This window comes from Corapipo altera, unplaced genomic scaffold (genome assembly GCF_003945725.1).
Source record: "Corapipo altera isolate COAL_440 unplaced genomic scaffold, ASM394572v1 79, whole genome shotgun sequence".
Lineage (NCBI taxonomy): Eukaryota > Metazoa > Chordata > Aves > Passeriformes > Pipridae > Corapipo > Corapipo altera.
This window is the reverse complement of record NW_020884927.1, coordinates 4,330,259-4,401,508: the sequence shown is the minus strand read 5'-3', so window position 1 is coordinate 4,401,508 and position 71,250 is coordinate 4,330,259. Positions and strand designations below refer to the sequence as shown.

Genomic DNA, 71,250 nt, shown 5'->3' with positions numbered 1-71,250 from the left:
AACCACTGTGTCAGGTTAGCCCACTCTGATCCGCTTGGGATCTTCTGGTTTCATCCTAGTGCTGCTTTTACAACTGTCTCTGATAACATTCTGTAGTCATATCTGAGAGACTCTTTAGTTCTTGATTCCTTTTCCTATGTAACAGTGTTAATTCAAATTATGCCATTCTGGTAGCGGGGCGGTGTGTGTTGAATTTTTCTGCTTCTGTTTCATTATTTCACTGCCTTTGATGGCTTTTCTTCCTACGTTCTTAATTTTGCAATTGTGTGTACTCCAGCCCTCGCTTGTGTACCTGCAGTTTGCTTAACCTGAGTTTCACTTGCTGTAATCTCTCTGCACGTGTAGTTGACTCCCTTGATTACCATTTAAGTCAACTAGATTGTAATTTTATTATATTAAAGAGTGCTTTATTATTCCTTTATCATCTGCATACAAACATAATCTGAACTAAGAACACCCTGAAGTATAGAAAATGAATATATAATGTGGCTTATATTATTAACATAGTAGGTTTTCCTTTGTTATGACTAGCTTTGACTGTAAAACAGGTTGGTCAGGTTTTCTCACTTTTTTTTCCTTCTCCTTGTTGGAAGTGGTTTCACATTCACAGCCCTCAACTAATTTTCATTTTTTTAATACAAAATTCACATCCTCTCTACTAGTCCTATGGTTTAAGTAGCATTTTCAATTGCAGAATAGTGTCATAGACTAAAGATACCTTACTTTTTCCTAACCTACAGCTCACTGAGAAAACACTAATATAAAGTCTTTCTTTTATTACGGTCTTATAACTTTTGATTACTCTGCTTTTAATTAAATCTCAGATTATATTTAATAATTCTTGTAGTCTCTTTCTTAAAATACTGTGGTTTAGTTTGGGTATTAGTAAACAACATTAAAAACATGGCTGTAATGTGAAGAGGGTTGTTTATATTTTCTAAAAATGGAATATTTAACACTGAAGAGTAAGTGTCAAACTAGTATCTTACATGTTAGCTTGAAAAGGATAGGTATATTGTAAATTAAGAAAAAAATGAAAAATCTTGAAGTATCATATGGCTTATTATAGTATTCAACAAACTATATTTTGAACAATTTTCACATCTTGGAACACTTCTAAATTTTATTAGTTTATCCCTGAAATATGTGAAATTCTTTTGTCCAACAAAACCTTTTAATAAAAGTTCTAGGTTCCATAATGTGCTTTATTGCTCTAAATTAATTTTTTTTGGCCTGCTGTGCCTGGTAGGAATTCTGATTATTTGAAGGAGTTTCTTGGGGGGAGAGTTGACTTTTTTAAGATAGAATAATGCAATTTGGGCAGCTTGCTTTGAATAGTACTTTATGTGTTTTTCTACATTTCTTCTGTGCCCTTCATTAATTGTTTTAGGGAGATGTCGAGGCAGTAGAATTACAGTTTCTAAGTAGAACTGTGCAATACCAGTTTTATCAATGAATTGTACATTGCAGCCATCCAGAATTCATTTTACTAGTCTCCTACAGCAAAAGCTTTTCTGCAGCTACTCAGGCAACAAATCTAGTCTGTTTTAGAGTGAACTTGTAATATGATGCAGCACAGAAAGTGTGTGTTTGTAACAAAAAATGTTGCCCAGATTAAAGTAAGTTTTTATCACCGATGATGAACAAGTTCTCAATCCTTTTTTCTAGGTAATTAATAATGCTTGTGCAACTCAAGCCATAATAAGTGTGCTGTTAAATTGTGCTCATCAAGACATCCATCTAGGAGAGACTTTGTCAGAATTTAAGGAATTTTCACAAAGTTTTGATGCTGCAGTAAGTGCCCACCGTTTTCTGTATTTTTTAAGTGTTACAGTGTTCTAGCTGTGCTGGCTCACAGTCACTGTGTTACTTCCTTTCAGATGAAAGGTTTGGCACTAAGCAACTCAGAAGTGATTCGGCAAGTTCACAACAGTTTTGCCAGGTAACACATGTTTTAAATCTAGGCAAAACTGGAAGGAAATTCTTTTTAATCTCAGGGTTTTTTTAAATTCTCTTTGCAGGCAACAGATGTTTGAATTTGATGCAAAGTCTTCAGCAAAGGAAGAGGATGCATTTCATTTTGTGAGCTACGTTCCTGTTAATGGTCGTCTGTATGAGCTGGATGGCTTAAGGGAAGGACCAATTGATTTAGGTAACATTTGGTTTTTTTCTGAACATCTTTCATTGTAACAATAGCTTTTTGAACAATTGGTCAGATATTATAGGCTCAAACCAAGTTATTTATTAAAATAAAAAATATCTTAAGTTTTCTGAATATGCAGTTCAGGTTTGTATTTCTTTGTAGTCATTTATATTGTTTTAGTTTTGTTGGACTGAAAATACAGCTTTCTTCCTGCTTCCTCCATGTTTCTTATGATCTCTTCTTTCATTCAGTAATCAAATTAACAGGCCATGCAATCCATTCTAATACCTTGATAGTTTTGTTGCAAGAGAGAAGTTTACGTACTGGCAGCATGTACACAGCTGATTCCAAACACTTTTTTTACATTATGTGCTTGTGTTTGCACTCTGCCCTCTTTCTTCTTAGATAACAATTATTTTCCTAATGGTTCTAAAAAAAAAATAGTTACTTCCAGCATAGTTTTATTCTCTGTAAGACTTGCTCCTGGTTTGTGATCTTTCTTAGCTTGGTGATATTGTGCTGTGTTGTGTCTTGAAAAGCTCTACAGTGCCTATCATGTGTCTGTATTTTCATGTTGGATCTAATGTCAGTGTGTTCCACACTCCATTTCCAAAGTGTTTTCCCACTTTTGTTGACAGTTATATTTTATTTTTAGGCTGAGTAATGGTTTGCTGTTAAATGGCTTGTCTTGAGTCAGTCTAGAGGTAGTGTACAGTCAGCAGACCTACCAGTAACATCATTTTTGTGGTCACAAGATCGTGACTCTCTTCATTTACTTGAAGGTCTTGAAGTTGTTAAAGAGGCATTGTCAACTTAGGAAATCACCTTTAGTTATTCTCTCGTTTATCTCAAAGTTATCTATCATATAGCCTTTTATGGTTTTTCTCTGTGTCTGACTTTTTAACATTGTATTTCATCTACAGAGACTAAAATCAAGAGTTAATACTAAACAGACAGCTGTAGCTATCCATAATGTTTTCTTTTGCTGTCTCTTGTAATGTTGTCATACCAACTAACTTCTTTCCTCTCGTATAAATCTTCCATAACATACTTTCCCCCTGCCCTATTGTTTTGTGTTATCAACAAAATAAATTGTTAGATGCTTATGCCCTTAAAATTTAGTTTCGCTCCATTGCTTTGGTCACTGCATTATCTAAATATTGTAATTAATAAAATGTCTTCTACCTCCTGAAAAATCACCTGTGTAATTTGAGACTGCAGTTGCTAGGGAAGAACTTGTTACATACTTGGAAGTTGCTGCATACACCTGAATTATCCAAGTCTTGACTTTGCAGTAAATTTTGCCAAGATGGTTAATTTTTTTCTTTGTTTTTCCCCAGGGGCATGCAACCAAGATGACTGGATAAGTGCTGTACGGCCTGTCATAGAGAAGCGCATACAAAAGTAAATGGTCATGATGCTTTTAAAATATAGCACCTTCTGTGGGTTTTAAAATTCCTTACTCCTAATTTCCTTCAGTTAAAGAATTTCAACTGAATTTCTAAGGAATTATGCTTATGCATCATTTTTATATGCATATCATTGTGTGACTTGAGAACCTATTGCCCAACATGAGATAAATGTGAGACACTGTACTGCTGTGTAATTAATCAAAGTAGGTATCTGTGTAGTAAAGAGAGACCCTACTAGTGCTCTGGAGAAAGAAGAGCAAGATTATTATCTCTGTTAAACAGCTGTGGGTTTTTGCAAGTGAAAACTAAGAGTGTCATGACCATGAATAAAGTTTGAGTGCGTGCTTATACTTAGAAGTACTAGATAGTAACCATATCCATACAGCTGGGATTTAGAGATAACAGAATTTTCTTTGGTATGTGGCTTGTTTTAGAAATTTAAACTGGAAAAACATACTACATAAGTTTTCCTACTTGTTGACTCTGACTCCAAACAGCAACCCTAAATGTGCTAGAAATTAAGTTGATTTTATGCCGGTTTTAGAAAATTACTTTAAAAGGTTTTGCTTGAAGACTTTTTTTTAATAAGCAAAGCATTACTACCAAATTGCATTTGGAGAATTTAAACTCTGAAAGACCTACTAGTCTAATTGTTGAATATACTTTTCACACTGTATGAAGAAGTCTCCCATGTTTTCTAACAAGTAATAGTAATGAGAAAGTAAAAACTATTGTATGCAACAGTCTTCTGCATGTTTTATTGTCAGCTGTATCGTGTTTTGTTTTAAGTGTTTATGTTTTGTGACCACAGACAGGAATAGTAATATCTGGGGAGAGGAGGTTATTAGGAGTTACAAATTGGGTAGAATTCATTTGAAGCAAAATTAGAACTTGATTTAATAAATCCATTTAAAATGTTGTTTCTGTGAAATGCATTCCCTTCTAATGAAATAGAGGAGGAGGTTTTTGAATTGTCATGTTAGTGACTAATTTTGAAAGTGAGTTGTTTTTGTTGTTTTGTTTTTCTGTTCCTCCTTTAGATACAGTGAAGGTGAGATAAGGTTTAACCTGATGGCTATTGTGTCTGACAGGAAGATGATATATGAGCAGAGGATTGCAGAGTTACAGCAACAGCTGGCAGAGGTAGGCCATGGTATTTACATTACTAGAGTAGTTCTCTAGTAGTTCTGTGTGTTTGCTTTACTATTCACCTCCTTTCCTTGCTCCAAATGGAATATCAGTAAAAAAAGCAGGGAAGGATTGCTATTACTGCTTCCCTGTGCACAGTCACTGCTGCAGCTCTGGTTGCTTCCCAGTGAACTGAGCTGAGCACTGGGTCCGGTGTGACCATGTCATTGTGGCTTTCAGTCTTGACTCATCTGCTGTGGCACTGGAATTGTTCTTTACCTAGTGCCCGAGCTACTCTGCTTATACCTAACTGAGGAAGTTCCTGGAATGTTGCTATAACTGTGATACCCTAATCTGTGATAGAAATATTCTGAAGACAAGACTTAGTTTAGGTTTTTTTCTGTTTTGTGGAAGGAGGAGCCTATGGATACAGATCAAAGTAGTAATATGCTAAGTTCTATACAATCAGAAGTTGCAAAATACCAGATGTTAATTGAAGAAGAGAACCAAAAATTAAAAAGATATAAGGTATGTAGCCTTTGCTTTTCTGATGAAATTATTGCAACAGTTGTAAGAAAAAGCTGGTTTTTGTTTCTATGGGAGCTGCTGCAATTAATGTGAAAGAACAGGATGGGGACTAGAAGATAATTGAGCGATATAATAATACTTTAATGCTTTTAATTTATTTTTAGATCGAAAATATTAGAAGAAAACATAATTACCTGCCTTTCATCATGGAATTATTAAAGACTCTAGCAGAGCACCAGCAGTTAATACCATTAGTAGAAAAAGTGAGTATTTTTTAGCTGACTTTTAAGAAACGGTATATTACTATAATTCTTCATACCTTCCATGTAAAATTAAATAAACAAACCCATGACATTTATGATTCCAAGATATTTGACCACGTTTTTTACGTTCATGTGTACTGCTACTTTACCCTCTTCTCAAGAGGCACAATTTCAGTGCAGATTGGAGATTGTGGAACAAACCAACTTTGCAGTATTAGGCAAAGGCAAACTGTGTCTCCCCTTTAATAAACTAAACAAATTTTTCTGATGGTGATTTAAGAAGAGGCAGTTCAATATCATCTAAATCACATTACAGGGCATAAGATGCTGCAATACAAGAAACGTAATATTTGGGCTTTTCTGCGTGGATAATTAAAAATCCTGTTAAAATTATGATACGTAGCTTCGGTTAGTATGTGATGGAGTTCCCCATATCATTCCTGATATCCATTTTTGAGCCGCAGAGTGTTCGGATGTGCACCGAAGCACCGTCGGCGGTCGGTCCCTTTGGCCACTGCGGACTCTCCACGCCCAGTTCGGTGCAGTACCGGGCTGTGACCGCCAGGTGGCAGCCGTGGCACAGGGACTGGAGCTGGGAATTCTTTCCCTCCTTTTCCCTGTTCTGCTCATTTATGGGCTTTACTTTCCCCCTTTTCAAGGTGTTTAGCTATTAACATTGATTTACGGTTAAGGTTTGTATTAAAGCTTAATTATTAAAGAGTGTCTGTCACTCTGGTAAGGTTATTAAACTGGCTGGTCGAGTACTTGAGCTGTACTGAGCTCAGTGCTGGTTTGCATATCTGCTCATGTGCCAGAGGCAGTGTCCCTGGTCTTGAACTCACTGAGAAAGGATCTCTGTATTATTATAATGAAAAAAAGAGCTATATATTATTTTAATGAGTCCATTCTTTAGCTGAATTTACTTAGGAAGGTACGTTTGCCAGCCTGTAGCTTACAAGACAGTAACTTCTAGTTTTTAATCTTTTCCTTCTTTGGGTAATGTGTGGAATTTTAATCCAGTTTCGTGTTGGCAGGAGTCATTTATAAGACCATCAAGCTGCTTTTACTAGCAAATTTCCAGTGGACCTGAGCAGCTGGTGATAGATCTTAATTCTAAATCACACAACTAGATACTTTTCTGTTCAATAACAAGTGATACAAGCAGCAGCCTGATTCAGAATGAACAAATATTTTGACAGAAAGTTGGCTGATATTGCTTCTGAATTACCCCTTCTTCTTGGCCAGCCTGTCTTTTAACTAAATCCATAAGGAAAAAATGCTAGTTCCATGTCAATTTGAGCCATTTGTAATTGATACAAGTTATATCAGAATTTGTCTGCAAATATCCTGATAGGAACTCTTCTGGGTTTTTTTCCCACTCATCTGAAAGATCTAAAACACTAAGATCTTGGTCATTGCAGAGTTCAGTTTTGCTGAAGTCAGTGTGTCTGAATGCAGTGTTTCCTTATGACATGGAATGTTTTCATTAGGAAGAGTTATTTTTATGTTAGATGAAATTAATATGATGGTATGAAAAATGAAGGCTTAAATTATGTTTTAAAAATAGTGCTTTTTCCTCCTCTTGTTTTCCCCATAGAAACCACCTAATCTTAATTTCCTTTATATTATTTATTTAAACCTGCATCTGTTCTTAAAAACCTTTATATATGAACCCAGTAAAATAGTAGTAGGATGCTTCTGAAGGGTTTAAATTTACATTTACAATGTTTCTTTTTACAGTATATTCTGACATTCAGGAATGTAATGAGTAGTCATTCAAAGCTTCAGAAAGATCTGTCTTCTCAGAGCTTGACATCATCTCCCTTTGTTTTCTAGGCAAAAGAAAAACAGAATGCCAAAAAAGCTCAGGAGGCCAAGTGAAGATGACTTTGCATAATACATACAGTTATTTGCTTCTGAAACTATTTTCATGACTACAAATAAAACTTTTCATAAACTTCAAATTTTGTCCAGTGCACGTTTGACAGTTGTAACACTTTGTCTTGTACTGTATGCACGGGTCTGATTCCTTCCTTCCCCTGCATCTTGTGCATGTAGTACTGCTAAGCAATGTTTAGGTTCTCTTCAAATTCAGTATTTAACAGTCTGTCTGATTGCTGAAAACTTGGGAAGTGGACCCAAAAATGTGCAAGGAGAACGTACCCATTTTGTCCCATTTGAACATATAATGATACAAACGCCAGAGTTTTAAGCATAAGCATGAGCTTCCTTTGCTCATCCCTACTAACAGTTACAATACCTTCCAGCTGTTCAGTGGCATAGCCTGTGTCTTTGTTTTTATGAAGTATGTGTCTAATTTTTTTACGAAATTGAAAAGTATGAATTTAGCTGTAGAAACATTTGCAAAGACCAATGTATAATCTTAAAAGAACTGCATTGCTTTAGTAGAAAAGATAATAAATATTCCCATTTTTATTTTGGCAAACTTTCTTCTGTGGTATTTTATTACTGGGTAAGATAATTAGGGTAATGGAGTTCATCAGCCTTGTGACTGTGAGTATATGCATTCTAGATTTGGGTTAGAAGGGGAGTTATACTGTTGTTTTGGGGAGTTAATATCTTTGAATATAAGCTATTACTCTTCTGGAGTATGTTAAATTCAAGTCTTTAAAGCAATGTTTTTTATTTGACCTTGAGAGGTAATTTAATATAAGAAAAAAGGTGGGTAGAGGATTATTTTTGATAAAATCACTGTGATGGAAGACACTTGCACTGTCTTCCATGAACCGAGGGGAACATCTGGGGAATGGAGCTCACTTGGTGTCCTGCCACCTTAAAAACTGCTTGCACTATGAATAGACAAATTGCTTTAGTATGAATAATAACAGGTCATTGCAACAATACGTACTATTTGAATTACTTAAACACTGTCACTGTATGTGAATTTGTTTAGAACACTTCCTGTTTCCTCCTGAAAGGTTTGGGTAAAAAAAAACAGAAAGAAAAGCAAGAGAACTTTGATTGTTTGGAAGACATTTTAAACTGTTAAAATGCTTGTTTCCCTTACTTTGCCTATGGGCATACTTCATTGAACTGTGAGCTCCTGTGGTCTTGTAGGCTTGTATGATGAGAATATAGTGTATTTAGAGAGTTTTTTGAAACCCCAATATGAAATAAATTCTGTAATCTGTTGGTGCTTCATAAATATTGCGTGTATATTAACAGGATAAAGTTTTGGCTGAAGAGAAACATTTAGTGTGCTCTTCTACTGCTGGAAGGATCTCCTTGAGTCATTGCTGTGTCTGGAAGGGTAAGATGTGTTTCAGGAAAGAACATCAGGTCTATATTTGTGTTCTGTACAAAGTTGATCAGGTTAATGAGAACACAAATGTGTGTGAGAGAGTCTCCCACTTTAGTAAATCATTGTAGCATTATTGTCCAGCGGAAGAGAAAGACACTTCCTCTGTAAGAGACATTTCTGATCTTAAAATTACATTTGAAACTCCATTTCAACTTGTTGAAAACATTTGTCTCTCTTTTTATGTTGTAACCTGACGATTCCTGCTGCACCCTGTCATCCTCGGAGAATTTTGATGTCTGCCATAAAATTTTACTGTTAATAGATGTCAAACTCTACTGAAGACACTCCATTCTCCTTTTATTTGCATGCTTGAGCATGTACAAAAGGAAAAGGAATTTTGCTGAAGCAGCAAATTATTTTTGCAATTATCAACAAATTTTAATAGCAATTTTTTTTAGAAATTAGAAAACTTGTATTGCAAGCAAACTGTCTGGGTTTGTGGAAGGCAAGGAAGGATGGATGTAAAGATCAAATTTTCACAAAATTTGTTAGACCAGTGTGTAAATGAAAAATATTTTTTTTTTAAAAGGCTGTTTATTGCAGAAGCAGAGCAAGTCAAAACTAGTGTTCTGCATTATATAATAGAATCTTTATTTCCTGATCAAAACCCTTTTGATAATTTTTTACTATTTTCACCAAATTCGTGGAACCATTTTTTCACGTGTGTCTTGACTTCAAAGGCAATTATTTGTTTATTGCCTACTTTTCGGACAGCGTCACAGGAATGCGAAGCTGGGTATGAAGCTGATGAATGTCCAGGTTTGGCTGGGCTACAGTTAATTCCAAGTAGCTGGTACAGTACTGTGTTTTGGATTAAGTATGAGAATAATGTTGATAACACAGTGGTGTTTTTAGTTGTTGCTAAGTAGTGCTTATACTCAGTCAAAAACTTTTCAGCTTCTCATGTCCTGCCAGTGAGGAGGCAGGGCAAGAGGAGTTGGGAGGGGACACAGCGATTCCAGTGGCCAAAGGGATATTTCATATGCTGTGACATCGTACTCTGTGTTTAAACTGAGGGGAAAGCTGGCCAGGGGCTCTGTTCCAGAGCAGGCTGGGCATCAGTCAGCCAACAGTGAGCAGTTACACTGTGCAGCACATGCACATTCTAATTCTATAACTATTACCATCATCCTTTTCTGACCCTTTGAGCTGTCTTTCTCTCAACCCACAAGTTTTCTCACTTTTACTCTTCTGATTCTCTTCCCCCATTCCGCTGGTGGAAAGTGATGAGCAACTCTGTGGGGCTGAGTTGGCAGCTGGGGTTAAACCAGAACAATGAATTAGCAAATTAAAGGTGCCAAAAAAATCAAAATAGAGATTTGGGCCTTAATCTATCTTGCAGTTTTCAGAAACTCTGTTTTGCTGTATGTAGAATGGGGAAAGGTTTGTGTTCTGATTTATTTCAAGGACCACTGTGTTCTGTTGGTATAAACAAAGAGTGTGGCATAGCTGTCAGAACTGAAATTTGGGTATAATGAGAATAAGCAGTAAGTTCCATTTCCGTGAAGAATTTTACCACACAGCTGCTTTTTCCTTTTACTTGAAAGAGGTCAGTATGTCTCCCATTTGCTATAAGTTTGCAAACATAAAATCCCAAACTTCAGTGTGATCTCTGGCTGCTAGTCTTAGCACAGTACATAAAAATTTTAGAATCGTACTGTAGCCTGATTTCTTCCTTCGCAGGGTAACATTTTATATTTTGTACGTGACTTATTTGTAAGGAGTTTTGTGCAGCTGAAAATGCAATGATAAATTCAAGTCATTGTTTTATCTGTGGCCAGTAATGGAATCTTTAAGCATAGTTTGTCATCATTAAGGAAAGTTTTAAAAGTGTGTTACCTTGTATTTGTTGGAGGCTAAGGGAAATACATCTGAAAAGTTATGTTAGCTCTTGTTAGTCATAATAGTTGAACTATGAACCTGAACTTAGGAGCGTTTGCCAGGATTTGGGTAGTGCATCCAGAGAAACTGCAGGGCTGTATTTCTAGATGACTGGCTGAGAAGAAGCAGTTCTCAGCAGCACTGGTTGTGAACTTTGAGGAATTTTTTTCTTGCTCCCTGACCAAGTAAATAGAATTAACATCAAAATTAGAAAATACTGGATCACCTACTGCTTTCAGGTTATAGTAAAAAACAAAAATAAAACAAAAATCCTGTGTTCTTAGCCAGTGATACAGTACTTACTGGTGTGGTGAATAGCAATATTTATTTGTCAAAGACACAGCATGTGTTACTGTGCATGTCATGTGTGGCAGACTTTGGGTGTGATCTTACAGCATGGGCTGAGCTATTTATGTTCTTTATCCCAATAGTGTATCAGTAAATCAAAGTTTCATGTTAGCATTTAAGTGGTTTCTGTGCTTAGACCTGATGAGTGTAAAGAAATGAAATAATTCTTACACATTCTTCAAACTGCTTCTGTGATGACTGAAATCTTTTCAGTTGGTTATCCTGCAGCTTCCTTAAAAGTTGGCTTACTACTGGGATTGAAGGGAAACCTATTTCCTAGGTGTTTTCAAAGCCTTGTGTGGTACCTAACCCCCCAGGTAGGTACTAAACCTTTCATGTTTCACCTTAAACTCAGTCATGTTCACTATTTCTGTTAGTAGGTGGCTGATCAATGCCTGTTTTAATATGGCAGTGATAGCATCCAACTTTACTGGATTTATGAGGCAGCTGCATGGAACAGTCTGGCTTCTGATGAACATCAACCACAATGTTTTAGTGGTCTTCAGGGTTGGAAGCACTTCTTCAATCTTGTCTTGAGAAAGCTGAAACTCCTCATTCTGTTAATTAGTGAAACAGTGTTTGCTTAATCAGCCTGGTTTGGTTGAAGACAGGGAGCTTTCTGGAAGAATTAGAGTTGATGCTGAAATATGCACTGTCAGACTTGTCTGTGAAGTCCCTGGGTTTAAGTAGGATGACTAAGCTGCATCAAACTGACAGTGCAATTACTCCTACAATAAAATTGATGTGTCCAGCAAAGAATACTTGATCTGTTTTGTTTTCAACCTCAAAAGCATAATAGGAAAGTGGAGAAGTGTCAAGTTTATGGCCTGTGTTCTCTTAATACCTTTGTGAAAGAGAACTGGTGTTCCTGCAAAAGCATTTTATCATGATTTGCTACTCTAAGGAGCTTTACCCAATGTAAATCCTTACAGAGTGCTCAGAATACTGTGAATCATTTTATCATCAAAATTTTTATTATGGAATTATGTTACAGATAAGTTTTGCAGAGGAGAAAAAAACATTTTTTGTTAAAAAAAAAAAAAAAACAGTGAAAATTGGATCACTAGGGATGTATGGGCTTGATCACTTTGTGCCTTGCTAGTGAAATTTCTTTCCTGAAAGTTTATGCATTTCTGAAATGGGAATTATGTGAGATTATAAAATACAGATTTTCTCTGAGGTCCCTGAACATTCTCATCAAATAAAATACAAAGAGAAAGTCATCCTATGCATTCCCTCCAGCTGTGGGAAAATGTTACAGGTCTTTCTTTTTGGTTTGGTTTTTTTTTTGGTGAACACCTGATAGGGATATTTAAATCAATCATCTGTATGCAGTAGGTTCATAAGTTCTGCTGGCAATCTCACTCTTTTTGTTCAAGCAATCTCTTTTTAGTGGAAGTGGTGATCATGCAGAGTTGTTCCCACAGAGTTATAATTAGGAACTTAAGTGAAACTGAGGTAGATTTCCCTGTTACATATAGTAGCTGCAAATGTTGGTTTAACCATGGAGCCTTTTTGTCTGCTCTGGATAATCTCACTTTCCTCCATTAATAACATCTATTAGAGTTTGTTATATTGAAGGCACTTTGAAAATCTAGTTAAATATTTTTCCATGATAAGCAAGTATTTTCCATATTTTGTGTGGTTTGTTTATGCTTTAGTTACAGCAATTGAAGATTGTTAATATTTGACTTCTTTTTTTCAATATACACATTGCTAATTGCTGGGATTACGTCTCTGACAATAACTAATCAAATCATCTGCAATGTTATCAGTGTCTGATATTTACAGTTCAGTGAATGAAAAATAAAGTGTGCTTTATGTAAATATTTTTACTAATTTCTGCTAATGTTATCGATGGCAGACTGGGACCAAGATAATCATTATATCCCAATTTAAACAAGAAAACATTGAATAACTGTAGAGTGTTTTTTATAGAAATAATTTCTGGCTTGAACACCAGTAGCACCTCTTACTTGAAACACTTTGTGCAAATGTGCACAAAAGTATGTATGTGAATTAACATTTCTTTACATCAAATGCAGAAAAATGTTATTGCTAAGTTGTTGTACTCTGAGAGTTGATGGAAGAGTAAAGATTGTCTTGAAGGAAGCAAGGCATGTGCGTAGAATTCTGCTGGTAGTATTAAAGTAACCCTTTGAACAGTCTGGATATATTTGACTTGACTCATTGTGGTTACTTTGTGGTGTACTTCAAAAATTAAAACAGCTTCGTGGCTTACAAGTATTGTTTCTCAATAGAAAAAGTGTTTTCTAAGAGAGGAAAAGAGTATCACGAGCTTTTTCTTGTACCATGTCCTTCTAATTCCACTTCTTGTTTTTTCCACTAATGCATTGGTGACTTTTCAATCACTTAAAAATCTGTAGAGCATTTCAGGAAGTTTGGCACTCAGTGTTTACTTTGAAGTCTTAATGTGGTAGCACTAAGAAGTGAACTAAACATTACTACAGATTGCTCTTGAGGGGAAAAAGAAGAGTTTTAAAAGTGAAGTTTCTTCAGCTGCTTTCATTTGTTTTTTCCCTGTTCCATCTTTTAAATGTCACCCTGTCCTCCATCTCTGTATCCCTGTTCACATGAGAGCGGGGATTTGCTGTCTAAAGTGATGAAGCATCATCAGATAGGTATTTTTAGGAACTGTGTATGTCTGTGAATGATGTTTTTTCATCCAGTTTTATCAGAAAGGTGGAACTAGCCAAACAGACCATGACTTTAATCCTGAAAGTGCTCTAGTGGCAAAGGAGAGAAATGTAGCTTGTTATCATAGCCCTGGGAATGACAATAAGCATTTTTGTTCATTTATCTCATCTTTTAATGTAAAACTGTGGTGTGGGAAGAAGTGGTATCTTTGCAGTGACTCCTGCCTTCATCCAGACCATTGTTTCCTCAGTACAGAGAATATTTATACTGTCAAAACTTACCAACGTAAGATGATGTATTAGTTTTCTCTTTGTGTTTGGTTTTCTCCCCTGCTGTAAACTCATTCCCAACTCTGGTAAAGAGTGAGAGTGAGGGATGTACCGAGATTTCTATATCTATCTCTCATGTGAAGGAAAAAATCGTTAGAATTACATGCTGACACGTGGAAGTGAGACAGACATAACTGTCCTCCCTACACAGGAACTGGTAGAGACTATTACTTAATGTTGTCTGTGTACTGGTGAAAAAAACTACTTCTTGCCTGCCTGACAGATGATAAAAGAGAACTTCTCTTATGGGGCAGTTTTCATGTTATGCTGAGAAGTGGAGAGGTAAGGACAGTAGGATTATGCTGTCCCAGATACCTGATGCTCCTTATCCAGGACTCACCTGTGTCTCTGTGCAGTCTTACATGTGCCATGGAAAAAACACCGGGGGAAAGGAGGTCTGTGCACATTCTTCTCTACACATCCTCCACTTCAGTAAGCCTATAAAAGCAAACAAAGCTAACTCCTGACTGTACTGACTGCCCTTGTCCAGGTTCTTCCCTGTGTATGCACAGGCCAGAAGACAGACAGGTTTTGCTGATGTGGCCTTACTGACCAGGCATCAGTCCTGTATGAACTCCTTTTACAATCTGTTCAGTAGTTGCTTCACTGGAGGTCTTTCAGTTCTTCGGGAAAGTACCCAGAAAAATTTAGTTATAAATTCCTGGTCAGAATAACTGTTTAATACTTTAGCTACCAGAAATTCAATTAAAGCAAGGAAAAGTACTGAAGGAAATAATTGAGAGAAGTGTAATAGGAAGCTGTAATGAGTGCAACTGAATTTCAATTTGCTTGTGGTGTGACGCATTCTTTCTTTTCCATCTCAAAATATTTATGGTCATAGGAAGCATTCTGGGTAAGGAATCTGTTATGCACATGCAAACTTTGGTTATAAAGTTACTTGGAAGTTGAATCTTAAAATTGAGGGGGGGAAAAAAGTCAAAGAAACAAAAGTTTGAATGTAGAATTTTAGCCTTTATTTTGTGCTTTGTCTCAGGGATACATTTTCACTTTGAGATCATTTCACTACATATGTTTAAATTATTGTGTTTGACTTGCTGTTGTTGCACAACAAATGTGGAAAATAACACGACAAATGAAGAGGGAAACTACTGTGTCTGTGTCCCATGCCCAAAGGAAACATTCCCCCCTTCTTCCCACCCTGCTCCTCTCATTCTGTTTTAATGGTAGACTTGAAGTTTTGAAGATTCCTGAACCTCTTGCACTTACAGTATTTATGGGGCTTATATGCATAATTATATTAGCATTATTTTCTGGTAGCACTGCCCTCTGTTTCTTGTCTTAGTATTTTGATTCCTATTTCTATTAGCTGTTTTTCATAGCAATCACAGTCATTCTGATGCTCTCAAGCTTAATGTTCTTCTACACTTCAGTTTTCCTCTTCCTTCCTTAGGTGCCACACTTCTGATGCTTCAGCTCAGTGAGATCCAGTGACTCTGGAGAGACCCTTCAGTGCTCACACTGTACTGCAGGTGCTGTTTCTAGCTAGAAATCCCAGTATTTAACTAGATTTTCAAAATGCCTTCAGTATGTCTAGTAATATATTCTTAAAATGAAAACAATCCTCAGTAACTTTTATAAAGGAGCTGTCCCCATGGGAAAACATTCAAGTCAAATTTCTAATAATTTGATGATAGTAGTATGTTACATAGATGTCCCTTCTTTGTGTATCTCCTTTACATACTCAAACACCTTCAATAGGTGGGAAAGTCTAATTCCATGTTTTTCTTTCTTTGTCAGTTACCGAATGGAATATGAACTGCTAATGATGTTTTACATTGTGTTTATAAAATATGCTATTAATATGTAATTTTACAGTAAAATATAAATGAAGTCAAAGCCAGAAGAGAATGTTTGGCTGACCTTTTAAGAAATGTTTTTGATTGATGCAATATAGGACACTGTAATCTATGGCTGGCTTGGGGGGCCTGGCCCCTGACAGTGCTTGTGTGAGGGAAAGGAGGGGGGAATTGTTTTCCCTGGAAGTGATGCAGCAGCATCCAAATTCAGTGCAGCTGGAATTTTGGTTCAGTGCTTTGAAGTGGGATGAGACACTTCCAGTAGATTGTCATCCTCTCTGTATTTCATGAATCACCCAAAGCTGCATGCTGTGCCATCTGCTAACAGTTTGAAGCCACCAAATCCCCATTAGCAGTATTGTCTGGGTTGCTTCACAGAAGGCTGACTAAGTGTGCCTAGAGCTTGACACAGACTCAGGATACCAAAAATGGTAAAAGTTGTGACCACTCGAGAGGAAGAAAGGTGTCATTGAAAGGGCCTAATGCTTTGTAGAGATTGGATGCTCTCCTGTCTTGAGAAGTTAGAAATGCTTGTAACACAAGATGATGCTGGAATCGAAACTGCTTGAAGAGTTTATGAAAAACTGAAAACAAAGAGCTAAAAAATGAAACTCAGTATGAACAAAGAGTACTCAGACTGGGAAAACAAGAAAAGTGGCTTTTTCTCTCACACCTTTTGCAGAAGTGGAAGAGACTTAAAAACAAATGAGAAGGACAAGAATTTATGCAGTGCTAGAACTACTTGTTTTTCATGTTAGATGGAGCTCTACTGAAGTAATATTCCTGCAGTATTTGCATCAGGATAATTGCATCATACAATCTACCATCATTCTTTCCAAAACAAATGAGTACAACCAGATATACAAGATACACAAGAGATAAGAAAGTTAGATAGTCTTGTCCAAGAAAATATCCTGAGACTTTTGGTCTCAAAAATCTGAGGCAGGAATTGGGACATTTGTAAAGAAGGTGGAAGAAATACTTGAAAATATGCATTGATTGGGTGGGAGAGCAGGAGAAGTGAAGATCCTGGTTTCTTTGTGTGCCTCTTTCTCCACAGAGCTAAATTCAGTGAATTCTGTCTACCACATGGTTTATTACATATACAAACACAATGTGCAGGAAATAAAGTTTATAGTTCTCAACTGCAGTAATGTTTTAATGACTGCATCACAGCAGACACAGTGGGTACATTGTATGCTCCAGGTTCTGTTCTAGATAGACTGAATTTACAGTCCTCATATCTTGGTAAATATAATCCCTTGCTAAATGACAAAAGGTTAACTCTAAAGACAGTCACCTTCACTGTGATGAAGCCAAAGTCCAGGTCTTTATTCTGATGTAAAGGCTGGCTTTGTCCATATAAAGTAATTTTGAAGTCATACATCCATATACTATACCCCCCTGCCCAAAAAAAAAAGAAATATTTAGTAGAAAAATTAAACAGTATGTCAGATGCATCAACCATTCCACTGGAGAGAAAAACTAATGTGGACTAACATTTTTAAAAAGATGATCCATGTTAATCTGTTATGTTTCATGTATTTCAGTTAGTTTTTGGACTTAGGTTTCACATGTGGGGAAGTTTTTAATTGTGACGATGTCATGATAAATAGTGGAGCTTGAGAGCTTCATGAGTGTTTTAGATGTTGTCACAAGCTATTTGAAACTTTTTTTTAGTGTATAAAGAAATTTTTTTTCCAGCATTTGACCGATTCCTAGTTCTGAAAGTGTTTATGTGCCTGTGAAGAGTCCTACCAAAGTCAGGTTTCTTATATAAATAATTTCTGTAGACATGTAGGAAAGCTCATGCCTGTGTATATAATTTATGTACTTGATTAGTTCCTGTCTTTGAGGAACTACTTGCTGTATTTCTAAGTAGCTTTCAAATATGAGATCCTAGTGTTTAACTGCAGCAGATAAGAAATATCTCCAATGTTTTCTTTCACACTTAAGTAAAACTAAGTTCAGAACAGCCCTGGGAGAGTGATGAATTAAAAGTGAGATGTTTAATTTAGACTGGGCTTCAATTCATATTGTTCTTAGTCCATTATTTATAAGAGGTTTTATGCTTTACTGTAAATGCTTAGTGTTTGAGGTCACAGTTTCTTTCTGCTAAACCATGTTGAACTTTAATGGAACAATTAAAGTAAAAAATCTTCTATGTACTGTTCCCATTCTTCATGTTTATATAAACTTATCTTTATTCTTTGTTACTTTTTAAATTACTTTCCTGACCTTTTTGCTTTTGCAATGGTCAAGCAAAATATATAAATTTTGTAAGTTCACATAGAGGTTGAAGAAAAACAGTTGAATAATATTTACAGGTGCAAAGACTACTTTGAAATTATGAAATATTAAAGTAGTTGGCTTTGCATAAGGTACTAATTAATTAATCTAGTCCTTATCTGTGGTTTTGTATTTTTATTTCTTACAGGATAAAGCATTAAGGCATAGTTTTACTTTTTAGTGTGTGATGCACCACGTACGTGAGTAGCACATACAGAGTTAATAAAACATAAACTCTAATGTGCTTTGCTTTGCTGTTAAAACTACCTCAGGATTTACCAAATAATCCAACTCTTTTTGTGTCTCAAGGATACGATGTGTAAGCCCAAGTCAAGATGGGACATGCTTTTCTTTGGATGCTACAATTACTGTTGATGGATGCCAGCTACATTTATTGACTGATTCTTTTTACCTTTTAGATCACATGACAGGCTTAATGATGTCTGTCATGTCCAGAAAGGCTTGTGACATTGATGGTAGAGGAACTGGTCAGCTGGGATATTTTATTTTGCAAAGATAATGCACGTCAGGCACTTGGGAGGATGAGCTTGTTGCAGAGATGAGACACTTTCCGACTAAGCCAGGCAGGGGGAGCACCAAGTCTGGATATCCTCCTGCAGTGGAGCCACTTCTGCTTTACAAGTGCCTTCAGAATACCCTGACTTCAGTGAATATTTTGTCCTAAACTCTGGAGAAAACACAGCTGATAGCATGGGATCAGCTGTTTGCTGTTTATGTTTCCAGGCTGTATCTGCATAGTGTAATTTGACTGCAGTATAACTGTAATTTATTATGGTTAATTGGAGTGAAAATGCAGAAACTGGAGCCAGCAGAACTTGATGTAGAAAGCTCTTTGCTACTCAGAGAGGGAACAGTGTTTCTGCATTTTTTATTGTGTTCTTATTTTCTGCCTTTATCCAGATTAAGGTACATCTGCCCCTACTGTTATGTTGCACCCAGTGTTCTTGCTGTGGAAAACGGAGAGGATTTTTGCTTTCCTCCTTGGGGAATGCCTTAACCATGACAAGGTTATGGAGCAGGTAAGCACTATCACTGCTCTTTTCCTCTGCACATCTTTAAAAGAAAAGTTAATCTCCTTCTTTGGAAAGGAAATTGTGGGAATGTGCTTATCAGGTGCGCACTGGACTCTGCACACGACGTCACCCTATGTCCTCCAGAGCTCAGTGTCCTGTGCTGGCAGAGGGCACAGGGGGAGGATTTGCAGTGGCATTAATTACACTGGGTGTTTGCTACAGACCAGTCGTAGGAGTTCCCATCTTCCTGGCTGTTTTGGACACTAAGTTCCCCCTCAGTGTTGTAGTAGTGAACACAATTCCCTGGAGTTCAGAGACCATCTGACTAAAAGATACAGACTTAAATTCTCCGATTCTTTAATGGAGTTGGATGCCAAGTGTTTCTGTGAAAATCTGCTTTGGCAACGTGTATTTTACATGATATGCTACTTTTGGAACAGTATCTTTGTATTAACAGCAGTGAGGAGAATCACAGCATGTCCACATATGACTGGATGGGGGTAAAGTAGGGACCGCCCTCAATTGCTGTTCAGTTTTTACTGCCTTCTTGGCTTGATATTTTCATACCCAGTCACCATAAAGCACTGCTGTAGCATGTTAGATTTGCCTATTCTAGGCTAGATGAGGCTGAACAGTGTTTATAATTGCCTTGTAATTTCCACAGTCTAGCATGATTTGGCTTTAAGCAAACAATGTGAAAAATAACTTTTTAATACAAGTCAAGCAAATCACAATAAGCAATTGCTGGCAATAGTCCTTCTGGTGTAAAGAAGTCTTACATTCACTGATCAGCAGTGTACATTAATTTAATCACAAGCTCCTAGAGGTTAATATTAACTCAATTAACTGAAATCACTTTAATGAATTTCCAAAATATTATATAATTAATGAAGTTTATGCTTATGTTCAGTTGCATCAATTGTCTTATGATCCATTTTGTTTGCATCTCTATCTCTCTTCAAGTCTTTGGCACCTACTGATTTTTAAAGAAAGCAGTCATGCGTATAGTTAAAAAAGTCTGAATTCTTAATAGGACTGAAAAAAACCCTGTAGCAGCACCCCTTTTTACCTCGAGACATTCTGGTTTTCTTTGGGCTTTTTAATGAAGTTTTCTCTGGATTTTTTTATTTATTTTTGTTTGGTGGATTATATATCAACTTCATGAGCAGACATGTTGCATTTTATGTTCTTAAGTAATTATGGTAGTGTCTTTACATAGATAGAAAGAAGCTGGCCTGAAGTTACCTTGGTGGGCATTTTGATGAAATAATTTTTTTGCTCGTTAAACTGCAATTTGCATTTAAAATACTACATGAATAATGATATGATTTTGATATGTTATCACTTACAGAAGGTTTTTCTCTCACAAAAAGAAAGAGAAGGAAAATAATAATAATAGAAAAAGACTTGTGTGTAGTTTCCTGGCTGAATAAGATATCAACTGTCACAGTAAACCAGTAAAACATTCTTGCTTGTCAGTCACTGCTTTTGAACCCCTGTATGTCCACCAAACATGATCTTTTATTATTTCATAGCTCTTTGGAACAGAATAATGTCAATCTTTACTGCATCTGCCAAAAATCTGTCATGATAACTTCCGATTTTTATTTCATTTCAGCAGGAATAAAATTATCTGAGTCACAGACCTATGCAATGTTTTGATTTGGAAATATCAGTTAGCCCCTTTCTGAAAAGACAGGAAAAGAGTATTTTTTAAAGTTTAATTTGAATAGGTACACTCAAAAGTAACCCTTAGGCTGTAGCTGAGAGTGCAGTGGAGCCTCTGAAAGGCTCTAGTTAAGGCCTAGTGGTTACAGTAAAAAAGGTATGGTCTAAAGCAGAAAAAGTTAACAATAGAGTGCAAGAACCTCAGATGGCACTAGAGAGTTTGTCTCCTCTGAACTAAGTGACACAAAATCAGTCTGCAGCAGCACTAGTTCCCATGTGTTTATATAATTGTGGGAATAAAATCTAATGAAGCCCCTTAAAGCAAAATTTTAGCATTTGTTATTGGTTTTAGTTTCCTCCCATTGCCATTTTGGGTCAACACCTTCAGACAGAAGAAGAGCAGAAGCAGTTCTGGTATGACTATTAGTATTGCATATTCCTATTTAATATGTGAAATGTGGGAGTGGGAATATTCCTGTTGTATATGTAGGTGTGAGTGATGCTTTTTTTTTAATTCTTTTTTTTAAAACCAGTTTTGACTGTTACATGTGCTTGCATGTCAGCATTAGTTTGTGTAAATTAAACTTCAGGTGCATAAAGACAATGACAGCTGCAGAGAGATGCTCCCTTCTCTTTTTCTAATCTTAGCTTTGATCTTTAAAAAAAAAATAATCCTGGAAGTTAAAATTCAAATCTTTTCATTAGGGTGTCAGAAAGAAGAAACAAACAGAAGAATAAGAGAACTCTTGCCTCTTTCTTTCATCCCAAACCTTGCCTAAAAACCTGAAGGTGCTACTCACAGTATTGCCAAGTCATCCTACTACAAAGGGCTGCTCAGGATTTTTAATATTAGTTCCCTAAAAACATAGGCTGTATTTGATTTTTTATTTATTTATATTTTTTGGTGCTGGCTTCACTCACTTACTGAGGATCTTTTCTATTTATACAGTACATGTTAGATAAAGAAACTATATACTTATGTTAGATATGCCTCCCATTCTGTTACAACTAGATTACTTTTTTTAAGTACTGCTAGAGCAGAACATCAGGAGCAGTCAGTGTTTCGTTCTTGTTCTTCAAATGAGTTGTTGTTAGAAACTGCATCTAATCTAAATATCCATCCTCAGCCCACCCTTCCAGAGCTGTCTATAACAGGGCACAGATTTCCAGTTCCTCATTTTAAAAGGGAATGTCTCCTGTAAAATCCTTTGCATGCAACTCACCACACTATGATCTGATGCCAATGTTTGTTTCCTGTTTCATAATAGGGGCTGGCAGGTGGGAGAAAGTAAACCTGAGCAAAGAGAGAAGACTTGTGTGTCTTGAAAAAGTAACTGTAACCTATTTTTATCTTTTTTCCTACTGTCAGAAGGATGTAAGCCTGCATGAAAAGGGCCTGCACAGATTCTGACATAGGTGCATTGCATACAATGGGTATATTGGAACTTCTACCCCTTAGTCCAGAACTTACTCTACTGAATTTCACAGAACTGAGTAAATTGGCTAAATTCAACAACTCCTGAAAGAAAATGTGTAGAGCATATTTTTATGCATGAGAGCAGAAAACCTTTTTATGGATTACTACCTTTGCCTTGCAGGTGGCTGCAGTATTGCACCCGGGGCATCTCCAGGAAATGTGGATCTTGCTGTTGATAGAGGTGGTGTTGTGGTTGCTCAGCAACAAACCACGGGAGAACAAGTCCTGGCATAAATAATAACAGCAGCTCTGATTCTGCAGGGGGTGAAGCTAATGAGTGGTGCTTTGTCCTTGGTATCAGATTTGGGCTTTCTCTTGTTGCACCAGACATAGACTCTTTCGACCAGAGACCCCCAGGGTGTGTTTTGCAACATGGGCCTTCTGTGGCCCTGCTGCTGGCATGGAGGAGAGCAGTTTCCCAGTTTTCTTGGACACTCTGATCAGCTTTTCAGTGTGCTTTCTGACACAGCTCCAGTGTACTGCCTTGTGGTGGTGTCTGCTTCTATCCAGAGACTTCTCTCGGGAAATAGCTGAGCTAATTTTAGAAGCAAAAACAGTCAAAAGAGGCCCATTTCAAATGCAACCAGAGTACCTCCTGTCTAATCAGTTATGAAATCTGATTGATGCTAAAGCCTTTTCTTAGCAGAATGTTTATTAATCTTGAAGGGGGTGGGGAGAAAAACAACACAAGAGATCTTTTACGAGGCAGACATAAATGAACAGAAACTCTTTAAATATGAACTGGTGGGAACTGAAAGATTGATGCAATACATCACAGGGACAGAAAGGCCAGACGACAGCTTTCTGAGTACATGTTGGCATAAAATCAGATAGAGAGAAAAGAAACTATGGTACTTTTTGCCTGACATGACCTGAGGAAAATTACTGGCCGTTGTGAGGCTCTTGCATTGTTGTCTCGGGCATATCATGTTCTGCAGTGATTAAAATACAACTTCTGGTGACAGCAGGAACCCAAATGCCCTTCTCAATTGTGTAAAAAGTGCGACAGTTGTTCCTTTAGCCCAGGTCATGTTTCAGTATGTGCTTCAGCAACTGCTTTTTATTCCATTTGATTCCTGTATCAATGTTCTGAATGAAAACAGGGGAAACATAAAATCTTAGGGCAATATTCTGTTTATAAGAAGAAAGGTCACCTGTTGTCAGGGTCTGTGAATGTTGCATGGATTTACACTGTTCCAGGAAGCCAGGGAAGACAAAATTGAAATCAAGCATATTTTTAAATCTTTCATCTAAGCTCTCTTTTACTGCTCTTTCTCAAGTTGTGCTGCAGAATGAACAGCTTCAGGAGAATACATTTTGCACCATGAGCAGAACTAGTGTTATTTCCATAGCAGGACTACTGCTGAAGGCTCTTTTCTTATACTGACTACAAGAGCCTGGGAGATGAAGAAAGTCCTGAAGAGAGGGCATCTGTCATCCATTTTCTGGTGTTTGCTCCTGAATAGACCTTTACCATGTTCCATTTCACACAGGTAGGGGTTTTCTGCACTGACTATTTTGTCTTATTTGAGTCTCACATAGCTGTTACTAGACTTTAAAATGTTACTTAGATGCAGGCATGAGAAAGAGACTTTAACCTAAATAAAGTAGGCTTGAAACTAATGTATCTGAATCCAGCTTTAAACACTCACATCTTGGGCTGTGCAAGTTAAAAGGTGCCACATTATTTGGAACTGTACATACATTTCTCCTCTGACTGATACATGCAAAACAACTAATTCCCTCTTATTTTTTTGCTGAGATGATGCTTCCCAGTCTTCCTTGTAATCAGCTTCAGAAAAAGAGCAGTTTTTCTCTGTGCAAAACATCTGCCGTAAAGCTAGTGCCATTCTAGGACATCTTGTTACATCTGATTGTGCCTCAAATGTCATCTTATTTTTATCTCTTTAGTCTGGGCCAGAATGAACACTGATGAGCTATTTCTTGCGTGATTTAAGTTCTTGGAGCACAGCTGATAAGAGCTGTAACAGTCATGCAATGTACAACTTGTTACAGCTCTCTGCTGGAGTGGGTTTTACCATGCTCTGGCTACAAACTAGAGTGGGAGCAGATAAGCCTGCACTGAAAGATTTTGACAAATCCTACTGAGAGCGGTTTTTGAGAGCTGTAGGACCTTTTTGAAGTTGTATGCAAAGATCCAACGTGAGGCACGGAGTGAGAGCCCTAAGGCAAAGAAACTGCTCTACTGTTCATGTGCTTAAAATTACTTCGGTGCTTAAGTCACTTCTGAGCCAAAAACAACCAGATATTAGACCTCAGTGAACTTGTGAATGTCAGAAGTATTTTGGGAAATTTTGGAATCCTTCATCATAACCACATATTTGGCCAAGATATGATGTGTGGCCCCAGTTCAAAGAAACTGTAAATACTGCCATTTATCCCAAGTATTATTCCCTCACTATGTCTAAACTTCAAAGAAAAGCAGTTTCTTAATAGTTTGTATGATGCTATAAATAATATTTTTCTTTATTGCATACTGAGAAAAGGAAAGCATTTCATGAGTCATACTTATTGTGGGGTCTGCGGACAAAGCTCTCAAGGCTTTATGAGTTTCCACAATGTGCAAAAGGCTTAAGATTCAACAGTCTTGCTTCTTCCAACAATAAATCAAAGGCAGATTGTTAAAATACTTTGACATGAGTAGCTGAACCTACTTCAAGACACACCTTGGTGACTGAGCTGCTCTCAGATTCAAGCAGAGGAAAGGAACTATATGCAAACCCTCCTTACAGGTCAGATGAAGGAAAATCTTTGTCCAGAAATGCCTTGGGTTTGATTGGTGTTATCAGTCAATAGGGTGGAAGTAATATGTTTACTGAATGCTGTAATGCATAACTGCCAGGATTGTTTGGGGGTTTTTTAATTACTTACTTGAAATGAAACCTGCTTAAGAGAAGTGACACTTAGCCATGATTTACTGCAAATATAACAAATCCTGTTCTGTTACAACTCTAATCCTGTTGAAGTCCATGGCAACAGAGAGAAAAAATTGATCCTCCTTATTATAATTTAAAACTTTGAACCAAATTGCCAGATAAGCTGTGTCAATACCATTTTGATCAAATATCAGATCTCTAAATGTGGAAATTCCAATCAGACTGTATCTTCTGTAAAACAACAAAAGCAAAACCTGAAAAGACAGCGGTTTTCCAGGTGTGCAATTCCTTGCCCACAGTATTATCTTCTGCAACTAAGTACCTTTGAGTGACCCAAGTGCTGCAGTTTTTTACTGTCCTGTGCAAGTATCAAAAGATGTGAAGTTCAGTGGGTGCATCTAGAAGTTTAACCAGGTCTTCCTTAGCTAGAAGGGTAGTGGCAGTATCCTTCCTTTTGTCTGAACAACAGCTGAAATAATAAACCACACTCTGTGACTGGACATGGCTTTATCTTCAATACCTCTCTGACAGGAGAGAGAAGCAATCAGAACCACAGTAAGGACAGGATCACCAAGAAGTGATTGAATTTGAATTCAATTCTTCTTTGAAGACATTTCCTGTGTCTTCAGATATGTCATCCAGAAATATCCATTTTACAACGGCTCTGAGGAAAGCGTGTGATACCCTGGACCACACTGAATGATCTTCTGACTGACCAAATCTATTCCATAACACTGTCAAAGAGTCCAGTAAATACATCTGGGAAGCATTTCCATTTGTGTGCAAAAGCAAATATAACTGACCCTTTAGTACACTTCTGCAGACAGTCACGTCTATGAACTTTGCATCTGCAGAGATTGCACTCAGATGCCTCAGATGCTGTGCCCAAACTTAGAAGGCTGAAATGAAACTCTTAACTTTTTTTTCACCCTTTTGAGAATGAGATCCTCTTGAAAAACTTTGGTTTGTTGATCTATCCCCAGCTTTGGAGAAGAACTTTCTTGTCCCCACTATGCTTCCAGTTTCTGCTTTTCTAACATGTAAATAGTCTCTCATTCCTTTCAATTTGGAGACTAGAGAGAAACAATGCTATATTACTGTAGAATATTTTTTAACTTTGTTTTTCATGAGATTTTTACAGGTGAAAATACTATAAAACTAGTAATTGGTCCTATTCAGTAAGGAAATGGAACATTTAAGATTTCTAGATGAGAGCACTGAGATGAGGGATTGTGCTGCCAATATTTGAGTAACTATTAAAACACAGTAAACACTGTGAGAATGGATTGATGCAAGTGATAGTAACTGCAGTATTTCAGATGCTCAGTACCTGCAAGTCAACAGCTTTTGTGCCTTCTCCCTCTCTGCTTGCCTCTTTGCAGCATTTGCAGTTGTTTTTTTTAGGACTTCATGAAGAATTTTCCTGTTATGTTCTTTTTACTGTCTCTTAAATATGATTTTGCTCTATGTACTCGATGAATGTTAAATGAACTGTAGGGAAATACTTGATTACTTGGGAAATCAGCTCTTAGGGTTGTTATTTTTTGTTTAACTGTACGATTAAGTCCATGAAACAGCAAGATACTCAAGCACAGACCTCTTCAATGCACAGCTTTTTTACAAATAGTAAGTGACTGCTTCAGTGGTATCTCACCTAACACACAAATGTCAATATTTATAGGGGGGTCTCAGTGTGTCAGAGGGTACTTAATAGCATTTCCATGCAAGGGATCATGATTTTCCACCATCAAGAAATCTAAAGCCTTTTATTGACATGGGGTAAAGATACTGGCAGCAATTGAAACCAATGCTAGAACAGTAAACAAAGGTTGATTTTGTATATTTGTCACAGGCATTCATCCAAACTAAGCTGTTTCAACTTGAACACGCAGGTTGGAATAGCTGAGCACAGACACAGAGGTGCTACTTAAGGACAAGATGAAGTAGTGAATAAGTTAGTTTTCAGTATCTGGCTTTCTCTGAGATCCACTTGTCTCTTTGGAAACCACTGTAAAAATTCAGATTAACCTCAGTAGAAGATGAAAATAAATATTAGCATGCTGTTAATAACCAGTGTGATCCCTGTGGACCAGCTTCCAATATATTTTCCCTAGCTAGTGTCCCAGTGTGTCCAATGCAAGTTTAGCTTCAATAAGATTAATTAGTAGGGAAAGCTGGGTCTCATCACTGTACTGCTGGTCTGTGAGTGTAGGACTCTATTCTCTTTTGTTCCTTAGGAGACAAAATCTCCATGACTTTGAAAACTTCTGTGTTTTCAGTCTTGCTACCAAAATTCTTTCCTATAGTCTCAGTTGAACAGACATACCTCACAGCTGTAAAGGTAAAACCAGCTTAAACCAATCAAATTCCACTTGGGAACTTTTTAGGAGTTTCTCTTTGTCCTAACCCTCTCCTTCTGAGAAGTTCTTTTAGGATCTCACTGTTCTACGAATCAGGTAGTTTTCTCCTATCTCCAAATTCAGCCTGTTCCCAGGCCACAGATGGTCTTTTGGTCTTAACTTGTAGAAATCTGTGCAGGAAGTGCTCACTGTTTCTCTCAATATTTCTTTCTTTTGTTTCTTGTTTGGCTTTTTATAGTAAACAAGGAAGCCTTTCCCTCAAGAGGCTGATTTTGGCCTCTTTATTCATGTTCGGCTGGTAACTTGTGTTCCTGTGCTTTGCACTAAATCCTTTGTGCAGAAAACCTGAAAAAAAGTTAACTTTTCTTTTTCCTGTGCAGAACAATCTTTTGTGATCCATGAAGGGAAAATAAGAATTTTTTTAAATTTACCTGTTAAATTCATGTGAATATTATTCAAATATAAAATGCATACAGTGTTGGGACATCCTGGAATCTTGAATTTTCAAGTTTAAAACTGGTAGATGTTAAATGACCAATAATTTGTCAATATAATCTCCTAAATAAGTCTGAAGGGTTAGTGTTGATCTCTTTGGTAAATGTATCTTCTACACTGTAGGATATTTATCAATTAGCTTGTTTATTGGAGATTTTTGGTCAGTGGTTCTTTTAAGACAGGGCTGCTGAGACTGTCAGCTCTGCTGACTTACAATAGCTTTAGCACTTTGGAATTTATGACTTCAGAAATGAATGCTGTGGGTTCTATTGACAATTAATAGCTAAAACCTGTAATTATTTCTGGGGGACAAAACAGGGACTGTTTCCTTTTCACTGAAACCAACCTAAGTGTCATGGGTTTGTACAAAATGCAGTTTTTCATTTGTCTTGGTCACACAACATACCAGCTGATGATAAAGAAAGACGGAAAAAAACCCTCCTCTATAGTTTTCAGATTTCGTATTATTTACATGAAACTAGTGTGAAAGTTAATCCTGTAGCACAGCAGAAAGGGTTGTATTACAAAATATTTTCTCAGACAGAACATTGTTTCTAACCTAACTGTATGATGAGGTCAAATAGACCTTTCAGTTGGTTGAGATATTTTTGTTTCTTGCTTGGAGGAGGGCAGAAGGAGGAGGAGATGCACAGGAGAACTAAGACAAGAATTTGTCAGTGTATTTAAAGAGATCAGTCGTAGAAATCACATATGTATCAAGGACATCTGGTCCTGGTCTTCTAGTTTTAAGATGAGGATAAAATATTGAATTACTGGAGTCAGAAAAGAGCAAAGGCAAAGGAAGCCAAATCCATTGTCAGCAAGTATGTTTCCAAATAAAGAATAGTTTAATTATCTTTCCTTGTTAAGCCTGTTTTCTAGAATTTAAAAATAGCCAAGAGCACTCTTTAATCAACACTGCAAATTATGATCTGGCAGTGACCTGTGTCGAGCATCCTGCAGGTCTGTGCTGTCTGGGTGGTCACAGTGGGGACAGATTTATGAGTTTTCCTGAATGCCTCCTGGACAGCTGGGAAGGAGGCCACTGTTCTTTTTTGGCATATAAATGAATGCCAGTTGTGGGTAGTGTTGCCTAAAAAGACCTCAGAGAAAAAGACTCTGGGCCAATTCAGTGTATAAGATAAGATAAAGAGAGCAGGTCCTTTAGTGAGGCCAGAGGAATACACACCCTGCATGCCTGCCCACACAGTGGCTCTGTGATTTCATAAAAAGGTCCATCCAATCCCAGATCTGTCCATCCCCACTTCTGCCCTGTTCTGCCCCCCTCCGCACCCCTTTGGGAATTGGGTCTGGGGGCGTTTGGGACCCCTTCTTCTTCATCTTCATCTTCTTCAAAGCAGGTACAGTCCTTGGAGCTTCTCCAGAGTTCTGGGCTTGAAGGTTGCTCTGTCTGCGTGATATCTCCTGGTCCAGGCCTAGAGTGAGATGTTCTTAAACACAGGTGTTTTTTCTACAATTCTGCCTTGAAAAGAAGGCTGAACACACTAAAGGAATTTAGAGGGATTGATAAAGGGTAAGGGATATAATACAGCTACATTAAAATCTACATTTACTACACAACTACTTCTAAAATCTATATGAGTTAAAAAATCCAAAATAAAGCTCTGAGGCATCAATAGTGGCAAAACTGAAAGTTGGGTCTTGCCTTTTACCTCCAGGCAACTACCTCCAGTAAAAAATAAAAAGGTGGGATTTATCTCACCCACTTCAGATATATAAGTGTAGTTACTGAGCACAAACTGAGTGCAGAGAAATAGGTTTATTGTTTGGTTGCTCTGTTTTAAACATCTTTCCTTTTAAAGCTGAGTAGACAACTTTGAAATGTCCATTTCTCTTCACCAAACTTATAAGAGAGTTTGGCAGCAAGACTAAACATAGAATTTTTTTATTTAGAACTATGAAGTTGGGCAAAAATTCCTCCCCCTCAAAAGAGTCTGTTTATAGAGCCTCCTTTCTGCTTATTCTGTTCATTAGAGCTCAGGTAGGGATGCTAATTTTACAACACTTAATTAAGATATAAAAGAGGCCCTTATGTCATCTGGGGAGCTGCAGTGGTGCCAGGTAAATCAAATTCTCCCACCCCAAGGGCTTCCTGGGGATCCCACACTCAGGGGTGACAGAAGACCAGAGTGCAAACTGGCATCTACTCCCTTTACCTCCTCTATCTCCTCATGTCTAATATATGGGGAATTACCACAATATATCAACCTTGCTTAATTAAAGTATTTCAAACTGATGTTTACTAAACTCTCAGATTTAGGCCATGATGGTCTAAAAGGTGCTGTCCACTGCTTCTGGGATAAAACTGCCTAGTGAGTCACAGGAATTTTAAAGAGTTGCTGGTGGATCTAAAAGAATTCTGCCTACCCATTTAAATTGCGTATGTGATGATTTTTCAGTGCTCCTCCTGTTTATACTATCCTTAAACTTTTTTTATAAAATTAAATGACCTGTTGTTCCTCCAGTTGTTTAAAAAGAAAAAAACAATTTCTTGCTGCAGGCATTAACTTATTTATGTAATTGGGCCAAATCTTAATTGTATGTATATCTGTATTATTCTACTAATTTCAGTGAGAAAGAACTCACTAGAACTGGTAACTGAATGGAAATTCTGCTGCTTAAAAGCAGCTGATGACCCAAGAACAATAGAAATGTCATTATATGTGTTTATAATGTCCTCTAAAACAGAATAAGAAATTTAATGAGAAAATGTCTGGAGGAAGGAAAATATTGCATTATCTCTGCATATTGTATTGTCATCTTCAAAAACTACTCTGAGGGAAGAATGAGTCATTTTGGAAAACAGAGAAGGTAATGAAATATCCGTGAAAGGTCTGAAAACTGAATGGTTACAGTGTCTACTATAAATAGATTTTCATGAGCTAAATAAGGGATTTCAGTAAAATATATCCAGGTACTAACTTGGACAAGTCATTAAATGTGTTGGGAGGTGGGGTTGCCTGAGTTTCATCTCGTGGAATAATTAAGAATTCTCAAGTCACAACAAGTATTACAGTGTGGTCCTTATTTTGGCTACCAGTGCTCCTCCTGCATCTCTTCTTTCTCATGTTATCTTGTTTGTTACTTCTCCTTGTGCATTGCAGAGTAATAGTAAATGTCTGCAACTATTGCACCTTGATGCTTGATTAAAGCAAATGAAAATGGAGGGGGAGAAATCTGTGCAGTCAGAAGAAAGCTTTTATAGTCAGGTAAAATATTATCAAGAAGAGAAAAAGTAATCCCTATGAAATGACTCTATTCCTAAAAAGAGGAACAGCTTATTTATTAGACTCTGGACTGGTTCTTCTCAAAGACGAGCTGGTCATGGAGCTCATCAGTCATTTCTACTAACATCACAGCACCAGGAGTTGTGGAAAGAAATGCTCAATTACAATTGTTCTGATCTTTCCCTGTGACTCTGTGCCAGTAACCCTGATCTTAGGTTTTTCTTCAGCCCTGGTCTTTCTAGCTGTGACATGCAGTGAGAGGGACACTTGTAAGCACTGATGAGGAGAACAGTAGCATCCCACTCACATGAGTATTCGTTACTGCACGAAAAGCTTTATGGGACTGTGAAGTGTGATTCCTTTTCGCCCCCTCAACTTCACAAGTTCTCATATTTCTTGTCCTCTGTTCTTCCATACTATTTATAACCTATAGCTACGCAGATCGCCCTCACTGTAGCTCCCCTGCTAGTTTAGAAGAATATTATTGTCACCTTTCTGTCTAAAATTACTCTAGTGTGCTTCATCTTCTCGGTTTCCTCTTATTATTCTCCCTCAGATCATTGTTCTTGATGTTCTTTCTAAAATTATTGTATTGATTTCCTGTCTCTCTCCTTGTCTTTTTATTATTAAGATGATAAATGTTTAAAGATAGTCTGTCATTTATTACATATATCACATCTCTCTTTTATCTAAGAAGAAAATTGCTACCCTGAATTTAAGAACTGAATCACAAGTGTAAGGGCTAGAAGAGCCATCAAACACCTCAGTGTTCTTTGTTTCATTACTTCATTTCCAGGTTGCTGGTAAAAAAGGACTATTTGTATTCCAGGAACAGTGATATGATGGTTTGTACTTACATCTCTGAAACTAACTGCCACTGAGTGTCTGTCAAAACAACTTCTGAAAAGAAGCTGCTGTAACAAAGATATCAGTCTTACTTAATTTTACATTAAGTGCAAAGCCTAAAAGTTTCAGGTCCATAACTTTGCTACTTCTTTACCACTCAAGCTTCAGAGTCAAATGATCCCAAGTCAAAAGTCAACTGCAACTCGTAGGCTGCTACTGCTTTGGGTTTAAAAGGCTTTAAACATATGAGACCCAAGTGGTGTTTTCCTATCTGGAACCCTAAACCAGACTAGGTTTCTTCAATCTGGTAAACTGTTAAATGTTTTGATTTAAAAGGGAATATTTTGCACTTTTACTCACTTAGAGCGAAGTCTTTGTAGGTGTGAGCTCACATACCTGCTGGGGGAGCCTCCTGTCTCAAGGGGCAGTGCCCTCACTGCAGTGTATAAACCTGGTCTTTGATTCAAACTTAATATCTCATGTCTGCGCTTCTGCTGATGTGCTGCAGTCAGATTGCTCTGGAAAAAGGCAGCTAAGGCTTGTCCTGCAGAATTATATGGTCCTTGGGTGCAAAGGAGGGGAAAAGGGGCACATGAGCACCTGAAAACCCACATGAATTTAGGGAGACAGGGAGAAATGGAGCTATGGAATAGAAAACTGGACAAAGGGTATGGACCCACAAGAGTAGGGAAAGGGTGGACACTGCTCCTTGTGTGCTTGCTCAGAAACATCGGGAGGTTGGTATCCCAAGTCTCCTGCTGGAGGCAGAGGCTGGAGCGCCCACACCCTGTGTCTGAAGGGCAGTGTGGGCAGTGCTGATCTTCAGTGCAGCTGTGGCACCGCTTGAGGATGTCATCTAAAGAGTCAAAACAAAAGCTAATCCAGCCCACATGTTGGAACACGGCTGGATACCATCGACTTGAGTGGAATTTCACCCCAGTCAAGGCTTACTCCAATCATGGTACTATATTTGGAAAGATAAACATAAATGTATGCTTATATCCTGAATGCAAGTTATTCAAGTTAGATAAGACAGGAGAAAGTAAATATAAGTAATGCTATAGACCAGGGTGCCAGCTGACCTTGTGTTTTCTCAGCTCACTTCTCAGTATTTGTTCTGCTGAAAGGAATACTTGAGTGTTTCTTTGTAATGTTTGTGAAAGGATTAACGTGTTCATCTTTGTGCTTTTCTGTCTCAGCACTGCAAACAAGATAACGAGTGATTAATGTACCCTGGTAACTCCATGGGCACGCTGAGCGACACGCCAGCTGCTCCTGCTGAAGCCCAGGGGTGAGTACAGCAAGAGGAAGATGCATAATGTGTACAGTGTGTAAAAGGATCTGTGGGGAGGTGAGGATGTTTACTCAGCCATAAAGAGAACAGGTTTGTGAGTGTGTGTGTGACTCCATAGAAAACCCAATATCCTGTTTATCAAAGGAAGTCTCTTGTTTTTTCATGGAATGAGTCGCCCTTGTATTTGCATCTTTGGACAAGAGAAGTAAGGAGAAAAAGTAAAAATAGCTGCAGTATCAAACCTTCTTCCTGAACCAACCACCCCTATGGAGAGTGGTTGAAAGGCTCGGCTCAGGCAGAGAAGTGTAATTGTGTGGTCAGCTCCCAGGTGGGAGCCCTGCTTTATCTGTGAACAATAGAGTAATTTCCATCTGCTTGGTAGGAGCAGAAACCCTCTCTGTTTCTGACAATACTTGGCATAGCGTTGACTCTAGAACTACAATTTTCCATTGTTTTTTTGACCCTCAGATGACTTTTTTCATGGACAAAAACTTACTACCTGTGTGTTTTGTGTTCAGTGTCACTGGCATTCTGCCACACTGGCTTTTCTGCTGCACTGTCATTAGGAGAAGGAAAGTGCAAGACAGTAGCTGTATGTAGACAACTTCACTCATTTCTAGTAAGGTCTTGCTGAGTGGCACTGGAGGGTGATGGTCTGACCACTGGAGACGTGAGCTGTAGAGTTTGTGATTTCCAAATCCATATTAGAGATGGAAACCTCTGCCCCTTTTAGGCCAGTGAAAGTCATCTCAGGCTCCCAAGACTCAAAGAGCATTTTTTCCATCTTGTGCATAATGACAGACAATAAATATTGCATTAAGCCCCATCAGGGCTGTAGCAACAGCAACGCAGAGGCTGTGATGCACATGCACAGCTTTGCAAATGGTTTTATTCATGATGCTCAAGATGGAATAAAGCCACGTTCCTTCTAGCTCAAGAGAGTAAGGAGAGGAAATTGGGATGCTGGCTGACTATCCCAGTGGCTCCCTTGTGTCACAAGTGATGGGAAGGTTTTTGGGGGGAAGGGCTGATGGGGAGAGCAGGTCTAGGCTCCAACTGGGGGTCAGCAACGGTGGGAGGGAAGAACTGAAGCTGCCTCATCAGGCTTCTCAAAGAAGAAAAAGCATGTGACTTTGCAGAAAGAGAATATCTAAGATATTTAAGTTAGATCAGCCACTGAGTACTTATAAAAAAAAATTAAGGGAAACCAAAAACCTTATGATTTTATTAGTTTTAGGCATCTGCTACTATCCCCTGTGGTGAGCCTGATAGCTTTCTTTGCCAAAGAATGGCAATAATAAAGTATCCTTAAAAACAAACCGAACATTTTTATGTATGCTGCAAAATGCAACCCCTGACCGAACTTTGAAATGTCTGCTTCTAGAAATACAAGCCAATGCCTTTATATAGCAGCATACTGACAAGGATAATTTATGTATTCCACAGTATAGAAAATCCTGGAGGCAGTGTTATTTTTAGCGTGTAACCTTTAAGTATATTCATCTATATACTAGTAAATTGGATTTTAACAGGTGAATGACTTAATATAGCAAGGCAGATGAATTACAGATGTGGACAATGTCTGCCCAAATCGCTATTTTTTCCTGGCTCTAAATTATTCATCTGGGATGGCCAGAAGCCAGCTATGGGGATTATTGATAAAAGTGAGTTAAGAATAGATTAGAACATTTCTCTTGTGCAGTATAATGTTTCTTTGTTGACTGCGTTATTTTCCATCTTCCATTAAGCGCTACAAGCCAGACTTTTTAAACCCAATTTTAAGCTATTCATGTTCTGTATAAATAATATTATTATAAATGCTTGAGTTCCTTGTTTGTAGGGCAAGGGGTGTTCTTTTAAAAGACATAATATTGCTGTATACAAGGAGACAAACATTTCAGCATTTTGCTTAGGCATGGATTTTCTGGAGAAGTAGAACTCTTCTTCTGAGAACTTGCCAACTGTCAGAGCTGGGTGGCTGAAATGTGCAATACCTTTTAATTTTAGTTGATAGTGCCAGTGCAGTTGGTATTCTCCTGTGAGTATTAAAGTTTTAGCCCAGCTGTGGTTTTGTATATTTCTTTCTTCTTCTCTGTCCCTTTCTTCACTATTGCTCTTTATTTTAAATAAAACTAGATTACTGAAAAGATTAAAGAAATCTTTGGCCTGCACCAAAAAATGAAGACAAAGTTACATAGGGGGACTTAATTTTGAATGTGATAGTGGAAAAAAGCATCATTCCTTCTAAAGCATAAAATAAATGAGGTTTTATTCTACAATATGTGCAATAAATTCTAATACCTATGAAAAATAAATGAGGACTGTACAGTGGTGTAATAAATGTGAAGTGATTCTGTCCCTATGAAGATCATAAGGGTCATTTTTTTGCTACACTAGCATAGTGCTTCATTGCATCTGAGATTAATTTGGGTTACCACCCGTCATACAGAGGTTATAGCTGAAATCAAGAAAAAAACCAGAAAGATAAAAAAAAAGTCATTTATGAGGAAAAAAATAAAAGGTGCAGAAACAAGTCCAAAATCTTGTTGTTTCTTTTGGAATGGAATTAGAGTATTTTAGTCCTTGGTCCTTGAATAGCTGTAAAGGAGTGGTAAAACCAGTAACAGAATAATTCTGGTGCTCCGTACCAGAAATATGGAGAAAGGAATTGCCTACTGTCCTATGTAAACACTAGAGGTTAAGATTCAGCTCTAAACTCTGACCTTGCCTTTTTGTGTCATCAGCATATATTTCCTTGGTCTTTTTTCCCCAGTAATGAGAATAATGCTTTCTCTTACATATTGTCAGAATTACTTTACGTATTTCCATGAATGCTTTTTTCAATCCCAAGATGAACATTTTCTTGCATGTAGTACGTTTCCATGTGACTTTTAACTGTAAGATAACTGTAAAACAAACTACAATTCACTTGAGCACAAGTCCTATGAGGAGAGGCTGAGGGAGCTGGGGTTGTTTAGTCTGGAGAAGAGAAGGCTTAGAGACGACCTCGTCACTCTCTTCAACCACCTGAAGGGAGGTTATAGCCAGGTGGGGGTTGGTCTCTTCTCCCAGGCAACCAACAATAGGACAAGGGGACATGGGCTCAAGCTCTGCCAGAGGAGGTTTAGGTTAGATGTTAGGAAGAAATTCTTTACAGAGAGGGTTATCAGGCATTGGAACGGCCTACCCAGAGAGGTGGTGGATTCACCATCCCTGGAGGTTTTTAAAAAGAGATTGGACGTGGCCCTTAGTGCCATGATATAGTAATTGGAGTTGGATCAGGGGTTGGACTTGATGATCTTGGAGGTCTTTTCCAACCCAATCTATTCTATGATTCTATGACCTTGCTGGTAATACAAGAGAAAGCATTGTCCCAAACATCTTTCCTGGCAGTCTTCCTGCTTCTGACCTTTCTCCAGCTCTGGGTTTCTGAGCTATTGGATATGATGAGTAACTTGGTAACGCGAGTAAGAGTTTGCCTTTAGATGAATGGAAGCTGAGGTTGCATATACGACAGTACTGTTTTTAAAATGTCCAGCTGCCTTATTTTTATCACTCCTGGCTTTGAATTAGTATGTAACTGGGACAACTGGAAATACTGTAGTGATGTGAACTGTGGTGCTGCCTCTCAATGAAATGTCATTGCCATTGCAGTCATTATTTAAATGACCTTCTAGAAAAAGGGATTTAGGTAAGAAACAGCAAATGGGGAAATGGAATTTGAATACAACATGATCTAACATGCACAGTGTTTACAGAGGTGGTGCAATAAATTACCTGAGTTAACATATACAATCACAGAAAGAGAAGAAAGTTGAAAGTAGAAGATAGCTCCAGTGCAGTTTAAAGCTGATACTGTGTCTCAGATGATTTTTTTCCCTATTTGGTAATGTGCTAACTTATGATACAGAATTGTATCACTGGACATTTGAGGTTTTCAAAATTACTGTTGTTATTCCACTAAGTCTCACTATTTTTTATATTCCCTTGCTGTTCTTCATGTTCTAGCCAGGGTGTATCTTGGTGGCCAGGATGACATTTATCAGGTGTTCATTCAGTGTTGTTTACTATGGCAGTCTTGCCAACGCAATAACTTGTTTTGCTGCTCTTTCTCCTTCCCTGCCCTACCTCTTCCTTCCTCTGCCCTTTCTTCTGCTCACACTTGGCTGTGAAGTCCTGCCCCATCCTTGAACTAGTTGTGACCCATAACTGAGCTAATTTATGTTTCTAACAAAATGAGCTAAACCAGAAGGACCTGAAAAGAGCCAAACCCAGCTGAACAAGCTGGCTGAGAGCAGGGGGAGGGCTGGAAAATAATGGTCTATGCAGAGGGGTTCTTCAGTTCTGTCACGAGAGACAAGCCTTACTGACACTGTGGCTGTTTGCTTTTGCTTGCTAACAGATTGTAGAGGAATTTTTGAGGGATACATTCTGTGCAGGTAGCTCAGGGGGCAGCTGCGGTGTGAGTTCTGGGGGGCAGGAGCCTGAGGAAAGAGGCCATGAACTGCTGACCCTTTTCATGACAAAGGGCATGGGGACCTGGGGCACAGCCAGGTGAGGGACACTCAGAGACACGGCAGGAGCTGATGGCCCCAGACTCTACTGCACTTGGACTGTGAGGGTATAAAAGCCGAAGGCACCACCTCGAGTTGTTAATTTCTTAATTAGTTTTTACACCAAAATTAAATTATTTTAAAGATTGAGACATCTGAGGAGACTCTGCTCTGGGAAACCTGGGGCTGAGCTGGTGAGGAAACATGGTCTGACTGTGAGTTGGGGGGTGTAGCTCCAGAGGGGCTTTGGTCCCAGCTCAGGTGGTCCAGATGTGACTGCCAAAGTGGCTCTTGGATGGTTGGATGGGGAAGCTTCCTAAACAATATAGAAACACTTGGCCAAAATGTATCAGTTTGTTGAAAATGTGTGGTTTAAAGAGTATGTATCAGAAGGAGTGCAGCCAGAACCAGGACAAGCCCTGAGGGGCACAGTGGAAAGCATTTCCCCTGTTAACCTTGGCACTGTTGTTTCCTTTCTGCCTGTATGAAAAGTTTTCTCTTCCTGGACTTTGCATTGTGTTTCCCTGAAAGGTTTCAGTCTCCCTCATGGAAATTATGCAAATGTCCGTGTGCGCACGTAAAAAAACTGACAATGGCACAAAAAGTACAGGACTAAAATAGGTTTTGCTAATAAAAAAAAAAGAATCTATGTAGCAATGGGAGACCTAATTTCCCTTCTACATGTTTAAATTATTAGGAGATAGTTCTGTTCATGAGTCTGCCAAAGTCTCATTCAGAAAATGAACTATAAATTTTAAGAAGTGGATTCACAAATTTAGTGACAATGATGAAGTAAAAAACCCTGAGATCTAGAAGCAAATTAATTTGCTGCCCCAGATCTTTAACAGCTGAAGGAGTTCAGCTTGTGTTTCAAAACAAGCTGACCTTCTAGCAGGGGCCAGGCATGAAACTTTTTGCCAAAGGTGAATGGTTTGGAAAACTGAGCGTGTGTGAAAAAGGGAAACAGTGGAAACTATTCAGTTTGGAGCGCACTTGGGCTCTGGACAGCAGCTATGTAAAAATGTCAGCCTCTGACTAAGTAGGTCTGCTTTCTGTGTGTATAATCAGCCTCAGCTTGTTCCCTGTTTCATGTCCTGCATGCAGGTTGTACTATCACCGCAGTCGATATATGGGTGTTGGTGTTTTAGTTGCTTGGTGCTTCACAGCCAAATGCAGATGAAGCAGACACTAGCCCAGCCCTGGCCATAAGTGGAAGTCTTGTTTTGCAGACTCTTCTCTGCAGATCTCTTCTTGTTTCACCCTTGCAGGTGCTAGCAATGCCATGGTCCCAGCAGAGTCCCTTTTGGAGATGTTTTCAGAAAGATGGGGCTCTGCAGGACAGGGGTGCCAAGCGTGCTAGAGGCCACCCTGCTCTGTGAAGTGTGGGTGTCCCTTTGCCAAAGAGCCTGATGGGCAAGCATCAGGTCTGTCTTCTGTGAATGTCACTCCAAAATTCCAGAAAGGAAGCACCGAGATCTTAGGTCTAGCAAAGCACGAGTAAGGCCACTGAAATCAATATAACTTCTCCTAGTGATTTGCTGGTGGCTTGAGGTCCTAAATTGTGACAGGAGCCATCCAAAACCATCTATTTTGATGTAAATATGTGTATTACACATTGCTGTGTTTATACTTCAGTTTTCTGTCAGATTTTAAGCTCTTCTAATAACTCCTGAAGTGTAAGAGACAGGTATAAATGACCTGTAATTGAATGTCGTTTGTCTGACGGGAAGTTAATAACCTTAGTCTTTGAGGGAACTATAGCAAGAAACATAAATAGGAGCAGAACACTGTGTTCCTTCGTCAGTGTCTTGCACTAATCCTAATACGTGAGCAACCTACCAACACAGTGTTATCAGATCAAAATGGCCAGCCAATAATAAATCAGCCCTGGCATTAGCAAGGCTCTCGCTGTACAACAATGTGACCTCCACTCTGGAAGAGACTTTATATTTTGTCAGAGATGTTTGCATTTGGTAAAAAGCAAGTTGCACCAGTACTTGGTAGATGTGCAGCATGGGTCGGAAAAACAAAGGGTGACATGGGGAAGGTGTTAATTCATACAGAACATGTATTGATGAGTTATCTTCTAGCTACCCAGAACAGCTGCAGGGACCACTAAGTGTTTCCAAAACACAGCAGAATTGGACAGACAGCAGATGCTCGGTGGTGTGTGGGTTATAGCTCAGAGCTGGACATTATTGATTGCAAAGGGCTCACTCACTGCTGGCATACAGGGGCAGAAGTAAACCTCTCTGTGCAAACATGTGATACTTGAAAAACTGAATGTAGGTATATAATGAAATCTGCTTTCAAAGTTACTGGCATTTCCATCTACAGGAAAAAATTGTCTTTTCATCTTAAAAACTATTTGAGAATAACAGTCAGTGCAGAAACCCCAGTATAATATATGAGACTATAATTTACCCCCTTTGAAATGTGCTGGATGTGGAAGAGCAAAGTTCAGTATTCTTTTATTTATAGACATCTTGGTGGCACTGGGTGTTTTTTTTGTAACTGTGTTCCTGCATGCTATCAGCATCCATCAATGCATTTCAGATAGATCCCAAACCAGAAGCTTTAGGGTTTTTCCATTCCCTCCCCTGCATTTTCCAAACCTTTGTAATCCCAGTCACAGACTGTACCAAAAGTCATGATGGGTGGATAAAGCTTTAACAAGAGTATCAAGAGGTACTGTTTCTATTGAAAAAATAAGAAGTATTTGGTTCAAAGTTATTGGTTCGATTTAAACTGTTTTGAAGTCAATTCTGAGAATCTACTGACCCTACTGCAGGATGAATTATTCCAAGAGATCTAGCGCAAACATTCAGAGCTCCTTAGCTAGAAGTAGCAGGGTATCTCAAAACGAAAAAACCACACTAAAGGCACATATTTACTGTTTGTGTACTAAGCACAAAGAGAAGGGCGTAGAGCACACCAGGAGAGAGATAAGGCAACTTCTATTTTATGCCATGAAATCACATCTGACAACACGGTGTATCTATTTGTGAACAGTGTAAATGAGCCTGAACCATATGGGAAAGTGAATAAGAAGGGTTCTGTGCTGTTGGATGTACAGCTGATGGCAGAGGATGTGCCCTGTACTTTCTGTACTGTACAAAGCAGGAAGGAAGGGCAGGTTGCATGATGGCAAGTACCAAGCCATCAGGATTTCCTCCCTGAGAATTTCTGGTGAATGTCAGAGAGCATTGTGTATTACACTGATAGATATTGCATCAGTGCATAAATTATGCATGTACATCTGTGTCAGAAGAACGTAATCACGGGTCCAAAACTGAGCATGCAAAAAGAAATGCTTGAACTATCGTTGCTTGTAAAACTTTGCTTAGTCTTCCCTGAGTAAATACATCAAGACATGATCTTTAAATCTAGAATTTAAGTACTGCTTTGATTTCCAAAGACATTTGAAATGCGTACTGCTGTCCAAGTTTGGGCACAGCTGGGGCCAGCTCGTACCCCCATCTCTGTGCAGATCATTCACAGGTAGGTGACATATGAAATCCGCATGGAACTGGTATTTTTTGGTGCCCTTGTGCATTCTCTAGTTTCTGTACAGCTTTGCTGTTGCACAGAATGTCTATAAACATAACCCACGGTCACCTTTTGTACTTTCTCATTTTCTCCCCAAACAAGAATGGTCTGGTCTGGACTTTGCAGTAATCTCTGATGTACGAGCAGTCTATCTCCAGTGATGCAGAGAAGGAGTCACAACCTCAGCCAGCAATCTGAGCTTTCTGGCAGGAGGAGGTGTGGGGCTCTGCCCTATATTTGAAGGTAGAAGTGCAAAACTTCACACAGACCAAAGGGACTCAAGTATTCACTTGACAGATGCGGAAATCTGCAGTTGCAGAACAGTTTCAGAGCCAGAGCACCCAAAACAAAACCTGCGTTTCCCTAGAGTAGGATCTGGCTGGTGATGGAAATGTCTTTCTGCCTTCCTATGCTTGCAGCACTTCTCTCTGTCTGTGTGTCTTGCAGCCACAAGCTCTTTCAGCTGCTGTCAAACTTTTTTCTCACCTTGAAGTTTAGCTGTAAGGCAGTTCCTCTGAAGAGCCCAGCAACAGCAGCAAAGAGCAAAAGCATTGAAGACCATCACTTCATAGTGCTTCACTGAACGCTCTCAGAGATTTGTATGAGACACTGGCATTTTCGCTGAAAAAATAATCAAAACTCCTCGAAGTGTTTAAGGAAAATATGGCAAGAATTTAAGTCTTGTGTTAGAAAAGTTGTTTGTATCATTCCTGAGAGAATTTATTTATAAATAATGTTGTAGTACATTAACTTCTTGTGCACCCAGTCCTACCCGATCCTCTTTCTGGCTCTTGAACTGTTTAGATGGAAAATACAAATATATCTAATTATGCTTACTTATTGTCTGCCTCTTGCGTTTACAAAGATGCAGCCAGGTTTAGAACTAAACTACAGCACTTGTTTAAAAATGTGCTGTTTCAGAGACTCTTACGTAGAATGTTTGAGTTCTGGGTTCTGCTTGAACTTTGTTTTTTCGTTCTCTTAAGTTTTTCATTGCTGTGTCATCAACATGGAGGAAAGATGTGTGAACAAAAAGAGATGTAAACTCAACATGTTTAGGTCAGCGACATCTGTGTGCTCAGATCCTAGATCTGCATAGATGCAGGTGTGAGAACCAGACAGTACACTTCAGGAAAGGACTGCGTTTACCCTGGGATTGACTCAGCATTTTTAATATCTCCCTGTCCAACTCTACCAGTTGCCTCTGGAAGCCAGAATAATGTACTGCTAAATGTGATCAATGCTATTTGTATCCAGCTTATGGTAACAAAAAAAACCCAAACCAACACCCAAAAACCCCAGAAAATCATCAGGTCCTGGTAACATTTAGAATTACACCCATAACAAAGCCCTGACTGGTGGGACCTTGCGCTCATTGCACTGAATTAAGTACAAAATGTTGCACCAAAGGACTCACAGGCACTGCCACACTCCCTAGAGAGGTGACAAACGTAGCAGCCTGTTTCTTTCTTTCTGTGCTAATTGTGCAATCCCTTTGTCATCATTGAGGCAACTCTTGCCTGCTCTTGCAGCAATCTGTGCTAGTCCCCTTGCTTTTTGTGTGTGCCCTTGCTGCGACCCCAGGCTGCCCTGGGATCTGCTGTCCCTGCTGCTGATGGCAGGAGCTGGGTCGTGGGTGTCCCCAGGGACAGTGGCAGAGACCAGGGGCTCTTTCACCTCTTGTACTTACACGCTCAGAGGTGTTAAACGAAGAGTGATGCAGTGCCTGTTTCTGGATCTGTACACAGCCCCACGCTCATATATCACCTCTGCTGTCTGTAGGTTTTTCCATGATGTGCCTTTATCTTGGCAGTTTCATTTGATTCCCAGTGTCTGAAACACAGGGTTCATACATCAAAAGGGGATCCCACCCCCATCTCAGGGGTTATGTCCATAAATGGTATTTAGATTTATAAACCGAGTAAAGCAGTTGCTATTTTAAGGAGATGCTGCTGAAAGTCTGGCTCTGACCCTCTGCAACTAGGTCTAAATAATAATTTTTAAATGTTCCACAGTGGTGAATCTGTCACCTACCAGCAGATCCTCTGCTCTGCAGCAACAGGGGCTACAGGCAAAGGCAATGGCATTGCACCATTTTATGTTAGTCCGAAACACTCAGTAAGAATTAAAAAGCCAAGGCCTCTTAAATAATAAGAAAATAGGAATAGGGGTTGGAGAGGAAATTGGGGGTTATTAGCCTTGTATGTAGTAGCCTTTTGTGATTTTGGAAGTCACATTTCAGTCTTTGTTCTGCAACCACAAATGCTATAAACATGTTTTTAAAAGAAAATTGAATTAATTGTATTAAACAACAGCTCCCATAACTGAGGGCTCTCATAAAGCAGAAAAGATTCCTTAAGTTGGAAATCCTGCCCAAGTGCAACGTGCTTTCAATTTACCTCTGGTTCTAAGTCTTAAACTTTCACTTTCCATTTTCCTTGCCCAAACCTTGTCAAATAATCTCACTACAGTGTATTGCTAAATCCCCAATTAATTAACATGTCATGATTGTTTTCTGCCACTGCCTGACGGCCCTACTTTTACTGCTCTGCTCAGGAAGCTGTGTCATGAGGGTGTGTAAGTGCCACCGCGCTGACACCCGCAGCTGTGCACGATGACATCTCCAAATGAATCAAAAGGGAAAGGCAAATTTCAATGTGCACATCCTGGGCTGCAGCAGTGACTGATGCGGAAAATATTAAGAAGTGGCATAATGAGTAGTGTATGTGGGAGTGCTGGGTGTACGTGGGGCTTCACTAAAAAAAGCCTTGTGCTGTTTGACAAGTGTTCAAGTCTTAAGTTGACAGAGCGAGAACAAAGACTGCATCTGAGTTTTCTGGGCTGGCCTAAGTGAACAGCAAATCAAACAAGCAGGGAGCATCAGGTTTCTATTTTTAAACTGAAAGTTCCTTTTGGTCTTGTGCAGAATGGTGTGTGAGCAGTGAAAGGTGCACCTTTCTGTAACGTGTGTGATGATGGGGAGTCAATATGAGTCTGCTTCTGTTGGCTGGAAGTGTGGGAATGTGCACCACCGTGTAAATATCACCTTCGTGCCCACTGGGACATGCAGGGGAAGCATAATCAGCTGCAGGGTTTTTAATAATCCTGGTGTGACTCGCAGCACAAGAGGTTATCAAGGCCCACTCTGTGGGTCAGGCTCCGGGTGCAGTGCAAACAGCTCCTCTGGGAACTATGCACGTAGGTTTAGCGCTGTGTGCTATCAAGTATTCGACAGCTCTGAGTCACTTCTTAACCTTTCTCTCAACCACTTCAGTAGCTGGAAGTGATGAACAGTTTTGCCACCAAGCCCTGCCTCGCCACGCGCTCTCACCCCAAACTGACAGCTGATACTTGCGCCAGCAAGGTGGAAGGAGGTGTAGGGAGCTGGCTGCTTTCTGTGCCAGAAATGCCACAGCTGGCATCCCGCTGGGGGTGAGGACATGTGGGCGAGAGGGTAGGATTGCAACATCCTAAATATAGATGGGAAGTCCCCAGTTACGCTGCTGTGGGACTACATTCCAGTCTCTGACAATAACACATAATTTTCAGACCGCATTTTTGCAGCATAATGCTGGGTTTGCCTTTTTCTTAAGTGCCTTGCGCTGAGCTATTCAAGCTTTGGGTGTGTGAGCAACTTTGGCATAATACAGAAATATATCCCTGACATAAAGCTGGGCAAGTATTTTCATGTTGGAGTGTACGTGCTCGTCCGTGATATATAAGCTTGTCCTGGGCTCCTGCAGTGATAATGCAGAAAGAGAACTTCCAATCGCACAGATTTTTTACTGTTTATGAATGGCTGCTTTTTTCGCTCCTTCCTCTTCTGCAGAATTCAGCAACTGGCAGCACTGACTGTGTGTGCTCACAAGAGCATACAGGAGGGACAGGGAAAATATGAAGCTCCTAAGTCCTAATTACAACCTCAGCAAAGTCTTGAGAAGCTTTCCAGCTTTGCTTTAATCCATTTGCTTTCCTAGATCTGCATGTTGACTGAACCCCTTAACTCTTAAGGGTGCTCTGCACAGTGGCACAAATCCCTGCTCATTGCCTTACTCATCATGGCAAAGACAGGATGATCCCTCTCTGCTTGTGCTTTGTGCTCTGGCTGCAAACCACTGCTTGGAGATTTCTCACAAGCAGGCCATCGGCTTTAATACTCACTCTGCCTATTTTTTTTTGTTTTTTGTGTTGTTTTTTTTTTTTTAATTTTTATTTTTAATCTAGCTAGTCACATCTTAAAAGTTGTTGATACTTTCAGCCTCTGGGTGATCCAGGGTGTAATTACAGCGTGTGCAAGGACATGTTCCCGCTTGTTTGTTTTAGATCTGCCCCCCAGCAGATGCAGTTGTGTGCCAGACACTTCCCGCATTGTATGAAGCAAGGAGGGTTTGGTTTGGGTTTTTTGTTAAACTTCTCTGCACTACTTGCAAAATTATAAACAGGCCCCTCTGCCACTTATTTTAAAATATTAAACCCCTTCAGAACTGACTGTTGGGGAACAAGGTGTGAAGTCCTTCCTGAGAACAGACCCTTTGCCAGCTCCCAGACCAGCGGGGAGATGAACATGGATCTGATTTCACAATCTGGGGCTTTCTGCTTATCGTCTTGTTCCCATGGGCTTTTCTGTGGGAAACAAATCTCTGAAAGAGAAAGTCGTCCAATGTGATATTGGGATTTCTCTTAAGCCCTGGCTACTGAAGGCAGCGGGAGCCCAGGGAAGCCAAAATTGCTTTTGAAAGCTGTTCCAGTGTTGCCTGGGGATTTTGTATGTCTTTATTTTCCATCTCCTCCCAGTAACGTATGGCAATAAAATAAGATCTAGTGTTAGGAAATTGCTCTGGAGTTAACTCTGGGTTTTTTTATATTTAAAGCGATTCCTGAATGTCTGTGTTCCTGGTACTTTACTCCAAATGTAACTTCATTTCAGCTTAATGTAATTCCTTGAATGGGCTGAACTAAGTAAGCAAAAAACAGCTGTGTACCAGCATCTGAATATTTCTATCCTGGACCGAGTACTGTGGATTATTTTATTCCACATTAACTATTCCAGCAAATTCTCCTATGAAAAAAAAAATGTTTAATGGAACTGTGGAAAGAATTAAAACCTTTTTTTCCCTAGTAAATCAAAGCATCACTGTAACCTCATTGAATTGCTTCATATTTTCCCAGACCGAGGAACTAAAAGGGTATTTTGGATAGAAAATTCTGTTATGCTGACATTTATAAATGCCAGTCTTTTTACCAACCATCTCTTTTTTGCAAATCCTCTACTCTGTTTAAAAGGCCTCATTTTAATTTGAGAAGCAAGAAAGATATAGCAATAACTTCTCTTTTTGTAACAAAATTGTGCTGGCTTTTTTGTACAGCTGAGCCGAGTCTAAGTTGTATTTCCTTAGTTCTTTTTTCGTGTCCCCAAAACGAAGTTTCTCATCTCCATTTCCCACATGTCCATACAGGGGGCCAGGTACCAGGGAAGCTGGAAGACCTTCTTGTCAACCTTCTTGTCACTCACCTATTCCCACGACTGTAATTGTTGAAGATGGTGACCATTTTTCAGACACGGCTGCTCGGCACAAAGCTTTCAGAAAACCAAACCAGAAATCTGCAGAGCTGGAAAGTTGATGTTGGCTGAGTACAGCAGGTATAGCAGTGAGAAAAGCTTCTTGATAACCTGGGGTTGCTCCAGGACAGAAGGAAAGGTGCCTTCACTGGCGGGGCTGCCCCATCAGCCACACCACACCGGCCATGAAAACATGGCAGGCTCTTCTCCAAGGGTTAAAGTTTTAAGTCACAACTTTCACTGCAGTTATGCCTAATTAACTCAAAATTAATGGTCCAGAACCTAGTCCAACAGTTATGCTCAATGGTGCAAAAAAAATTCTCCCTTTTATGTTCAGGATAATACTTTTTTCCTAGAACAGTGTTGGTTAGTCTTGAAGACCAAAGACTTGTAAGCATAACTTCAATGTATACATTTATTTTGCTTTTGTTTCTTGTGCAAATTGTTGAGCCTTTCCTAAGTATTGCTTTTCTTCAATTTCCATGTCTTTACAAGTTTCATTTAAAAAATAAATAAACATTTTTTAAAAAAATAAACAACATATTTAGCTGCATTCTCACAAAATACCCATCTGGATACTCAGGTGGAGTAATGGGAAAGATTAAGTTAATGCTTCTGTGGCTGATTACTTGATTTGAATTTCAGGCTTTTCTGAAAGGCTAAACTTGAGGGGAATATCTGTCTATTCAAAACAGTTTCTATTTCATATATGTCTTATTTTAATACTAATGAGTATTTGTATTTTAAACACAGTCTTTATAGATGGTAACTCCTATCCAAGCTGTAACTGATGGGTAGAAATATATGATCAGTCCTTGAAGTAATTGGGATGATTTCCCTTGGCACCAGATCTAGCTATTAATCAATAATTTGGATACATTACCTAATACCAGTCAGAAAGAAAAATGCTTTAAGCCACCTACAGAGTGCTCAGATATGTTGTAATGTAAATCACTGTGCTGTACCAGTTAGCCTTTTGTATCAGAGACTTTTTACAAGGGCATGTAGTGACAGGAAGAGGGGCAATGATTTTAAACTGAAAGAGAGTAGGTTTAGATTAGATATTAGGAAGAAAGTGCTTACTGTGAGAGTGGTGAGGCACTGACACAGGTTTCCCAGAGAAGCTGTGGATGCCCCATCCCTGGAGGTGCTCAAGGCCAGGCTGGATGGAGTTCTGAGCAGCCTGGTCTAGTGAAGGTTGTCTCTGCCCATGGCAGGGGGTTGGAAGGAGATGATCTTTAAGGTCCCTTCCAACCCAAACCATTCTATGATAAATGAGGGAAATTTTTGAAGCTGAGACTTTCCAGCAGAGCTGTAGGTCTTGGAGGGCTTGATCCTCACCCTGAAAGAAAGCAAGGTGTCATTACTGCAGGTGTGATGTGACTGAAGTGATGTTGGCTGAGCTTCCAACACCAGCTTGGTTTCAGACAAACCCGGCTTCTTATGAAAAGTTAATTGGAAACGTAAATGCTGCCTATGGGAGGAATCTATTTTAGAAAACACACCAGATGCTCCCCCTGGGAGGAAAGTGGCTGCTGCAGAGGTTAATGGAAGGAAAGTTGTGCTGGCAGATTGCAGCTCAAGATGTGTCCACCAGTAACTGGTGTCATTTGGTGATACAGAAAAGCCACATTTCAAAGACATTTCAAACCAGAAATCTGGCTTCATGGTCATCTCACAGTTATTTTCTGTCCATTAGATCCAGCTCTTAGTGACCAAGGACAAATTGGGTTCTTAGTTCATGGAAGGATGATGGAGGAAAAAAGACATCCAATACTGCTTGGATGCATTTACTCCTGCCAAGGAGAAAATGTGGGTGAAAAGGATTCCCTGAATTTTGTAATGCTGCAGCTATGGCAGTAAATAGAAACGGTCGTTGGGAAAGATTGCAAGAATAGAAGTAATTATCATCAGTCATCAGACTCTGGGAAAGGGAAATAACCTACTACGTCAGCTCATCCAAATCTTTTGGCGTATCTGAAACTGCAGCGGGAGGCAATCACTGTGCTCCCTTGCTTCATCCCTATTCGCAAGAAATACATCCCTGTCTCTTTGGGAGAGATTAAACTAGGAACTGTGGCTTAGTTAGGAACACACATGTACTCTAAATAAAATTTCATTGAATCTTGGGCAAATTTTAGGTGAAAGTTAAAGCTGTTCAAGCAAGAACAGTTAAAGTCCTTGCTTTAATCGGAACTGTCTGGCCTCAGTCAAAATGTAAGTCTGGTAACTGCAGTCAGTAACAACAGCAGTGCAGCTGCTGCTGCTGAGTTGTGCCTGCTGCCAGTAAAACCTTTTCTCTGTTACTGGTAGTGCCTGAGAGGGGCAGAATATTTATAAACTACACGGTAAGAAAGGTGCTGCAACAAACTAACTTAAAACTAACCCTCATCTCAAATATACTGGATTCTTGACAAAGTCAGAATCCTAACTAGTTTGGGAAGGTGTCTCTGATGGTATTGAAATATTGTAAAAGTCAGCACCTTCAGCTGGCTACCTTAATCAATGGTAAAATGTCTCCTGGCAGTGGAGTTTAATATTTGCCTTATAAAAATCAATACACTGTAGGCAGTGTTTCCTATCCCATAACAACATGGGGTTTACTTATTCTGAAAACTGTACTCGTCATTGGAAAGCTACTAAATAAATGAAGATGTACTGCTGGAAGATATGAATTTGCATCAGTGCTTTTCCAGCTCTGTTTGGAAACTAGGTAAGCTGCTTTTGGAATAGGAGGGTGCTGAGCAGCTTTGTCCATTGACTCTTCTGCCCATTTGCATTATGCCAATGACTCAGATCAGGTCACATTACCAATGTACTGAAATTATTTCCAGGCCATAATTGAACCTTGTACCTCCCAACAAGTCTGTTAAGCGTCAGTAGGTACTCAGGTGATCTGTAACGTGAAACCAGCCAACCAGCCCTTCTCTTTCCTAATGACTGACCCAAGCTGCCCCTTCTGTGTTTGGGCATCACCATATTCACAGCTTTGCTGGTGATATCTACCATTTCAGTTGCTCCCACAGTCTGTAAATGTCTCCTGATGTGCTGCTCTGTGACCAGTCTGGCTGGGTTATCAAGGAAGGAGGGGCTGAAAATCAACAGTGCCGTTTCCAGACAAATGGCATTCCTTGTAAAGAGGCTGGTTGATGCACCAAAGGAAGGTGGAGGTGGAGTGCAAAGGGGAGAGTATGACAAAACAGTGACAAGGGACGTGAACCCTGACGTCAGCCAGCCACGCCTTCCTGTAGCTCAGGCCATGGGCCCTCCCCAGTGTGTTCCTCTCTTACCCATCACCCTCATCTGAGTGTCTGCAGGGTAAGTTGGGTCAGTGATCTGATCCCATGGGAAACAAGCCCACCAAAAAAAGAACAATTTCCTGCCCAACCAGCTTGCTCATCCAGCTTCACAGCAGCTGCACAGCTGCTAAATCAGATGCGAGGGCAGAGAGGGACGTGCAGGGACCAGGGAGGGGAGGGAGCGGGGGAGCGTGAGTGTCCTGCTTCCTGGTAAAGCAGCTGCTGTTGGTACGTCAGACCAAAGTGTAACACGAAATCCATATCCTTTGTCTGAGCAAACTTTCCTGAATCCATGCAGCTAGCAACAACCAATGGAAAGCTCATTGAGTGGTGATGCTGTCCCAGCAAAGGCCATATCCTGTGCCCTGTCAGTCACTCAGTGTGGTGGCACTGGGAAGGATGTGACCAAACAGCTGTCACCCAGCTGGTGATGTCATTCAAGGTCCTTTGATACTCACATTAACAATGTGTTGAGATTTAAAAAAAGACGCCCAAATGTGGCTGGTTTTGGTAAACTGCTATTAAAATAACCCTGTGTATTCATTTGTGGTTATGTCAGTTCCACAAGTGGCTTGTTCCAGGAAAAAGTAATTTGGGCCGTATTAAGTCCCACAGGCACAAGTTATGCTTTGTTGTCAGTAAAGCAGCAAAGCAGCTGCATTATTTCTATCCTTGAGGAGTGCAAGCAGTGATGCTCCTGCCACCTCCTTTTGATCTGAAGGGAGGAATATTTCCTATCTGCTGGCAATCTGCTATCAGCTACACCCACACTTCCTTAGTGACAGTTCACCCACACAACTCTATTGTCCGTGGCACTGAAACCATACAAACCCTGCAGCTGATATGTTCTTTGCATGTAAACAGTATTTTGGTCTCCTCGTACATGTTTGTTTCTGGTGGCACCAATTCCTGGTCCTCCGGTTGTCACCAGCAGCACCTGCCCAAGCCCAGCCTTCCACTTAGGCAGCTGTGGGAGATGCTTCACCAGCCTGCGCTTACTCAGAGGAGCTGCTGCTGTCTTTAGGCATTATTTCCTAACTTGTTGCCTTGTTAGTGACTGCCATCATTGTTAGTCACTTACTACTTCCTAGTGGAAAATGTGTTCCTCACAGACTCCTCTGCAAGTCCACACTGATTCCACCTGCTCATGTGAAAACTGAGATGACTCTCCCATCCTGAAGCTGCCACTAAAACCTTTGCTTGAAGGTGATTCACAGGGCTGAAGCAAATGCTTGGCAGGTCTGTCCCCCTCGCTAGTGGCCAGCCATCCTCTACAACGTCCTGTTTTGACCATGCTACCAGCCACGTGGCTGGCCTGGTGGGAATGCTCTGTCTTCCCTAGGGAAGCCACTTCCCGTGCCAAGAGTGCTTCTCTTCAATCCCAGTACTCCTGTAATTATGCTAAGCTGCTGGGCTGGAGTCATACTCCTGTTCTAAAAACAGACCGGTCACTGCTGCAGGGCTGTTCCAGAGAGGCTCACCATCCTCTGAGGTTTCTAGGTGCTACTTTTGGGAGCTGGCTATTGCAACCTGATTATAGGCATAGTCGCTGCTTTGCTGTTTCAGTTACACTGCCTTAGCTGAGACCTTCTGGATGCTCTAAATTGCTATAATTGCCCTGCACAAAGCTGAGGATCTCTATTTAATATTTCCTACTACATTGCTGTGCCTCTTTTATGTGTCACTTAATGAACAATCAGTGATTTGGTTTCCCCATCTCTATCACAGAGTGAGGCAGTGGGGATGAACCTGCTGGGGGCTGTCCAGCCCCTTGTTCAGAGGAGGCTGGAGAAGGGCTGTAGTTATCCCTGGATGCATTGGCAGCCAGCTGGGCAATGATTACGTTTCTCTGATCTGGTTCTCCCTCTGCAAACCCTTAGCTCTGCAGAGGGCAGGAGTTCAATGGTGTACTGGGGTTATTTGACACCAGGTCCAACACCTCGCTCAAACACTGTAAAAAACCAGACTTTGCTCAACTAGGCTTTAGGGAATAATTGCTCCAGGTTAAATACTACAGGCATGCTGCAGGAGAGGTGCATTAGCTGGGGTGTGGGGTACAGCTCATATAGTTGCTGCTTGCTGCTCCCTTCAATACTAGACATTGTCATTAGTTTGTTGCCTTGATAAAAATTTGGTTTTCTCACAGGAAGGAAATTACTGAAAGAGAATAACTGTTTTATGGTGGCCAGTAGAGTTGATTAAGAAAATTATTTCTTCCAATTCCAGCAATGAAAAGGGAAAGCAGGTAGAAGCCACTTTCAGGAGGTTCTCCCACAGTCAGCAACCTTGAGAAAAAAAGCAAAAAGAGATTTGCTGAAATTCTTATGTGAAGTGTAAGTACCTCCTCCAGAAGTTACAGGGCACGAGCACACCAAGAGACCTTTCAGTGTGCAAAGGCTGCTTGTTCCAGAGTGTAGTGGGATTTATGCCATTATATTTTTTTGTTTTCTAAGGAAATAAACATAAGCAGAAATTGTTTACAAGTGTGTTTGTGTTTCAGAACACCACACTTCATAAAAATTGTGGGCTCTCATAGTTCCTTAGAGTCAAACAGCTTCAAGACAATACTTTGCAATTATAATATCTTAGACTGTGGGGAAGAAATACTTGGATGCAGGAAGCGAAAAGGAGAAGAGAGGTTGGCTGGAAGAGAGGGCTGATGCTCTTCAAGCCTTCTCAGGTTTTGTATCTAAACATGTAGCTTAAATATTGTGACCCATTCATGTTGTGTATTTATCAGGCATTTTCTTCTTGAGAGGCTGCTGCTGACCTGTCCTTTTGAAAACAGAGGAACCCTGCCCCAAAACCCAGCAGCCTGCAGGGAGAACAAGTGGCAAAAATGGCATTTCAGTCTGCCCATGGCACCGAAGGCAGCTGGAAGAATCCCGTCCTGCCTAGTAGTCATTCCTCCCCGTGCTCCAGGCACCTGATCCCAGCCCACAGTAGGTATCGGGGAAAGCAAACAGCAGGAACCAACCGCAGCCAAGCCAGGAGACAGCTCAGCTCAGCAAACAGACGCACTCAGGCTGGGGAGGCACCAGGGAGGGCAGCCACACACGGCAGATAATCTCTATGACGCAGGACGAAGCCTGCTGGGAGCGGGGGAAGCCTCCAACATCTGCACATGCCACAGCTGTGATGGCCCCGGGACGGTGGGGACGGCTCTCTCCCAGTGCCCCTTCGCCTCCCAGGCGCAGCCCCATCAGCTCCAGCTGGTCCCAGCAAACCAGTTAATCCTGCTAGCCTTTAAAAACAACAGTTAAGTCAAGAGGGTGCAGGGGCAGACCCTCGCTGCCCCTCTGCCATGCCTGTGTCCTGCCACGCTCCTGTTATTTCCATTTCCCTTGGACACCCGCAGAAGCGAAAGAACACACAAGCTCAGTAAACAGCTCGCTCTGCTCCTGAATGTCTTTTCCATATTGGATGGCCGACTTTCTGAGCCCTATAAATATCATATTAGTACCATGTCCCCTGAAAGCCTAAAGTCAGGCTCCCGCCCAAAAAACTGTGGAGCTGCTCTCTAGTCTAAATCTGTAATGCAGAAACGCAACTTATTCCATGAGATCCCAAGTGGGAAAACTGGCTCAGGAACATAAGTACTAATTTATGTCAATTTGATTATCTTGAATGGAATATTTAATATTTTTAATGGAACATTGTTTAATTGCTGCTCATGGGTACTTTGTAGCTGTTGGAAACTCTGATCTAAGTGATTATTTTAATGAAAGATTGCCAGAGGACTCACATATGAAACTCCTACGTAGAATAACAGTGGGACTGTTTTCCCTGGGCTTCTGTGCTGGCCAGCCCTCATTTTCCAGTTAGGGCACTCAGGGTAATACCAATTAGCACAGCTACAGAATTGTCTGAGGTCAATTGCTCAGAGTGGTCACCACAAACCTGACTGCAGAACCTCCTCAAAAATAGTCAGCTTTGGGTTTGTGAGCTGATGGGCTCATATGGCTCAGTGCAGGAACCCTCAGAAAAAGATTTCTTCATATTTGTGTCAGGACCCTGAGGCCACTAATGGGCCCTGACCAGCCCCACCTGACCCCCCACCTGCTGCACATTGACTGGAACTCCATTTAAGCTCAGCCTCTGTCTTTCCTCTGAACTTGCTGTAGGCACAACCTTACATCCAGCTCTTCCTCCAGGATGGATTAAGGACCTACACTACAGGTATGTCTGTCACCAGCCCTGTTTCTGGCCAGTCTTTGGGATGGACTTTGAGTGGATGTAGAAGCCTTGCTGCCAGTTCCATTCGTATCTCCTGCTGTCCCCTGGCACATGTGAGCTGGTAGGCACACCAGAAATTCCCGTGCTGGTGGGATAAAGGAGAAGCTATTGGTAATGTTTTGCCACCCCAAGGAAGTTGAATTTGGGACACTGTCCCAGATTCTTATCAGGTTTTCCCCCTTGAATCACAGTAAGTCAAATCTGGAATAAAAAATCCATGAAGATCCTGAAACTACTTCTGAAGTTCACTTTTAGCTCCATGCAAGTTGCCAAATTATGAAGTCTCATCCAAGAAACCCTTCTACACATGTGCATGTGGGCCTATAAAGCACTTCAAGCTGTCATTAGTGTCCCCTTCTCCAAATGGAGATCTAGAATTTCATGTGGAAAAACAGATTGATTTTATTTATAGCCCCAGCATATCTTTCAGCCACAATACACAAACACATGGAGCAAGAGCCCTGTGTTGCCCTTTGTTTACTGCATGGCATTGCTTTCCCATTTGGCTGCAGTGGTGAATCATCGTCACTGTTTAGCTTGCCCTGTTCTCAGAGGCCCTCTCCAGTCTTTGACCTGATGAGGGTCAGCTGCTTTGGTGTTGTGTTTTAGGAGTTTAATTTACGTGTTGCCTCTTGACAGTATGGAGGACTCTCCTTCAGCTTGCCCTATGCTGCAGTGTCATCACAAGCCCTCAAAAACCCAAGCTGTTGCCGGATGTGGGCAGTTGAAACTCCTGACCTAGTTTCCCAAAATCATGTGGTTGGCTTAGAAAATTAGATTTTTTTTTTTTTGCTTTTTTTTAAGAGATTGTGTAGTCTTTGTATTAAGTTGTGGTTTAGGAACTTACTGGAGATGCTCCAGTTGTAGGTTTTAGTTTTTCTTCAGTATCATAAGGGTGAGAGGTGGTTTTTTTTTGCGATACAACAGCAGGGTAATTGCTTGCCCCTAGCAGCTAAGAAAAGCACCACATATTATGAGACTGTGGTTGAAAAACAATGATGTATGGATGGTTAAAAGTTGCCTTTATTCTAGATTTACTGGTGTTTCTCAGCAGTTCTGGGTACTCAGATTTTTATGTGCCAGTATCAGGTGTTTTAGGAGGCTGGCATTGGCTTGCCTGGGATCAGACAGGGCTTGCTGTGCAGCTGAAGCCTGCACCAGGGTGCTGGGCTGCCTTCCTACAGATGCCTACTTGTCACTCCTCAGTTCTTTGCAATATTTCGTTTTCCTATCTATGCTAAGCTTGTTTACAGACTTGTTCAGGTTCTGTGCTCCTTTGCAGCTACCCACTGAGATCCCTTCTTATTTTCCTGCCTGGGAGGCTCTAGCCTATATCCCAAATAGGCCTGGAGCTGTTTTATAACCTTATGGAAGCTAAAAAAGGGATGGTGCTCTGGCCAACTGTTTAGCAGCACCCACACCTTGACCTGCACCCTCCTTTTGCTGTTCCCAGACCAGTCTTTTCCCTGGCATTGTGGTGTGTTTGGCTGTGAGCACCCAGTGGGACTGGAGGGTATGTGAATGTTTGGATGGGCAGTGGGGGAATGAGCAGTTTATTATTTGTTGTCATTGGATACTGACACCAGAGTACCAATTTTAACTGCAGCTATAAGGTTGCCCAGAGCACAGAACCAGCATCTCTAAAAGCAATCATGTTTTCTTTATTTCCCCAGGAAATGTTCATAGCAATCTCTTGGGTTGCAGCATTCCCAAAGTGGCTGTAGTACCCTTTTTCTGGTGAAGCTTACTCCTGGGAGTTGGGGAAAACAAGGCTCTGATTAAAAAAATGGAAAAGATGCAACTGGAAGCAATGTTGTATGAACAGATCTATTATATTGTACCAAGTTGTTTGGTTTTGGTTTTTTTTTGCCATTGATACCAAATAGTTTTGCTGCACAGCTTAGCCTTGCAGCCAGGGCTCTCCAAGGCTGTAGACAGACTGTGCCAGCGACTCAGCATGGCTTGCTTGGTTTTCCACCCCAGTGGCATGGCCTGTGGAAGCTACAGAGCTACCTGTATGGCCTTCCTAAGACTCAATATTCATGATTCAGATTTTAAAAATACACAAGGACAGCCCTCAGGCAAAGATGCCAAGCCTAACGGCCCCACCTAATTTCCCCTTGAAATACATGCTGTGCTATAAGTAGTTCAAGCACCTGCTGAAACTAGAAATGTTTCTTTCCTTAAAACCAGACACCAGCAGTGGTTAATTACCACATCCCAAATTGGCACAGATTAGTTCAGCTTCACTGAAGCCAATGAAGCTTCATGGAATTATTCCTGCCCTGGCTCTGAGTCATTAATAGGTATACTTCTGGCTATTTTCCTCTTTGGATTATTTTGTTATACTAGGAAAGCAATTATCAGCCCAAATCTGTTTTTCCTGGTTAGTAAAAAAAATCCTCTGTTGCAATAAATTATTGGGCTGAGGGGTTTTTTTGTGCTTCCTTTATGTGGACTTAACTGATCAGCAAATGAGAGCCAGCTCTAAAAGCCCCAAAAATGGGGCTATAGCAAGGTGGAGGATGTACCAAATTTATTTCCATGCATAGAGTCAGGATAGTAGATAGACATATGTGTATCTGTACATATACATGTACTATAGATAGAATCATCATATAATCATAGAATGGGTTGGGTTGGAAGAGACCTTAAAAGATTATCTAGTTTCAACCCCTTGCCATGGGCAGGGACACCCTTCACTAGATCAGGTTGCTCGGAGCTCCATCCAGCCTGGGCTTGAACACCTCCAGGGATGGGGCATCTACAGCTTCTCTGGACAACCTGTTTCAGTGTCTCATCACCCTCACAGCAAAGAGGGTCCTCCTAATATCTAATTTAAACCTATTCTCTCTTAGTTTTAATCCATTCCCCCTTGTCCTGTCACTACATGCTCTTGTAAAAAATTCCTCTCTGTCTTTCTTGTAAGCTCATTCCTGCAATGTATGTATGCAGACATGAAGTAGTTGCTTTTGAACAGTCCTTCCCTGTGTAATTGAAGTGGAAAATCCCATCGTTATAATTTCTTGGTGCTTGGAGAAGTGGACCCTTATAGAAGTGACTGCTGTGGATATATGTGAAATAAGCAATTTAAAGCTGTGACCTGAGGATTGGAGTCAAGGAGCCAGGACCTGAACAGACCTAGTGTTCAGATGCCAAAAAACTAATAAACTAGGGACTGTTTTTGGAAGTTTGGGGTTTGGATTTTGTCCAAAAAGTTAGCATGAAATAATGATGACCAGTAACTTTCCCTCTAAGAAGCACTAACCTAGCTGGGAGTCAAATGCCTTTATTGTAGTACTGCCTCTACTGAACCTTCACAGATTTTGCAGCCTGATACTAAAGTCCTCCTAAGTCCTTTCTGAAGCAGAAAGCAAGTTCAGTACTATAGGTGCCCGCATTCCAAATGGCATCCTGTGACCTCCAGCAATACTTGCTGCTCTCTATTTTATCTGTCATCCTGTGTAGCCATACCTGTACCTTCTACTGTCCTAGACATTGGTTTCACAGAGGTGTGTTTAAGACAGAGGATGTGATATGTGTCCCCTGCTAAGCTTTCAAGCTCTGAAGATTTTTATTCTGTTGAAAAAAAAAAAAACCAAACAGAACACTCACTTCATAGATTAAGAACTACCTGCTTTAAAATTAGTCCTATTAAGATCTCCCCAGGTCCCCCAATCTCAGTACTTCAGAGTCCAGTGCCAGATAGTATATATCTGTGTGTGCTAAACAAATCAAGCAAAAGCAGCTTTGTATCAAAATAGTTTATTAAAAACAATAAAACTTCACTGAAGCTTGCTGTCCTCGAGACAGAATTATGACATTGCAGCATTCAACACAATCATAATCCACATATAAATACTATACAGCTCCTGTTTGCCTTGGCCATGTTCTGCCCTCAGTCTGGCCCCATGCAGCCCTGCTGAGACAACTCAGCCCTGCATACTTTAGTTGCAGAACCTGTTCCTCTGGGAACTGAGCTATGTCCCTTCCTCACCCCACGCTGCACAGTGCTGTTACTGTCTGCAGGTTGCACAGAAACCCAGCACAGCTCGTGGCAGCTCGAGGCAGTTCACAGAAGAACCGGTGTGAACACACTGAGCGACTGACAACAGCAACGCTGGTTGATGTTTAGGAAAGATAAATAGGCAACCAATTACTCAAGTTCCCAGCACTGCCCAACTGCAGAGAGCAGCTTGTGTTGAGAAGAAGGAAGCTCTGTTCGGACCTGCCGCGTTGCTCCTCAGCCGTGACAGAAGGGCTCCTGCACAGTGTGGTTGTGTCTGATGCATGGAGTCAGTTCTCGTGGCAGCACTGGCAGAGAAGGGCACTGCCAGCAGCTGGCTGGCACACTCCTGCCATCACCCCTGAACACCTCCAAGCATCACTCTTGGCCATCAGCTCTGCACCACAGTTGGTATTTGTCCTTGCACGGTGGCAAACAGACTGAGTGCTCAGTGTCTCAGTCTTTTGGGTCAGGATGCTGCCATGAGCTGTGGCTTTGTTTTCTCACTAGCAAGAGGCTGCTGCTTCTTCTCCATTGCTCATGTCCCCTGGGCTGCTCTGGTGATGGGTGTCTTCTTGCACAGTTCCTGATAGAACTCAGACTCCAAAAACCGTGGGTATGAGTTATTCTCCATTAAGCTGTAAACTCTCTTCTGCGCCGCACTGAAACAGGTATGTGTGGCTTCTTGAATATTCTGTGCAATCATGTTCTTGGTTTGGAAGTCTATGTTTATCTGAAATAGAGAAAGAAGGACATTTACTTCTCAGAACTGAATTCAAGTACGTATAACACACAATTTCTGAAGAGGTAAAAAAGGCAAGACCCTGTTACTACAGGGTCAAATTAACGAAGCTTTAAGAAAATTCTTCTTTTACGCAAAACCCAAAGTAGTTCAGATACTTGTCTTAGTTAAAATGGAAGTGCTCTGAAACACTGCTTGTGCCATTTTCCAGCTTGGTGAAAAGGCAGTTCAGGAGAGAGTTGCATTCAGACAGAGATATTGACACTGAGGTATGTACAATGCAGTTTGACATCTGTATCTTGAAATGAGTTCAAAGAAGTAAAGGCTGCAAGAACTCACAGAATAGAGCACAAGTTTAGTCAGGTTTTCTTTACCTCTTTGGGAGCCTCCTTTTCAATGAAGTCATTGTAGATTTTCTTTGCTTTTGATGTTAGCTTCTGGGGTGACTTGGTTTTCTTGAAGTCCTCACAGGCCAACCAGAACTCGATGTTCTCTTCACAGAACTCAGACTTCAGAAAAGCTCGGAAAGCAGCAAGACCATCTAGGGAAAGGAGGGGGGGAAAGCCATTGTCAGTTAACTACTTCAGGAAGCTTGAATTTACCCACTGTTCACATTTGTTTCTATGGAAATGTTTTGCTGTAGGTCTGTTATTTTCAGGGATATCATGGCAATAAAAAAATGTCCCTATTTATGCATGCAAGCAAGTTAAAGCTCTAACAACTTGGCAGGCTTCACTTTGAGTTACCCATTTTTTAGGTAAACACAAAAAATGAAAGCCATTTCTAGTTGGTATGTTCCTTCTGGCAAAGCCTATGTACATGTAAAAACCCCACTTCACTCTAGATAAGACCACCTATGTTAACCTTTACACTGCAGTAAATATGACTGCTGCAGAACTCTGGAATATTCTTTCAATGGAAAGGATGACTCAAGTTCAAAGAGCAAATAGTAGTACTATTTCTTAGACCTTTTGCTTTGCTGTTGAATGCTGCTTCTTGTAGACCTAAAGTAAAGCCCTGAGATCACTGAACTTCTGTGTTGCAGAATTCTTCTCATGTTACTGGAAGACATTTGTCTTGGTTATGCAGTGAGCTCAGGGAACAAATGCTCTTTTCACATTTGGCAAAGCCAAGCTGATATTTTTGATTTTAGCTAACAGGGGTTACAGAAAAAAAAAATCCGCTATAGTGAGGTATTCTTTGGTTTACTATTAGTTTACAATTTTTTAAAGAACACTTTCGTGAGTTTTGGGTTTAAACTGTTCAAGCATTTCACTTGCAAGACCAGAATCAAAGCTATTTACATAAACATGTACAATGCTGACATGGAAGGAAGCAATCTCTTACAGACATATAAACTTCACCATCCCTTTGCTCCTGAATGTTACTTTTTGAAGACAAACTTACATTTATTTGCAAGAAGTTCATCAAAGGCTTCTGACCACAGTTGGGCTTCCTCAGGGGAAGGTCTGCAGAAAGAGAGGGAGAATATCAGACTCCACTGCCCAAGGTTTACTGTTTTTGTAGAACACTTGAGTTATTTGAACAAACTTTCTCTCTTGTAACTTACCTGAAGTAGTTGCGGTGCTTCCCTGCCTTCTTAGATTTCCTTTTATTAGAATTAGAAGAGTTCTGCAGGAAATAGCTCAGTCTTGTTTTCCAATCTTTAATGCTGCAAGAAAGAAGAGGGAGAGAAGCCTGTTAAAAATGACAGCTCTCAGAGCTCTAGGCACCAGCCCCTTTACTGCCAAGAGCAGCAGTAATTTTCCTCAGACGGTTTTGCCAGTTCTGTACCCAGAGTCACCCACAGTACCCCGAGGGCGAGGAAACGATTTCCCCCCACCCCTCCTTCCACTCAAACAACAGGTTTGCCCGGGAACCCGTTCGAAAGGGAGCTCCGGGCGAAGGGACTCACATCGTTCTCTTCATCCTGCCCTTCTCCGCCTCCTCCGCCTCGCTGCGGCGGCGGCCGCCCCGCTCCATGCGCCCGCCGTGCTGCACCGCCAGGAACAGGGCGCTCTGCATCGCGATCGCCACCGGCACCCACCGCGGCCGCTTCGCCGCCGCCCGCACTTATAGCCCGGCGGGAGCGGGCGGGGCCCCCGCGGCACGGAGGGAGGGATGGGAGGCAGGAGGGAGGTGCTCCGGGCTGGGCTGCGGGGGGAGCGAGGGAGGGGGGTAGGGCTGGATGTCTTTTCCCATTATAGGAAAGTTCGCCTCCCCCCAGGATCACGTCTTTTTTTCCCCTTTATTTTGTTTTTCCTTACTTCTCTTCCCCCTCTCCCCCCTTTTTCTTTCTCTTCTTTTATTTTTTTTTTTCTTCCTTGCTCAGCTTGCCGTGCCAACGTCTTCTCGGAACGCTTTCAGCAAAGGGCTGGCTGTCCCCTCCTTTCCGTCACTCAGAAATGCACCCTGCATTTATACAGGTGGGGGTTTTTTTGTTGTTGTTTTTGTTTCAGGGTTATTCAGATTTTTGGGTATGGCCAGCCCACGGAAAAGCGTAAGGAAGGAGTTAGCTACGTTTCTTTAAAAAAAAGTGAAGTGACCGTAAGTTTGAACATACGGTATTTTTGATGTCGCCCCTCTGCTAACCCTGGCTGTCCAGTCGCCTGTTCGCACACGTGTTTTAGCTCTGTACAGTGTTGCCACCTACCAGTGAGTTGTGTAAATTACTCCCAGCGCTCGAAGCTGGAGTCGCACTGACTCGAGCCTTCAGCCTGTTGAAAAGGCCATGTGGTCCTTCTCAGTGGTGTCCAGCTGGAGGGTATCATGTCCAAAGAATTTGGATTTAGGAACCATGTGAGTTTTTCTTTAACCTACCCTGCTTTTCTACTCTTTTCTGTGCATGTCTTCCTTTCTACAGTGCTGTAGAGCACATCTTTCCTCCCATAAAAAGCAGTGTTCAGAGAAACTGTTTGACTCCCAAAACACTGGCTGACTTTTGCACAGTCACAGAGCATAAATGTCTGATCCTTTTAGGTAATTACTTATAACCTAAAGCCTCTCGGTTATAAGAACTCTCACAAAGCTGTGCAAAGTTATTTTGCTTCAAATGAGATGTCTGGAGAGATGTCATTTAATTTCTGACAGCATTTAAACAAGGATGTGCTTTTCAGTGCTGCTGGTGGTAAGTTCTTTGCAGTATATATATTGGTGTTCTGATAGGAAAATAAAGTTCCATCCTCTAAATTTTACCAAGTCCCTTTAAATGATTTTTGCAACAGGTAGCTCTTAGTCCTGTGTATGGTATTTACATTTTTTAAAGGGAAATTATTGTGACGGTGGTTACCATGGGAAGGGAGGAAGTGTGAAAACACCAACAGAGGTAAGGATCTAAGTGCTGTAAAAGCATGTGTTCCAGAAACTTTATGGAGGGAACTTGCCAAAGAAAAGACCAGGGCAGGCAGTGCCTGTGTGATGGATGGACCTGTGCTGACTCGTTCCCAGGCGCTTTCATCGTCATTTACTTCCAGTGCCAGGGTCAGCTGAGCTGTGCAGCTGCGAATGATTTGGGCAGGAGCTCGCCAGGAGCTGCTGAACAGCCTGTAACACACGTGGGAACGGGAACAGGGAACACACTCTGCACGTGCGAACCTGACAGTGGGCGGCCCCAGGCTGGGGGGACGGGCTGTCTTAAAATTACAGATAGAAACTCAGCCCTGGGGCATTACCCAGACCGGAGCTTTTGCAAAGGATCAAGGGCTGTTCAAGGAGAACAGCATATCCTCACCTGCCACCTCATTTGTAGATTTCCCCAGTTTTGAACCTGGTTTCAAGTTTTTTTCACCTGATTCTCAGAGTTGAATGTGGGAAAATGTGCCAAATATTGGGAAGTTGAAAACGTTAAAGTCTAGTAAGCAACAATAAGGTTTGGTTAAGTATTGATATTCTGGGAGCTTACCCATAGCACACCAGAGATCCTGCTGATGTTTGAAGCCTGGCAAAATGTTTTCTTGTTGGTACCTGCAAGGGTAGAGCTGGGATACTCCCAGCATCTGCCAAGTTGTAAAGTTGGCAGTAGACAGCATGTGGAAAATGGCAGCATGAATCGTGTATTTATCTGCTACTTTTTATTTCAAACTTTTTAATTGCTTCTTTCAGAAACCCATAAAATGGAAGTGCCAGTTAAGGAAGGTAGTCATAATGTGTAATCTTTCAACAGTGAAAAAACAGGTAAAAAATAAGCTGAATATGGAATTGGGAGGAGAGATGGCCTGAGAAAACATACTTACGGTAACACTTGGTTTAAAAACTATTTAGATTAAAATTGAATTTTCTTGGCTGCATTAAGGTATAACTTTTGTTTATATATTTATTATACTTCTAAAGCATGGATTTTGCTGCACCTCCATCTCGTGGTTCCTTTCGTTGGGAACGGGGTTGTGTGACTCAAAGCAGCATCCAGAGCAGCACTCCAGATCTGTCTGTGGGTGTGCTGACCTCTACCCTTTCAAAACAGGGAAGCTCTTGATAGCTGAGGACAAATGCAAACATAGTGCCAAAGCCTCTCTTTTAGATCCCCCTAAAGCTTCAGTCTATTTCTGTAACTAAACTCGTTGGCAAGAGGCAGGGCCCGTGGAAAGTGATGGGAGGGGGGAGCCTGTAGCCAAACTTTGCTGTTGAAGTTGGTGACAGATTTGCTATTGCCTGCAGTGAAATCTGATGTCAGACATTTAATGGCACAAGCACTCACCCTGGAGATCACACTTCTCTTTTCAGAGGCTTTCTTGAGAATGTTCTGTTCTTTTTCTGCTTATATGATTCCTGCGGGCATCAGAGATGGCTTGATGTACAGAGGACTGTAACATATGCAATAAACAACCAGGATGGAAGATCAGGTTTTTTCCATCTCAGTTACGTTGTATGTTGCAATAGCCATGCTGATCTTTTTCAAGTCCCCAGAGAGTATCTGTTCTCAATGCATGATACTTAAATCCGTGTCTGCATTTTTTGAAATGCCAGCCCTTGTTTCTCTCTTTTACTTGGCTGACAGGACATAGGAAAAATTATCCAAAGACTTTATAGCTGAGTTTCATAAAGCCAAGAGGGCAGAATATGCTCTTGCATGGTAGTTCAAACCACGGGTTAGTTATTTGAGGGATGCTGAAAAAATGATATTCAAAAGAAGAAACAAGATGTTGAGCGATGTCTTTTTGTTTTGTGATGCAAATTACACAGGTGACTTTAATTGTTCTTGAGCTTCCAGCTGTACAGTCCTGTTGCTGTGTCTGTGAGATGGTCCATGTAGGCATCAGAACAGGAGATCAGCGACTCACACCACTGTGCTGCTTCTAAAAGCACTGTGACCGTCTGTTCTTATCTCTCTTTTAAGCTGTGTCTTCTCTGAAGTGCAGGGGACTGATCTGTACCAGTACAAAGGGGCATGGAGGTACCTAGCTATGGGGGAAAGGGATCTACTTCTCTGCTGTGCACTGTTAAATAATAGCAGCCAAGCATGGGCTGTATGGTATTCATTTCTAGATGAATGTTATGATTATGAATATTAAAATTGCCACTCTGATTTTTTTTTTTTGTGTAAGTGAAGAAGTTTAACTCTAATCCTGTTCATTGCATTCTGCCTTTCTAGTCCCTGTTACAATTCCAATTACGTGTATTGAGGGGTGTTGGGGTTTTTTTTTATTTTTTTGGTGGGCTTTTTTTTTACGGTTGTTTTGGGGTTTTGTTTTACTTTTAGTTATTTATTTTTATTGTTTCTTTGTTTGGGCTTTTTTAATTGCTTGAAGCTTGCTGAAGTCAAGTTGTTGCATTCTTTGGCTTTGGCCCTGCAGGCTGTGCCTGTTGGGCTGTTGTACTTCCCCCAGTATTATTTTCCAGTCATAAAGCCGAAAACGTGCAAATCATCAGAAGCCATTCCTGGATCTAAATTTAGCACTACTATGGATTAACACTGAGGCTTGACCAATTAAATGTTCAATCTTCCCTTAAAAAAAAAAAAAAAGTGTCTCATTACAAATGGATCTTGTTTCACTTAACAGCAAAATCCTCTGTCTGAGTAATCTATAAACTAGACAGAGTTTTCTGAGAACTCATCATTCTCGACCATCAGCCACCTTGTTTCACATAAACACTGACATTAGTTTATAAAAGTTCTAAAAATAGAGCTGAAATTTGTCGAGAAGTGGATCAGCTGGGACTGTATGTCTACTTACAGGCTTTCTGTTATGTGGATGTGTATATCTCTGTTTTAGTGATGCTGTAAAAAGAGCAGGAATCCACGCACTGAGCAGTTGCTCGTGATTCCACCCCTACCTGTGGATGTTTGGAAATGTTAGTTTTGAAGGGGACATACTGTAACAATGGTGGTCAGGAGTTGGAACAGCAGGTTCCCTGGGGAGGCTGGGATGGCTGTCTTCCTCCTCCTGTAAGATCTGCTTCATCCCTTCTGCAAAGACAAGCTGAAAGGAGACCTGTTAATATAGTCTGCGTTCTAAAGGACAGGACATTCTCGTATTCCTTACGGTCTTTTGCCAATACAGAAAGCAAACAGCTTAGCAAGAAGCAGTGTATTTTTAACAATGAAATTTTCTTAGCAGAGACGAGCTGGGTTACACCATCTCAGGTAAAGAGAGATGATTAATCTTGTTTGAGGTTAGCTAGGTGATGCAGAACACTGGCTCCATGTTCTGTTCCAGTTGCAGCCTATTTTGTTTCCCCCCAAAGGCCGTATTTGTTACACCGGGTGTGCAGAGGGACATTAAACAATCAAATGTGTTTGTTGAATCTGGATATGGGCACCATCTTTGTCATATCATCTGCACGTAACACAGTCAACACAGTCAACTCCTTTCGATGACTACTTAGTCCATGTTAATGAAACTCTCTGTAAGTGCCTGAATGGTATTAGTCAGACATTGATTCAGAAAGTCTTTGTGGCTTACAGAATCAATCCCCTTTTACAACTCCTGCAGGTAAATACTGTCAGGAACACACCAATGAGAAAACTAAATATTAGAGAGGGGTATAAACACTTTTGCTCCACCTGCAAAGTTCAAATTAAAATAAGCATTGAAAGTAAGTGGAAATAAGCATTGAAATGGAGATTAAATGTCAGTATTTCTTATTTTGTGATGGTCAGAAAAATTTCAACAAAACCACTTCTTGGAACACCTTGTTTTCCAGGTTGGTTAGAACTAGCAGAGTTTTAGAGTTTCTTAGTGGAAAATAAAACCACTAACAAAATATCAAGTTTGTCAGTGTAATTTTTTCATTTCCTTAAAATTTTTTTAGGGTGGTATATTCTTTTTATCACTTTCAGAGTTGCTGAAATTTGTCTGATCATGAGTACCAAAATGCACCAAATAGATAATTTAAGGTGAAAAATGGAAGTCTTTCCAGTTCTTAAAGGTTAATCAGAGGTGTCAGAGAGGAGAGTTGAATATGTCTGTGAACAGACTTGTATCTGTGAGTTTGGTAAAGACCTAGAAAGGCTGACAAGCTGTGCAGACAACCAAGGATGTTGGTCAGCTCATTTGGAACCTCACAAGATGATGCAAACCCTAACCTTTACTATGCCGAAGCTAGGATGAAAAACAGTACTAAAGTCCTGAGAGGGGAGTGATCTTCCAGCAGGCATGTAGAGGAAAAGGGAGGGAGAACTAACTGCATAAGAGGGGCCAAGTATTGCCTGAGTCCCCCTGTGGACACTGCCTTTGCTCCCTTCAGGTGTGACCTTGCGGATCAGCATTTCTGTCCAGCCTGGTGGATTCTTTCCAGAGATGAACAGCCACTGCAGAGGAGGGGCATGCTCTGTCATGTTAGCTGTGAGTTTACCTGGTCTTTCAGGAAGCTTTTCTTAACTCTTCTAAAAATGAAATCAAATCTGTGGCAGTTTCTAAACGAACGCTTCATTACTCATTCTGGTACGTGTTGTTCTGAGGTGTGATCCGTGAGCTGCAGTTCAATTTCTGGGATGGTGAACTTATTTTACAGTTGCCATTGTTTAGTTGCTATGGTTTTGTTGATGGTTTTTGGTTTTGTTTTTTTTTTTTTTTAAATCAAGTTGTTTACTTAATGCCTTTGTTTTAAATAAATGTGTTCTTCTGGTAGTTTTCCAATAAGAACTGTTACTCAAAGGCTGAGAAAATATTCCTGGCAAGTTTATAATTGAGAAAGAAACCAGGGGACAAGATGGCTTACATCAGTCCTCTGGGATATACATGAACATACCAGGAATCACAGGAGGCATAGGTAAATTGCAAGGAGTGATAGAAGAAACTAAAATTATCAGGAGGAAATTTCTTTCTGCCATGTCCTCTACCAGTATCCATCGAGTAACTAATGCCCACTGTATTGATTATCTTCTGCTTGTTTTGGCTACAGAAGCGAGGACAATTTCTTCCACGTATTATGGAATTGTTACTTCTTTGTATAGTGTATTTTCTTTATTTCAGACAAATGCTCTAATCCATATACAGTATGCAGCGAAGAGAGATTTGGAACTGAGCACAGAATCAACACATGGAAAGCCTCTTGCAGCTAGAGGATATTTTTGCACTGAGTTTCCACACAGGTGGTTTGCAAGTGAATGAAGAGTAAAGAAGGATGTGATGATGTCCTCTGCTGTGTTTTTGGTTTTTTGGCAGGTATTACAAAACTACTCTCTATGCATCATACGGGCATGCTGCTTTGAATATTTTTTACTAAATCTTCTGTCTGCTAGCACTATTTAATTTGCATTTGTTAAAACATATTGAAACAAAAGGTTATTTTGTTACAAGTCAAAATGGCTAAGAGACTTTCGTTTTCTTTGCCAGTTTGCATTTACATTTCTAATGTATTACTAGCCAGCTCATTTTCTCTTCTGATAGACTTTATTTTCAGTGACAAGTACAGCTGAGAAATCAGCAGCTTTTTATTAAACTACATCCCCATTTTTTTTTTTTATCCCTCATGGAAGGAAATCTAATAAGATTTGGTTTTGCTTGCCTGTCTGTTTGTTTTTTAAGTTTATGACTGAAGAATCAACATGTATTTATAACATTATTATAGTGAATCCTTTCTGAACTGGGGAAACTAGATAAGGAAAGTCATCTTGAATAGGAACAGTCAGGCCTACAGGGTGTCTGCCTGTATTTTGGGCTGGCTGTCCTGGGGATGGAGATGGGTTACCATGATGGCTGTAGTATTGTAGCATTTCACAGCTGGAGCACAGCTGCATATGCACATGGCAGTGAGGCTTTCCTGTTAGGTCTGCCTGACATCCAGCCAGCTGGCAGCACAGACAAGGCACCTGTGACCCTGGCTGGACCCCCCTCCGAGTGAAGCAGCCTTCAGAAGTGGACAGGTCGTTCCTTGTTCTCCATGAACCTCCATTTTCCCTGCCATGACCGAAAGTTTACGTTGCAAATGCATATTCGAACGCGTTTGTGCCCGGAAAGGGAAGGGATTTTATCAAGGGGTGAGAAACGAGCATTTGCCGCTCTGCGTCTGTGCTGATCCACTGCTTTATCTGCTCCCGAAACAACCGTCAGCCCGAGATCACGTTCTGTGCGAAACACCCCGTGCCAATGTTCCTCGGAGCCGTGCTGAGCTGCAGCAGCTGCTGACTTGGCTTGAGCAGCCCTGGCTCCAGCTCTCTCTCTGTCACAACTGAATCTCACCCCTGGACAGGCTCCGACACCCTCGGAGGGCAGAGCTGGGCAGCCCTAACCCTGCCGGGGGTGGAGCTCCCTCTGGACCCCGTCCCAGTTCCAGGCGGGTGTGCACCAGGACCACGCACCTACCGCTTCTTTTCAACAGAAAAATCTGTCTGTGGCTTCCTTCTTCCTTTACGTGAAGCCCTCAGGCTCAGCAAGCCCTTTGAAGTGGTGCTGGCAGCTGGGAAGTAACCTTCTGAATAAAGAGACTGAAGGTTTCCCTTTCCCTCTCTGTATTTCTATTATTTTACTCTTCATGTTTTCTTTCTATTCTGAGAACTGCACATTCAGTGCTGCTTCACTTCAGTGATTGTAATTCTTTTTGTCTTTTCTTCAAATCCTCAGTGAAATAGCAATACTGGTCCGATGTTTTAAGCCTTTAAAAGCAGCAGGCCATTACCATTTGCCATTGCTCAAATTTGAGAGCATGTTTATTTATAAATATTTACCCAAAGGATAATGAAACAAGAAACTGGGAATGTTTTCCCAATCTCCTATACTGATCTGGTCATGTGGTACCATTTAGCAGATTTACAGCAATTTTCCAGCTCTGTGAGTTCTCCTAGGTAAGAGGGCTAGCAGTGAGCAGCTCCTAGATTTCCCTTTTGCCAGCAAATACACTGGGAGAAATGGGAAGGTATGAAGTATCCTGAAAATCTGCAGGTGTCTATATTGGTTATTCTAAGCTGTGCCATAGCTGGCATTTATCCTCACCCACTTTGCTCTGCATAAGCTGCATAAAAGCAGGTGAAAGTGTGGTCCAAGGACTGGATCAGTGAGATTGTATGGTAATAAGATTTGATTAAATAGTAATTAATATTTAATTAAATTAACAAATTATATGCTGTTTAGTAAGAGTATAAAAAGTAGATAATGTAAGTTCCAGCTGATATTCTTTTTGCCAAAAAATAAACCACAAAAAAATTCTCCTTTGCAGACTCTGAGCTAAAATAGCTGAAATGTAACCTCTCCCAGAGTATATAGAGGAAGGTTGGGTCAGATTTCTACTTGTTTTCAAAAATCTAAAAGAAATTGTTATCTGGAAAGCATCCTGTTATTTTTACAGTAACAGAAGATTTTTAGATGTTGCAATCTCAAACGTTTCTATATTGGCCTGTATTTTGCCCTGCTGTTAATCAAGGGCTTCCTAGAGGGTAGTCATTAGCTTTTCCTTAAATCACAGAATTCTGGGGTGCATTTGAAAGACATGATGAAGTTTTAAACTTACTCCAAACAATGCAGAAGAAAAGCTGTCTGGAAGACTACATTTGCTGTGGAGAGACTGTGATGGGATTTTTAGATCAGTTTAGTTGATACCACAAGATTTTTAAATCATGGGCACCTGAGTATTAACTCATGCAGCTGCCTTGCCTTGCATCATCTTTTAGAGAAGTAGTGGTTGCCCTCTGTCTTTTGTCTTGTCTTTGTCATTAATTAGCAAGAGTTTACGTGCTCAGGGACTTCTTTTCCCTAAGAGACATTCAACCTTTGAATATTTTCAGCCAGCAATGTAATTACTTTGCTCTTCCTGCTTAATCCAGTTGCTGATTTTAAATAAGCATGTTTTTTTACACAACCTTTTCATGAAGTAGACTCAAATGCATGTGAAATTATCCTCATCTCCAGCCAAGCTCCATTTGAGCAGGAATGTTCTCAGACTGTGATAACAGCATTTTGTGCTCTTTGGAATTTAGGGTAATTTTAGAGAGAGAGATTGAGAGCTCCAATTATTCTTTTTCAGAAACCATTTCGAGGAGAAATCCTCTCTAGGTAGACACATCCATTTGTGTTGTTTATTTTGCCACAGTCACCCTTTGCTCAGTCATTACCAGGTCGATTTTTCATCAGCTCCTGGGTAAACTGAGCTTCTTTTCTGCAGGCTCCTTAGTTACTGCAATGCCAGTTTTCAGGGCCACACAAGGCACTCTTCATTTTCTAGACGTGCATTTTGTGAAATACTGAAATGTTATTTTCTGCTCCTGTTTTCTTTTTTCATTTTTCCTAATCAGATTTTAGTCAGTAGTTAAATGTAGATGCACTCAAGAAACTTTGCAAGTACTCAAGATGTAAGACAAAACCATTACTAAGCAGTTAGTGTTCGATGCTTCATTGCTGCCCTTTTTGGAATATGTTCAGAACTACTGGAATAATGTGGTAATGGTAAGAGCTCCATGTTATTTTGTCCCCTGATGCATGGGGCTTTAGAGCACAT

At 40.3% G+C, this 71,250-nt stretch overlaps 2 protein-coding genes and 1 long non-coding RNA gene across 5 annotated transcripts in view; 2 read left to right on the top strand and 1 right to left on the bottom strand.

The window, feature by feature from the left end:
* Window positions 1–7,920, top strand: part of UCHL5 (ubiquitin C-terminal hydrolase L5) — a 13,694-nt gene extending 5,774 nt beyond the window's left edge. Inside the window, exons 3-10 of one of the 3 annotated variants that reach the window (XM_027658543.1) lie at window positions 1,669–1,794; window positions 1,881–1,942; window positions 2,022–2,152; window positions 3,484–3,547; window positions 4,596–4,698; window positions 5,101–5,211; window positions 5,376–5,474; window positions 7,311–7,920. In XM_027658543.1, coding sequence (XP_027514344.1) covers window positions 1,881–1,942; window positions 2,022–2,152; window positions 3,484–3,547; window positions 4,596–4,698; window positions 5,101–5,211; window positions 5,376–5,474; window positions 7,311–7,355 — 615 coding nt within the window. In that variant the 5' untranslated portion in view covers window positions 1,669–1,794 and the 3' untranslated portion in view covers window positions 7,356–7,920. Of the gene's footprint in view, window positions 1–1,668; window positions 1,795–1,880; window positions 1,943–2,021; window positions 2,153–3,483; window positions 3,548–4,595; window positions 4,699–5,097; window positions 5,212–5,375; window positions 5,475–7,310 lie in introns of all 3 variants that reach the window. The other 2 variants (XM_027658541.1, XM_027658544.1) reach the window with 2 other exon arrangements.
* A 10,280-nt stretch (window positions 7,921–18,200) lies between these two features.
* On the top strand, window positions 18,201–47,576 carry LOC113954378. Its single transcript, XR_003530183.1, has 5 exons — window positions 18,201–19,158; window positions 23,650–23,790; window positions 33,343–33,434; window positions 44,466–44,574; window positions 46,996–47,576. It is a non-coding gene; the product is annotated as an uncharacterized LOC113954378 (long non-coding RNA).
* Window positions 47,577–58,383: 10,807 nt separating this feature from the next.
* On the bottom strand, window positions 58,384–61,418 carry RGS2 (regulator of G protein signaling 2). Its single transcript, XM_027658586.1, has 5 exons — window positions 61,298–61,418; window positions 60,953–61,054; window positions 60,790–60,851; window positions 59,757–59,923; window positions 58,384–59,373 (listed from the first exon to the last, which is right to left on the bottom strand). Exons 1-5 carry the CDS (start codon window positions 61,405–61,407, stop codon window positions 59,179–59,181), a joined length of 636 nt encoding a protein of 211 aa, XP_027514387.1. The 5' UTR covers window positions 61,408–61,418; the 3' UTR covers window positions 58,384–59,178.
* Between the last annotated feature and the right edge of the window lie 9,832 nt (window positions 61,419–71,250).

Coding starts and splice junctions, on each gene's coding strand:
- RGS2 (XM_027658586.1), bottom strand. CDS start 61,407: ATGCAGAGCGCCCTGTTCCTGGCGGTGCAGCACGGCGGGCGCATGGAG. Junction 60,852..60,952: donor AAGCACCGCAACTACTTCAG/GTAAGTTACAAG, acceptor CTCTTTCTGCAG/ACCTTCCCCTGAGGAAGCCC. Junction 59,924..60,789: donor TGAACTTCTTGCAAATAAAT/GTAAGTTTGTCT, acceptor TCCTTTCCCTAG/ATGGTCTTGCTGCTTTCCGA.